The 72089-nt window shown below is 36.9% G+C and overlaps 6 protein-coding genes across 6 annotated transcripts; 4 read left to right on the top strand and 2 right to left on the bottom strand.

Annotated features, from left to right (window-relative positions):
- The first annotated feature begins 19327 nt into the window (after positions 1–19327).
- LOC147503021 (uncharacterized) lies at positions 19328–20110 on the top strand. Its single transcript, XM_086604686.1, has one exon. The coding sequence runs from the start codon at positions 19328–19330 to the stop codon at positions 20108–20110; it is 783 nt and encodes a 260-aa protein (XP_086460812.1).
- Positions 20111–28391: 8281 nt separating this feature from the next.
- On the top strand, positions 28392–30025 carry LOC147503022 (AAA-ATPase At3g50940-like). Its single transcript, XM_086607842.1, has 2 exons — positions 28392–29435; positions 29538–30025. Exons 1-2 carry the CDS (start codon positions 28392–28394, stop codon positions 29898–29900), a joined length of 1407 nt encoding a protein of 468 aa, XP_086463968.1. The 3' UTR covers positions 29901–30025.
- A 410-nt stretch (positions 30026–30435) lies between these two features.
- On the bottom strand, positions 30436–35166 carry LOC147503023 (bifunctional dihydrofolate reductase-thymidylate synthase-like). The gene is given in 13 exon segments (XM_086607841.1): positions 30436–30664; positions 31409–31602; positions 31707–31813; positions 32239–32362; positions 32456–32621; positions 32697–32771; positions 32860–32921; positions 33212–33277; positions 33544–33588; positions 33691–34087; positions 34170–34350; positions 34353–34613; positions 35029–35166. Coding segments are annotated over 11 exon segments (1569 nt in total). The 5' UTR covers positions 34588–34613; positions 35029–35166; the 3' UTR covers positions 30436–30664; positions 31409–31491.
- Positions 35167–36882: 1716 nt separating this feature from the next.
- Positions 36883–46643, top strand: LOC147503024 (phosphatidylinositol/phosphatidylcholine transfer protein SFH12-like). The gene is given in 15 exon segments (XM_086607844.1): positions 36883–37046; positions 37866–38121; positions 38271–38370; positions 38478–38744; positions 38940–39017; positions 39108–39209; positions 39286–39335; positions 39456–39555; positions 39636–39731; positions 39935–40039; positions 40042–40047; positions 44490–44616; positions 45476–45864; positions 46197–46289; positions 46390–46643. Coding segments are annotated over 15 exon segments (1818 nt in total). The 5' UTR covers positions 36883–37015; the 3' UTR covers positions 46408–46643.
- A 704-nt stretch (positions 46644–47347) lies between these two features.
- On the bottom strand, positions 47348–53537 carry LOC147503025 (phosphatidylinositol/phosphatidylcholine transfer protein SFH6-like). The gene is made up of 15 exons (XM_086607843.1): positions 53284–53537; positions 53117–53191; positions 52574–52877; positions 52312–52411; positions 51936–52202; positions 51725–51802; positions 51496–51597; positions 51335–51384; positions 51128–51227; positions 50915–51013; positions 50693–50803; positions 50160–50292; positions 48748–49151; positions 47673–47747; positions 47348–47565 (listed from the first exon to the last, which is right to left on the bottom strand). The coding sequence occupies exons 2-15, from the start codon at positions 53181–53183 to the stop codon at positions 47545–47547; spliced, it is 1911 nt and encodes a 636-aa protein (XP_086463969.1). The 5' UTR covers positions 53184–53191; positions 53284–53537; the 3' UTR covers positions 47348–47544.
- Positions 53538–71386: 17849 nt separating this feature from the next.
- On the top strand, positions 71387–71956 carry LOC147503026 (uncharacterized). Its single transcript, XM_086604688.1, has one exon. The coding sequence runs from the start codon at positions 71387–71389 to the stop codon at positions 71954–71956; it is 570 nt and encodes a 189-aa protein (XP_086460814.1).
- The last annotated feature ends 133 nt before the right edge of the window (positions 71957–72089 follow it).

Here is a 72089-nt window from a genome sequence, read left to right on the forward strand (position 1 = left end):
AATATCATGAAGGTCTTTAACAATTGGCTTTGTTATAGTAACACCTTGTTCCACGTTTTGGTTGGGTTTTTGACTAGTGGAAAGAATATTAATCTCAGATGTGGTATTGATTGAAGTGGATTGGAGAGAACACAAGGTCTTTGCCATTTGCTGAATTATTTTTGTCTGATCGGTCATTACCTGGTAAAGTTGGTATGTGATAGATGGTGGAGTGGGATATGAATTGGACTTGGATGATGATATTAATGGTAATGGACTTTGAGTGAAACCGCACTCTAACTGACCAGGTGGATACATGAATGTTGGTTGACTATTTGTGGTGGAATTCCATGAATGATTAGAAAACTCTTGAATGCATTGGGTACTAAGAAAGTTTAAAAATTGAGGTTCGTAATTGTAAGAATTTCCCATAGTAGGTTAGAACTCAATATATGATAGGTGAAGCTTTAAGAATACTGATGAGTTGTGTTTTGTTGTTCATCTTAGATCATTTGTTAGGAGGAATGGTTTTGATGGTTAGAAAATCTCTTTCTAAACTTTCTAGTCTTTCTTTACTCTTGTTCTTGATGTTTTAAATGGTAAAAACACCAGTTCTTTATCTAGAATGGATTGAAATCTTAAATAAACTATTGATTTGATAGAGAAACATGTATTGAAATGGTTTAGATGGATATCTTGCTCACAAATTTATACTCATTTAAACTTGTCAAATGAGTATGACTTGCGTTTTTGGGGTTGGATCAAAGATTAGGATAAGTAATGAAAACTTTGTATTGAAGGTAATAAGAACTTGATTTAACAACTAAAGCTTGAAGAACATAAAAATGGAAAACAAGTAAATAACAAATTAAACTATTAATTAATTAAAACATATTATCTACTCCTAATGACCAAAGATTAATTCTAGGGTATGAAAAATAAAACTACAAACCAAATGGTTTGGACCCTAAAAACATTGGATTCCTAATTCTCTACATCTCTTTGGTTTATATAGGACACCAATTACTATTTGCCCCTTCTTCTAGAAACACCTTGAGGATAAAGATTAAGCTTTGTGGGCTTTTCACTTAAGCCTATATAATTAAATTCTTGATTTGGCTTTAATTCCTTAAGTCCATAGCTTTTAGCTTTAAGTCCTTAAGAGTTTACCTTGACAGTTGACTTGGACCGTTGACTTTGACTTTTTGGCACTTTTTCTCCTAAGCTGGAATCTTCCCAACTAGCATCATTAGCAATCCTTTTCACACTAAAATGCACATTTTAGGAATATACGTCTAAATGGCATGTATCCTGCAAAAGGTAGCAAAAGCTATAAGTTGTCTGTTCATTAAGCATAAAAAGGGCATAATTGAAGCATTGTAAAGGTAATAAAATGCACATTTTGGGACTGATCTACTACCCCAAATAACATTTTGCTTATCCTCAAGCAAAGATGAGAGAGAAAAAACTAAGATCACAAATGTGTGATTTATTATACTTGTCTTATTTCGCGGAATACGATTGCATTGACCATATGCAACAAGGTCTTAAACCATTAGGAATTCCCTAGTGGACAAGCTTAAGCCTCGTGAGAGTTTTCCATAGAAGGTACTCATAAACTTTCTCTATCTAGTACAAAGGGTCTTGTTTCCATGTTATTCTCAAAAGTCTATACGTCTCATTAGCGGGGGGAATAAAGAAAAGCTCCTTTGAACTTAGAATAACATATACACAATAATTTAAAGATAAATGTGCAAAACATGAGCAATGAAATGCAAAAGCAGAGTTGTTTCTAAAACTTTTGGAGAGCGTCCTTAAAGTGGGTTCTCACATGAGTGTGTTGTAATCACAATTCTTTAATAGATTTACTCAAGTTTCATTTTCTCACGTACACGAATGACGTCCAAAGAAATTGGGGTCCATTGATCACAATATCCACTTACTATCACACCATCTTATTCCTAGTTGAGCTAGAGGTCTTTTATTAGGAATTACGGGGCTATGGTAGTGGTTTAGAAATAAATGGAAGGGAAAACAAACTCTGATAAGTTGAGAAATTGGGTCTTCAAGATATTTGTAACTACAGAAGAACCTCATTTTGTTCTTTTGCTTTTGAATTTGTGATTCATTCTTTAACCCTTTGGCTTTGTGACTCCATATGATTTTAATTTTTGGGAGTTCTAACTTTGTTCTTGTTTCTTTTGAAATCGACTCCTTTTTATTTTAAACTTTTGGGAGATTTCGATTTTTGAAGCTTTTCTTTCTTTTCTTTTTGAAGCTTCTAACTAGTATGTTTTTGTACAAGGCCTTCTCTTCTCTTTTTACTGTTAATCCAATTGTCAACTCGTCAGCTGGGTATGCTTTTTACTATGTGTAGTAACGGTTAAGGGATTGATGGCGAAGAAATAAAAAGGTTTTTAGAAATTGGTGAAGGCTCAAGGGGGTAACTAGAGAAAAACTATCTTTTTGGGTTTTTTAACGTTTATTTGGCTATATCGATCCAAAAAAGGCCTAAATTCTCTCCTAGGATATGGTGTGGTGATCAAGCAAGTGGACGTGTTATCTTTCTATCTAGACATCTTTTGTGTCATCACTCAATAATCATTCAGATGAGGCTTTTGGCTAGATTCTCATAGGATATGGAATTTAGTTGTTCTAACCTCGGCTTCGAAAACTTACTGCTATATACAATCAATGATGTTGATGCATGCCATTCATGAAAAGATGCATAAACTATTGTATGTATATTAGTCTGAGTTTGAAGAATGAATCCTTACTCTGTTGTTATAATGATCAGACTTTTAAACCATTTGTTCATCATAGAAAAGGGAAAACAAGACTTTTAGTACTAAACAGAAAAATATTTTTGGTCTTTTCGAAAAAAAATGAGTACTAAACAGAAAGAAAGAAATATACTTAATATATCTAATATAAGAATTGGTATATAATAAATGTCTAGTTTTTGTAGTTAGTTACTATACCACCCCCAAACATAAATATGATTTGTCCTCAAAGTATGAAGAAAATGAAAGATATTACCATAAAAACATGAGCAAAAATGGCAGTAACCTGTACTTTGTTCTTTGTGATGAGAATATACCACCCCCAAACAAGTTTGGAGCATGGTTTGATAGATATAGAACAAGAAATATATGGTTTATCTAAATAGTAAGCTACATAATTATTCTACCATGAAATTTTTGGGTTTTTATATTTATTTTTTAAAAACATATATAATGCAGAAATGTTGGCATGATGTATATGTATTAGCTTGTACTTATATACCATACACTAAACATGCATACATGATTATTATTATATTAACAAGGCAAGAAATAAAAAGTGTGAAATGTAAAGTATGTAAACAATTATCTATATAAACACATGAAATGTGTGTGTGTGTGTGTGTGTGTGTGTTGTTTTTTTTTTTTTTAGAGGTTGTTTTTCTCAATCTAAATGTATCTCTAACCATATAAAGGGTTTCTACAATATAATTGTTTCGACCCCCACCTACGTGGCAAATGTCCATTGGTAGGAGTCTCTATTTTATTCATTTAATCGACAGGGCTAAAGCCCAATTTGCAATACCATGGATCAATGTACAGGCCCATTAACTAATGTGTCTAAAGCTGAACCTTAGCCACATGGCTTGCCACTAATGTACATTGATTTATGTACAGATTCATTTCTTATCAAAGAGATAATTATCAGTTGAAAGTTATAGTCTATCACAATTACTCAAGCTACAAGATTACTTGAGCTACAAGGACTCTTTACTATACCTGTATAAATACCAAACTATTTTTCATACAGAACTACGTTCCTGAGACTTGATCTCATTGATAATTTGGGTACGTAGGCAACCGCAAGGTACAGTCTCATCATTCCCCCGATCACCATCATTTTTCTAATTACTTTTCTACGTTCTTCGTCTCTTTTATCAACACTTGATGTTTTGGTCATATCTGGTCAAAACAATAATAAAATCATACGTTTATCCAATATCATTTTAGTTACTATGGGGCATAAGATTTTAAATTTTTATATCCTCAAGTTTTTAAAAAACTATGTAGAGAAGTTATAAAGATAACTCGTACAAAAGTTGTGATTTCTAATCTATTGAAAACAAACCATAACAGGTGATCTTAGGCAACTTTTGTGCCAGTTATTTATTGAACCCAATCCAGTCAGACTGTGGCTTCCGTTATGTGCCCGTTCTAAGGGTTGGTCTATGTGGAATCCATTGCCCGTGTTTTTTAGAAAAATCACATGACTAGTGTTGTATCGAGAATCCTCTATTATAAGCACATGAAAAACAAACATTTATGAAAGGGTGAGAGAAGGGTTTTTCTTTTTGGCTTTTTGGGTTTTTGTTCCTAAATTACTTAAAACAATAACAGAAAAAGAGAAAACTACTAAGAAAAATCACTATGAGGAGAGTGATCCACCCAATAGAAGGAAAAGATTTTTAAATTTAGGTGACTCAAATTGCGAACCATTCCATGGTTTGGCCTCCCTAGATCTTTCACCTCTTGTTTTGCAAGTAAACAAATCTAGTGAATAGGACTAACTCTATTTCTAGATAATCTAGTCTCTCCTCTCCTACTCTCTAGTTAGCCCTAGTTAAAGCCATTCCAACTAGATTGTAAGACGAAACTCGAAACAACTAGAAATCTCCTACAGGAGGGAAAAAAATTTGAATTAAAAAGGCTATAATTGCTAACCATCCCATGGTTTGGCATGCCTATATAAGACGAAACATGCTAAACAACCATGAAAAACAACCATAAGTCACCTTTACACAATCACCATCTCACCTCTACTTTGTTTCACATCTCTTCTTTATAGAGGAAAGACTACTCAAGCGTCAATAGTGAGATTGAAAGAAAGAACTTATGTAAGACAAAAACTGGGAAATAACATAAAGTAGGAAATGGAAAGTAAATGACAGGAAAAGAAAACTATTTTAAAAAGAATGTAAAATAAAAGAAAAGAAAATTGTATACTTGCTCCATAGGGGTACACTACTCAAACTATGAGTAAAAGTGCTAACAAGGAATATGCAAGGTATACGTGGAATCAAGGCTCCGGCACTTACAACCACACACTCCAAGTAGAGGATCCAGTTACCTTTTTGATGCACTCCCATGGAATGCATCGAGAAAACATAACATGAATCTTTTATAGTCAGATTCAAGACTATGCATATGAGATGGATGATATGTTGTTAACTATATACTAATAATCTAAACAGTTGGGGATCAATATAGAAAAAGATATTAAAGCATATACCCCCAAACAGAATGATATGATGCATGCGAAGTGTAAGATGCAAAATGATAAGAGAAAGCTTATGTAACGCATCATGGAATTTATGCAATAACCCGTCATGTTTGAATTGTCCAAGAGAGTGTGAGTGTGGTAGTAGTTGTTCTTCATGAGGCTTAGATGATGCGACATATGGCAAACTAGGTTTTTCAACAACTTGAATAAAGGGATCATCGTATGCTCTCAAGAACTCATATTCCACTTTAGATTCTATTTTCTCTTTTTCTGGCACTTCAATCAATGCGGGGTTCTTCTCCATTGGAATGATAGTCTCGGGAGTTTGTATGTTGGGCAAAGTCCCTTTACTGGGAAGGTTTAGAAAATTATGAAGGATTTGAAAGGCAATTGGCGTAAGTGCGAGCTTGAGGTTTCTTTGAAATGATTTAATGGTGCAGTCCTCAGAACTTGGTGGATTTTTTATGAATGGAGGTTGGCTTTTGAGAGGTGTTAACTCGAGGGAATAATAGTTGGGTGGTGATTCTTCATATGATCTCGAGGACTCAGGGAACTCTTCATCTAGCTTTGGCGTTTCCACAAATTTATGGTTCATATCGGTAATATTAAGGATGTCACAAATTTGTTCCATCGATAAGTCTTTAACGGCCAAACTAAAATTAAATCCACTTTCTACTATAGAATTTATATCATCTTCTCCTGGCACTTGATTTTATGTGTCCTCTTTGTCATTGTCCAAGTGTGTTGAGTCATTTTCTAACACATGTTCTAGATTTTCTTCTGCCAGAGTGTTCTCATCCATGGGTGTACTAAGACAAATTGGAGAAACTGTAACTTTAGGCATGTAATCATCATAAGAACTGGAATTCACACGATAGTCAGGTGGATGGTGATGGGGTTTTAATTGGTCATAAATATCAAGATGGGCTTTCGCAATTGGTTTTGTTATAGGAACACCTTGTTCCTCTTTTTGGTTGGTTTTTGGACTAGTGGAAAAAACATTAGTCTCAGACGTGGTATTGATTAAAATGGATTGGAGAGAACAGAAGATCTTTGCTATTTGTTATATTTGAATTATTTGCTCTGCCATTGCTTGGTAAAGTTGGTCTGTGATAGATAGTAGGAGTGGGATATGAATTAGATATGGATGGTGATGTGAATGGTAATGGGCTTTGGGTGAAACCATACTCTAACTGGCCATATGGATACATAAATGATGGTTGACTCTTTGTGGTGAAATTCCATGAATTGTCTACATGATTAGAAAACTTTTGCGTGTATTGGGTATTAGGGAAATTTGAAAATTGAGATTCGTAATCGTAAGAATATTCCATAGGAGGCTTGAACTCGGTATATGATGTGCATTGAGACACCCAATGATACGGACTACCACAACAAGAACAAGGTTCTGAGTTTGCATTGTAATTCCATGACGGCTGCGATGCATATTAATAAGTCATGGATGCTCAAACAAGCGTGATACATAATCTGCAAAAATTCATTTGTGACCTTAAAGTTTTTGAAAAGTTTGCATGCAATGTCTATGGATTAGATAATATGCCCTGTTCGAATTGAACGGTGGGCGCAAATCTAGGATTTTGGCTCTACACTCTTCAAGAGGGAAGATTGCCACTTCAACAGATGGTGTGCCACCAAGAATCTCACACTCACGGTATTTCTAGGGGAGGGGAGTGAGTAAGGTGGTTGGTCTACTGGAATCTGATAGCTCTCTACTCTTTTTGTTTGTACTAAATATTTGTCCTAATGGACGTGACTAGATTGGCTCTGGTTGATTGATTTTATCTTTTTAGTTTGGTCTATGTAACAAATAGTTCACGCAACGTCCGTTCTAAAGTGGGGCTTATCCCACTTTTTGTTCGTTTAGGGCTCGGGTTTAGCCTTAGCGTTAATGTAAAGACGAGACTGAAACATAAATCACACAATCATGCATGCATGCTTAGTAACATACAAGTATCCTCTTATACTTTGTAGCAAGGAGGTTTAGAAAGTACCGCCAAAGGTGTGCGTACACGACCCTTGGGGTGAAGGCGGCGTGGTGGGGTTGATGAAGTGTTTGGTGTCTTGCATGTCAACCCACCATTCGAGGGTTTCCTTACGGTTACAAGTTTAATCTTTCTAAGACTCACAAGTTGGGTCAAAATGTAGCAAAGCCAATAAGATACAATTGGTTGCCTTCGTGGGCCTAAAACAAAGTTGCCTTCGTGGGCTTAAAACTATGAAAGCGGTAAACACGAAAAGTAACTATGTTTAGCTAATTAACTATTCACTAATGATTAATTAAACAAAATATGTAAAAGCTTAAAAAGTGTTCATCAAATATTAGAACTTCAACTCCCAAGTTGGGTTGAGATGCACGAGCGTGATATTACAACCGGTCCAAGTTGGTTGAGTCCCTAACTCTTAGTAAGTAAACTTAAACCAAAATACTAAACTTTCCAACTTAAACTATTTTGTATTTATCCTATTTTTTTTTTTTTTTTTTTTTTTGACTTAACTATATGATATTATCTTAATCTAACATGCATAAACAACAATTAATAGAAAATAAAACCTAAACATGCTACTAAACTAATTTTAATGTTTAACTTTACTGATGGTTACTAATTCATTTAAATTAATAAAAAAAATTAATTTTTAAATTTCTTTTTTAATTCAATTTTTGGTTTTGAAACTCAAAACTTTGCAAATCTATCTACTTTTTATCTACTCACAGTTGAATTAAAATGAACTGGGAGAATTAAAGCTAACTTACATACGAAGATTCTGAGCCAACAGAATATTCGTTGGAAAAAAAACAAGGTGTGGCGCGGGTCTAACAGGTGCGAGCGTGGCAAGGACGTAAGCGCGTGGTTGGCAGGCGCAGGCGCGGAAAGTACAGGTGTGGTTGCATCAAAGGCGTGTGCGCGTGGTTGGCAGGCGTGACGCGGGTTGATTTTCACCATTTTGGCTCGTTTTTCTCTAGCAGTCTCTGGTGAACCATCTCGGGCTTCGTTTGCTCAGAAGTGTACTGGAAATACATGAAAAAGAATCATCAGTAATGAAATAAAAGAAAAAAAACTTGAAAATAAGATAGAGAAGAAGAGTAAAGAGTGATTTTTTTTCTCCATCTTCCTCCTTGTGCTTGGATCCATGACGGCAACGCCATTTGAAGAGGTAGAAAGTGGGGTATTAGATTTTGTTGTTCATCTTAGATCATTTGTTAGGAGGAATGGTTTTGATGGTTGGAAAATCTCTTTCTAAACTTTCTAGTCTTTCTTTACTCTTGTTCTTGATGTTTTAAATGGTGGAAACACTAGTTCTTTATCTAGAATGGGTTGAAATCTTAAATAAACTATTGATTTGATAGAGAAACATGTATTGAAATGGTTTAGATGGATATCTTGCTCACAAAGTTATACTCATTTGAATTTGTCAAATGAGTATGACTAGTGCTTTTGGGGTTAAATCAAATATTTGGAGAAGTAATGAAAACTTCTTCTTTTTTAACAATAAGCTGGGGTTTTGGCCTACCCCTAACCTGCATTAATTAATCATCATAATCATCTTTCCATCTATATCCTCTTTTACAATAGTCTGCAATATTTCAGACAATGAAGGAGTGAAGATAATACAAGAGTCATCTAACATGTGCTCTGAAGGGTCAACCAAGGATGCCAAGTGATCCGCCGCCCTATTAGTTTCTCTAAAAACATGTTTAAATTCTATTAACTCAAATGACAATGCCATTCTCTAAATGGATGCTACCATATCTACCATCTGCCATGGGGTAGCTTCTATCTTCGTATAGCATGAACTGCTCTTAATGAATCAGACGCCACCGAAACTTTTGGGATACCAAGTAATGAAAACTTTGTATTAAAGACAAGATTGAAAACTTGTACTGAAGATAATAAGAACTTGATTTAACAACTAAAGCTTGAAGAACATAAAAATGGAAAATAAGTAAATGACAAATTAAACTATTAATTAAAACATATTATCTACTCCTAATGACCAAAGATTAATTCTAGGGTATGAAAAATAAAGCTACAAACCAAATGGTTTATGGATCCTAAAAACAATTGGATTCCTAATTCTCTACATCTCTTTGGTTTATATAGGACACCAATTACATATTTGCCCCTTCTTCTAGAAACACCTTGAGGATAAGATTAAGCTTTGTGGGCTTTTAACTTAAGCCCATATAATTGAATTCTTGATTTGGCTTTAAGTCCTTAAGTCTATAGCTTTTAGCTTTGAGTCCTTGAGTCTTCAGCTTTTAGCTTTTAGTCCTTAAGAGTTGACCTTGACAGTTGACTTGGACCGTTGACTTGGACTTTTTGGCACTTTTTCTCCTAAGCTGGAATCTTCCCAAGTAGCGTCATTAGCAATCTTTTTCGCGCTAAAATGCACGTTTTAGGAATATACGTCCTAAATGGACTGTATCCTGCAAAAAATAGCAAAAGCTATAAGTTGTTTGTTCATTAAGTATAAGAAGGACATAATTGAAGCATTGTAAAGATAATAAAATGCACATTTAGGGACTGATCAATGGGCATTGAGACACCCAATGATAAGGACTACCACAACAAAAACAAGGTTCTGGGTTTACATTGTAATCCCATAACGGTTGTGATGTATATTGATAATTCATGGATGCTCAAACAAGGATGATGCACAAATAGCAAAAATTCATTTTTTTGAATTTGTATATAAAAACTTCAAAAGTCTGTAGATTTGATACTATGCCCTGTTCGAATCAGACAGTTGGGCACAAAACTAGTGGTGTGCTACCAAGAAACTCACTCACAATGAATCTGGAGAAGGGGAGTGAGGAAGGTAGTTTGGTCCACCGGAATCTGGTAATTATCTACTCTAAATCCTCGTGGCTATATTTCTGTCCTTTTTCTTAAGGAGCGTGACTACGTTAGGCTTTAATTGATTGATTTTAATTTTTGTTTTGTCTAGGCCTCAAGTAGCAAGCAACGTCCATTTACTACATTGGGTCATGACTCCCAATGGTTGTTATTTTGGCTTAGGTTTAGCCTTATGCGCGAAATTAATTAAAAGACAGTGCGGAATTTAAATAAGGCAATCAAGCAGGCATGTTTTGTAACACACAATTTTATCCTCTTTCAGGGGATTCGAGGAGGTTAAGGGATTACCTCTCAAACTGTGCTTACAGGTCGTTTGAGGTGGAGTCAACGTTGGTGAGGTTTGACCAAGCGTGTGGTGTCTTGATTTGTCAAACCCTACCGTTCGAGCTTTAACGTTCGGTTACAAATTTTTTTCTAACTAAACCCACAAGTTGGGTTGGAATGGTGGCATAGCCAATAAGTTACAATCTTGCCTTCGTGGGTGATAAGAGCTCAAAACTGTAGTTTTAACCATTTAATAATATTACATTTAGACCAATTGTGCTTATAATAAATAAGAGTTAGTACTGTTTACGTACGTTTGTGTATTTCAGGTATTGGAGTTAAATATGTGAAGAAATATGTCACTTTTGCAAGATAAAGGAGCAAAGGTTGGTTGCTAAGAAGTTTTATAGTTAAAGCCAAAGTTTCAAAGAGAAAAAACCTTTTTAAAGCCTAGTCAAAGCTGAAAAGTCAAAGTCAACGTGGGCATAAATATAGTAGAAAAGTTAACAGAACTTTCGCAGGCTGTATCGTTGGACTCAAACCTTGGAATTGGGCCTACTATATGTCAAAATGACCGGCTCGGAAAGAGCTTTCTAATGGTGTAGACCTTGATCCAATCAGAGGAGTAAAAGTTGACAAAAAGGCTATTGTAGTAATTTCCAGTAGAGAAACCCTTTTTGGACTTAAGTAATTAGGTTTTGGGCTTGATTTAATGGCCCAAAACATAGCTCCAAAGCCCATGCATGAAATTGTAAATCTAGCCCTCTCCTATATAAAGAGGACTAAGGCACAACTCTAACTCTCTCTCTCCCATTAGATAATAAATTAGCTTTCTTCTTTAGTTTTAAAACCTAATTATTGTTTTATTAGCCTAGCCACCATTAATTCAATCCAAGCTATTTCTAATACAAATGTTCTTTAATTATGTCTTCTTCTCCTTATTATTATGTCCATAATGGTCTAATGAATCATAGCTAAACCTCCATATTATAAGGGTTTGATTAAAGCTTTGATGAAAACTTGATGTGTTAGTATAGAATAGTTGTAGTAAGATATTCCACTCTAGAAGGTAGTTAATTCACCATGAGAATGGGTTTCAATTGCCTCACATGCTAATTATTAGTTGGTATAGATATCATGAATAATTAGGGATAAAAATACCTAAAACATAAAGATTAGGATTGCAATAACTCCGTACTAGCATATTAGGGATTAATAAAGGTGGATTTCAAATCTCCATAATTCCTTCTCATTCACATCTTCGTATTTAATTGCCATAGTATAATTTAGAATATCTTAATTAGTTATTCCCACATATTAGTCTTATTAAAAACATTGCTCTCATTGGTATTGTAGAATTGTTTAAGTTAGTGAAATTGTTACGTTCTAAGCAATTAGGAGTGGAACGAAATCATTACTCTAAGTTTATTACATGATAATTGAGAGTAAAAACTTTGATTAAACGTAGAATAACTAGCTTTCTTATTCCTAGCATAAATCATTATTCATAAGGTAGGAAGCTTTTATTTTCATTCTATCAATGGGCTTAACTCAACACAAAGTAAAGAAAATATTAACTACTTAAACTATGCAACTAATTAAAAAGTTTAATGAAAAGAAAGATGTCAACGATTAAAATTGTAATCTTCAAGTTGATTTGAAATGTGCGAGCATATTGTTACACTACTTTCCTCGCGTATCCAAATGGTCCAAGTTGATCAAATTCCTAACACTTGGTAAGTTGTTAAACTTTAACCGAATGACGTGTCACTTTCCATTTTAGGAAAAAGGTTGGTATTATCCTAAACCTTATCCTACTTTATCCTAAACTTTATCTAAGTTGATATTATCCTAATTTTTTTTAGTATCATTCAAAAATAATAATAATAATAAAGTAAAAACATGATATTATCCTAAAACTATTATTTATCTAATACTGATAATAAACTTTTTTTGTATTTTTAAATATTTATATTTAAAAAAAAAACATTAAATATTCAAAATCTAACTAGTTTCAAATCACTAGCAGTTTCACTAAACAGATCCTACATAATTAATCTATGAGTAATTACTAATAGATTGTACCAACAGAATCTTGTTCTGGACAAGAGAGGCGCGGTCACGGGTCAACGGCAGTCGCGGGTCCACAACGTGCGGGCGCGGCTTGATCTTCTCCAGTGATGTTTGCACTTTTATAAATGTATTGTATGAATTCCAAATGAACTATAAACGAACAAATTTTCAAGATTTCTTTTCCTTACTCACATGTCTTTTGTGTAAGCTTAAAGTAAGGGCTTTATTCCAACCTAAATACTAAGCTAAGGTCACAACTGAAATAACTTTAAAGGGAACTAGTGAGAAGGATTTTGTTGGGAACATTTGTTGGTCATTACTTCCTACGATAATTTAACGTGAAAGACAAGGTAAAATAAAACAAAATTTTAGTTATTTAATGAAGGAAACGAGAGAGAGGAAAAGGTAGAAGATTAATCCTACTCATGCAAGGTCTAACTACATATTTATTTATAAAACATATTACTACTATGTCTAATCCATATTAGGTTCATCGACAAACCCAAAACGAACTTGATGATCGATCCCTAGCAAGATGTACTCATCTCTGAGTCTATCTTACTATCATGAGGAGTTGAACTGATATTTCATCTTTGAAATATCATCTCAACTCCTGGTCTCATCCTACATCAACCTGTCAATCAGAGAAGGCTGAATTCTCCAAGAGCTCGCGTGCGCGACTAGCCCCAATGTCACCTGGGTGGTGCACGCGAGTTCATCTCGAGCTTTAGGCCTATCTATTTGGTCGGACACTACCATTTTGGGGTAGGATATTGAATGAGTCCTAAGTTCTAGGTAGTTATTCTGGAATCTAATAATACACAACCTGATCCTCACATGAGCATCATTAACCCTCCACCTTGGAGGGTTTTAGCTCATGATCATGAGAGTAATTGATTATGCAAATGAGTAATGCTAAATTAAGATAAAAGTAGAAGGAGAGAAATGAAAGACTTGATTTTTCACTTGAAGGAATAAAGCTTTTTATTTGATGAACTAAGTTTTTTTCTCCATGCATTAACATTATTACAAGAACTTAACTAAATGCTAGAAAATAAAACATGCATGAATGAATGAATACTCCATTTCCAAATTCAATACATATAAGAGCATTCTCTCATCCTTGCCATGTGAAGCCACCTCCCATATTTACTCCTATCTTATCTCCTAATCAAAACAAGCCAAAATTAAACACTATTCTTGCACAAAAGTCTAGACAAAAGGTGTCAATTTGTGCCAATAATTTGCACATTTTGTCTTGACTTGCTCTATGATTAATGACTCATCCAATCTTGTGGGCACGCAGAGGGGTCCACTTGTTGCATCCAGTGGCGGACTGGGATTTGGCATTTTTACAGTTTCCCACCTTTGCGTAGAGCTCGTCACACTAATCGTCTGAGCAGCTCACTCATTGAAATTGGAGTCCTGGTTCAAGAGATATGAGCGTCGGAAGTTTGATGCTTCTGTGCATGTAATCCGTTCTGACTTAATTCTATCATGTTTGAGTCTTAGGGCTTTAGTCTAGCTTTGTTGGGCTTCACATGAGCTTGGTAGGAAAACTTCAGATATATACATTTTTCCCATGCTTTAATACAGGTTTTATCATCATTTTTACATTAATTGTGAAAACCTGCAAAAGTACGAAAATATAATTATTTCATGATTATTAAACACATAATCAACCAATCTGCTATGTCTCTATAGGGTTTAATATTATAGTTTTGGGTGTTTATCATCTAGTAGCTCTAAGTTTTCGTCAAGTACTTCTGGTGTTCCTTCTTGTTCTGATGGTGAGCTCTGTTGCAACAAATTAAACCTGTAATGAAAACATGAAAATAAATATTAATACATGATATTTAAAATGAAAACATTAAATAAATTAAAATAAAAGAAGAAAAATGAAAATAATAGATTAGGAGTTGGTGTTTGAATCCATATTCCTCTCCAAGCTTAGATCCATGACGACGGTGTCATTTGAAGTTGTATTATAGTGGTTGAGTTATTGTGGGTTGTCATTGTTCATCTTAAATCTTATGTTGGAGAGAATGGTTTGATGGCTAAAAACAAAAACTTATCTAAAACTTCTCCTATTCATGTTTCTAATCTCTAAAAGGGATTGAAAACAAGTTCTCTAAAGTGCTAAGAAGATAAATTAAAAACATTGAAAGTTGGTTGCTTTGAATTAAAAACTTGAAATATCAAGGGAAGGAAAATAAATAACTTGGTTAACAAGTCACACTCATTTGATTGATTCAAATGAGTGTAATATGCTTCTATTAATTGAAATGACAAAAGGGGAGTGTAGAAAACAAGTTGCGTGATAACAATATTGAAGGACAAGTATTTAAATGCAAGGAAAGACTTTCAAGTAAATAAATTAAGCTTGAAACTTGAACAATGAAAAATAGCAAACCAAGAAATAAAACTTGAAATAAAATAAATATATCTATTCTTTACTCCTAGTTATTTCCTAAAGGCATGAGTAATGATCTCAATCATTGGGTTGTCAAGGCAAGAATTGGATCATGATTTCTCTTTACATTTTATGTTTATATACCCCTACTTTTACATTTACAGATTTGTCATCCTCCTCTAGATGTAGGACACCTCTTACAATTGTTTTTCATTTTGCATTTTGTTTTATGTTTTATGCTTTATCTTTTCTTCTTGAACAAGTTAGGGCAAGCAAGAGCAAGCTAAGACCACTTTTAAGATAAGGACATCATCTTCAGTCTTTTGAGATAAGGACAGAATCTTCAGACTTTTGGGTTTGAGTCTTTGACCTTGACTTTTCGGCGTTTTCTCATATAAACTCAAGTCTTCCTAAGCAGCATTAATAGAGCTCCTTTTGGCGCTAAAGTGCATCTTTTACGATAAGTTGTCTGAAATGGCCTATAACATGCAAATTAAAGTAAAAGCTATGAGTTGTTTATTATGAGTAAGAATGGTTATAACGCAGTAAAGTAAGGGGATAAAAATGCACATTTGAGGTCTGATCACTAATCCACAACCAAAGAGAAGCTCCAATTGAAAGAGAATCAAATAGTATTACACACGCACCTTGGTTCAATAGAACCCTCAAATTCCCCTTTCTTTATGACCTCATAAATCTCTCATACAACATACAACTAATTGTGTAGACAACTACCAATGCGTTTAGGCATGAACAAAACTCTCAAGAGATGCACCAAATCCCAAACCCTAGCAACCAATTTTGTCTCACCTATCAATTTCTAAACCCTAACTTTGTTTATATAGTGTTGCTGAAATTTCAATAAGATACGAAATTTCGGTTCATTTTGGGATATGGCTGCCAAACTATCGATACCAAGATGTCATCCCAACAATTCTCCACCTCAGCGAGAATTTCTCAAATTCGAGCCGACCAACCAATGCGCTACACCTAACCAACCAACAATGTGCTACACCCAACCAACCAAAACACATCAAAGAGAGAACCAACCAATCCAACTATCAATGTCCCTAAGGACCTAACAATAACTGCACCATGAAGTGGTTACCTACGTACCCGGTCAAGGGATCAAGCCTTCGTAGTTCTTCCATACCCCCAAAAAGGGGTCAATCAACAACCATGCCCATATCAATGTCTAAAAGGGCGTGAGTCCTTCAAGGGATCACCAACAAACTTCAACACAAAGGGGTCAAAAGTACCAAATATCTTCTCCACTAAGTATACTGAAGATGTTCCAATACCATCTCCTCCATCTCCTAGAGTAGAAGATGTTTCAACACCCCGAAACCTCATATGGCTTCCAACAACAATTGGCTTTACAACTTCACTATGCTCATGAGCTAGAGCATTTACAACTTTAACTGTGGCTTCACTTTCATTATCAGTTGTGTACCCATCTACATCACAAGGAGCGGCATCAATCTCCACCTTTTGAAATATCTCTCCAACATCCGAACATAAATTCAAATCAAAATGTCCAAAAAAAACAAATTTTTGTTTCTTCCCAAAACGACATTCTTTCTTTATAGTAGAGTTTCCGACAACCATACAAGTAGAATGATCTCCACCTGCACCAACCACAGTTCCATTAAGAAAGTACAAGTTCTTTCACCTTGTCCCTTTCATCACCACACGTGCACCTACAACAACATTTAAAGCCTCATGTTCAAACACAACTTTCATACCATCTGACTCTAAAGAACCCAAAGAGATGAGGTTAGATTGCAAATCCGACACATACTGAACACCAACCAATTCTCTAACTACTCCATCAAACATCTTCAAACAGATAGTTCCCTTTCCACGTATTTTGCATATATGGCCATTACCTAACATAACGTCTCCACTATCTAGCTTCTTGAAGCTAGTAAACAAATCCCTATTGGGACACATATGCTGAGAACATCCAGAATCAAGAATCCACTCACTCGTGGAACAACCAACCATCAAAACAGTAAAATAAAAATATGAACCGTCATCACTACCTCCATCTTGAGCAACATTCACACTTTCAGTATTCGGAGAATCTTGGTCCTTCGATTTCAACTTGGGACATTCAAACTTTCAATGTCCTTTCTTGTGGCAAAAGGCACATTGGTCTTCATCTAATCAATCATGTCTCACTCTTGATTTAAAGCGAGATCCACCACCTCTACCATTATTCCTTTCATATTTCCCTCACAACCAAAGCTTCAGACATTGACTCTCTGTGGACCGCGATATCCTTCTTTCTATACTCATGATTCACCAAAGTTGTAGCCACCACTTCATAATCCAAGCTATCCTTTACCACTATCAAATTAGATGCGAGATACTCAAGATCATCCATAAGGGAATTCAAAAGGCATACCGCCTTGTAGTGTGTAAGCACTTTTTCATCCAAATTCAATAAGTCGGCAACGAGTTTATTGAACTCATCCAAGTACTCAGACAAGGTAACACCTGGCCTCATATTCATCCGGAAAAACTTTCTCGTCAAGAACACTTTATTATGAATGCTCTTCGTCATATACTTGTCTTCAAGCTTCTTCCAGAGTTCCTTAGCAGAGATTTCCTTCATGACAAATTATGTATATCTTTTTGCTCATTTGCCAAACAAAGTCGAATAGACCCACAAGCTTGTTTATTCAACTTTTTCCACTCTGCTTCTGGCATTGCCTCTGGTTTTTCTTCCAAGGCTTCATCCAAATTTTCTTCCGCCAAAACATCTAGAACCTCACACTGCCACATGCCGAAATTTTTCTTGTCATTTAACTTTTCGACATCAAATCTTCTCACACTAACCGTATTTATTTTCGAATTATAAGAAGTTCCAACATTAGAAGTCTCATCATCACTAGGATTTGTCATCCTCACAATTTTCATACACCACAAACACCAACAACCAAAGAAACACCCTCTTGGGAATATCTTCAAACACTACCAATGCGGAAACAACTAATGAAACCAAAAAATATGATTTCAAACAAACTTCCACCACAATCAATCACCAACTAAGCCAATGTAGAACATTTAGCTCCGATACCAATTTGTTGAGCCCCAAAAACTATGGAACACACCAATTATATGCAATGGAAGTGAACAACCAATGATAAACGCGGTAGAAGCAACAACCCACAACTACAGTGTATGAGATCAACTAAATAACTCATAAACATGTAGTAAACAATATAAACTACTCACCAAAATAACAAACCAATCAACCAAATAAGAGAGATGAAGATTTACTTGGTTTGGCATGCGCCTAATCCACAACCTAAGATAAACTCCAATTACAAGATAATCAAATAGTGTTACACACTCACCTTGGTTTAATAGAACCCCCAAAATTCCCCTTTCTTTATGGCCTCACAAATCTCTCATACAACAAACAATCAATTGTGTAAACAACTACCAATGAATTTGGGTATGAACAAAGCTCTCAAGAGAGACACCAAATCCCAAATCCTAACAACCAATTTTGTCTCACCTACTAATTTCTAAACCATAATTTTGTTTATATAGTGTAGCTGAAATTTCAGTGAGATATAAAATTTCGATTCATTTTGGCATATGACTACCAAAATATCGATACCAAGATGCCATCAAACAGTTAACAAGTTATACTATAATGCAGCAGTAACCCCCCAAAGCCAAGTAATAGGTTGACTTCATTAAACTGTTTTTTCTATTTTTATTTCTTATGTGCAAGGAGGATCAAAAGTTTTGCGCAGAAGTTGTAGGTGAGAATTTGAAGAATAACCCGGCGGATGCCCCTCCCCTGAGCCACTTTTTAAAGGAAAAAGCTCTCCTGCAGCTAAAAGCAGTGTCTTCACTCCCTCAAGCTCTCAACCTATCTTCCCGTCTCTCTCTATATCTCTTACAAGTGCACTCTATCAATATCAAGGTTTGAATCTCGTGGCTGTTTTTGAATTCTTGGGTTTCCCACTAAACCCAAGTTTGAATTCAAGCGTGCTACGAAGTGTTTAGGCATAAGTTTGCTTTTTCTTTTTCTTTTTCTTCTCTTTCTCTCCCATGTTCTCCCTTTCTCTAGTTAATCCTACCCCCTCTCTCTTTTCACCTGTTTAGTGATCGAGCTTCTTGTTTGTGTATATGTAACTATTTTTCGCCCATCTTCTACACATCCATAGCTCTGATAGCTTCAGGCGGTCAGGAAGCATGCCAGAAGTGCCTAAGGAATTGCGTAAGGGGGAAGCAGTTGTCTCCCCATCAAAAACCAAAATAGAGCTGCTCCAGGAAGAGATGAAATTTTTGTTTAGCTCTAAGGAGAAAAAAGTGGTGGACATAGTATGTAAGAATGCGGAGGTGGAAAACGTGGAACAAATGTGCTGATGGGTAAATTACAAGGGGACAAGTATCTCAAGCTACAAGATATTGCATGATCGAGCTGCATAGGAGCTGGAAAACCAGAGGAAATTCAAAGATAGAACTTGTTACTGAGGGGTTTTACAAATTTCAGTTTGATAATGCGGCAGAGTATGATCATGTGAGGAAAAATGGACCATGGCTGGTTCATGGTTTTATCATGTCTATTAAAAAATGGAAGAACAAAGGGAAGTTGGAACTTGATCCGAGTTTTGACTTGGTGAACTTCTGGGTTCAGATCTTTGGGCTACCGTCTAACCGCATAAATGAGGAAAATGTGAGGAAGATTGGCTCAAGTTTGGGCATAGTCAAACACATGGATTTATCATGTTCGGTGGAATTCAAGAAACCAGTGGCAAGAGTGCGCATAAAGATGGATATTAAGGAACGTTTGTTTAAAGGTATTGAGCTAAGAACAGAAGTGGGGGAATTGCTACCAGTTACGTTTAAGTATGAAAAACTTGAGATTTTTTGCTACTTCTGCGGGAGGATTGGTCATGATCTGCACTTCTGCAACCAGAAAGATAAGTACCGAGTGAATCTACTCATGTGTGGTGGGTCACCAAGAGATATAAAAAACAACTTCTCTTTCACCCTAAGAGCAAATGTGTTCTATAATGGAGTGGTAGATCCAACTCCTAAGGTGGTAATGATTTCAGGCACACCACAAAGGCCACGGTCTGACCAAATTCCGGCCAAAAGCAAAGCTTCACCGGTTAGAAGGAGCTGGCAAGGTACTGGTTTGTTGGCCACCCCCCTAGGCCTAGGAAGGAGTCTGATGGTACAGGTTCAGTGAACGTTGGAGCAGTGTGTAATGAAGCACGTGCGGAAGCGTCCAAAATAGCTCAGGTTTCAACGGATATATTAGGGTTAGGGACAAGGTTAGAAAGATCCGTTGGGAGCCCTGGTGGTGTCAAATCTAACCCAGGTACGTGTGGGAATAGAACTGAGTCTTTGGGCTCGGGCCCAATCAGTGGATCTAGTAGCTCGGGGGAATCTTTAGGCCCAGCCTGTCAGAATGAAGCTGGACCAATGGTGCTTTGGGTATCTATGTTAGGGCTAAACACATGGACTTGGATGAACCAGGTAATGAACTAGGTCCTAGTCGCCCTCAGCCCGGTGGTCATAGGGAGGTTTAGACCTGGAATGATGAATGTGGAGACTTCTGGAGTCGATGTAAACAAGGTTGGACAGAGTGTCAAGCTCTTGGAACATGAGCAGCCCGCTTCACACCACTCTTTTCCACCTCTCCATCAAAAGCCGCCTGCTGTCTCTGACCCCCTACCCCTTAGCTATGAAGGCATGGTATCAAAAGATGAGATCTTGGCACAAAGGCCCATTTATCGGTTCAAAAGTGCGTCAACACGTGGTGAAAGTGTAAATATGTTGGCTTCTCGAGGTATGAGAAGGCAAGTGCAAAAACCAGAGGCATCTCATGCTTTGATAGCCCACCCTTCACAAACAACTCTCTCAGTGCAAGTTGGACCTAAGAGAAAGGAGTTTTCTGACGAGGAAGAGAACATGGCAAGTATTGTTGGGTATAAGTGGGTTAGAAGAAGTGTTAGGGTGAGTGTGCTGCGCTCAAAAAGGGCAAAGCAACATGCTGATCATGTGAGGAGTAGAGGAGAGGGACATACTCTGATTCCAATGAATGCCACAATCTTTCCAATATCTAGTACGTCTAGCTCCTCTGTATCGGTTGGGCCATATACTGTGGTGAGTTCCAGTGAGAACTTGTCTTCTGATGCTGCAATCATGGATAAGAATCCATCAGACTCTGAAGGTTCAGATGCTGAAGAGGAGGAGCTTAATATCCCTTTGGTGATGGACAATCCACTGGACCAGTTAGAGGAGTATGAGGACCAACAAAATCATGGGATGATAGGTCAATCTAATCTTCTGAAGGGGTATGATGCTGATTTTGAGGATGGTATTAGTCAGCCTAGACCTTTGGCAATGGATGACTCTTCAGTGGTACGCAAAGCCCAACTTAGGGAGATACAGGGGGATGAAGGGAGATCATTCTCACAACAAGGGAAGAGACTTGCACAAGTGGAAAGGTTTAGTACAGGCAATGGAAGTGGCAGTTCTAGCAGTGGAGGTCTGCTCTCTCCCCCAGGGTTCGCGGTGGCTGTCCCCTAACAGCTACCTAAGCTTCAATGATGACCTGGAATTGTCGTGGAATAGGAACCTCCACGGTAGTTCATAATCTAAAGGACCTAATCCGGCAACATCAACCGGAAGTGATATGTGTTTTGGAAACAAAGGCAAAAGCAAAAAGGATTGAGGAAGTAGCTAGGGATATTAGCTTTAGAGGTAGTTTTTGTTATCCAGCAACTGGTCGTAGTGGTGGCTTAGCTATCTTTTGGAGGGATGGAGTGGAGATAGAAATCTTGGGTGCTACAAAAAACTATGCAACAGGTAAAATTTCTAACTATCCTAGTACACAATCTTGGTTTTTTACTCTGGTTTATGGGGAACCTATTGCTAGTAACCGTATCAGAGTTTGGAATGAACTCAGAGCCCTTGCACCTAGTATACCTGGGCCTTGGGTTTTACTTGGGGATTTCAATGCTATAACATGCTTAGATGAAAAATCAGGAGGGAAAAGTATTTTTAACAAATGTATGATTGATTTCAATGGCTTTATTAATGATCTTAGCCTGATTGACCTTGGGTTCAAGGGACCAAAATTTACCTGGTCCAATAACAGAGACTTTAAGGACCATATTCTTGAACGCCTGGACAGAGTCTTACCTTCTACAGATTGGTTAGTTATGTTTCCTCATGCAGCTGTGAGAACAGTGGTCTGTGCTGCTTCGGATCACCTTGCTCTCAAGCTTTCTTTTACTGCTTTAGAAGAGAGAACTTATAAACCGTTTAGGTTCTTTAATATGTGGTTCCAAAATGAGTCTTGTATTCCTACCATTGAGGAGGCTTGGGAGTCTGCAAATCATTTTAAACCTGACTGTAATTTGATTACAAAGTTGACTAAAACTAGGATTAAAATGACTACTTGGAACAAAGATGTCTTTAGCAATGTGTTTCATAACATTAGAGATGTCCAATCCAAGTTGGAAGCTCTGATGGCTAAACCTCTGACTAGAGCTATATGTGAGGAGATTCGAATGCTTAAAAATCAATTAAATGAGTGGCTGGACAAGGAAGAGGATATGTGGAAACAAAAGTCAGGTGCTCTTTGGCTAAAAGAGCATGGGAGGAATACTAAGTATTTCCATATGTCCACCCTGTACAAAAGGAGGAAAAATAGTATCGACAAGCTCAAAGATGATTCTGGACAGTGGCTAGAAGGAAGAGATAAAGTGGGTAAGAATGTTAATAAGTTCTTTAATGACCTGTTTACTTCTGAGGTTCCTAGTATCAACAATAATATTAGCAATCTATTTAGACCTATTATTACTGATAAAGAGAACGATATGTTGGTGGCCATTCCATCCCAGGAGGATGTGAGGTGGGTGGTCAACAAGTTGGGGGCTTTGAAGGCCCCTAGACCAGATGGGTTCCAGGGGGTGTTTTTTCAAAATTGTTGGGATATAGTGGGGAAAACTGTTATTGAATGTGTACAAGAGTTTTTTAGAACTGGGATCCTTAACCCTAAGTTTAATGAAACTTTTATAACTCTCATCCCTAAGATTGCTAACCCTGAACATATAGCTAAGTTCAGACCTATTAGCCTTTGTAATTTTGTATATAAAATTATCTCCAAAATTCTTGCTAATAGGCTTAAGTGCCATATTCATAAGATTGTATCACCTTTTCAAGGTGCCTTTGTCAAAGGCAAAAATATTGGGGATAATATAGGGTTAGCCAATGAGATCTTCCATAATATGAAAAATATGTATAAGAGGAAGGAAGGGTGGGTGGCCCTGAAGCTTGACATGGCTAAGGCATATGATCGAGCTTGAGTGGTCTTTTGTAGATGATATCTTTGGAAAATTGGGGTTCTGCAATAAGTGGAGAGAGCTGATCAACCAATGCCTGTCTTCTGTGTCCTTCAAGGTGCTTCTTAATGGTTCTCCTCTAGGGAACATCTTCCCACAGAGGGGTCTGAGACAAGGGGACCCTCTGTCTCCTTATCTCTTCATCCTCACGTCTGAAGCCTTGTCTAGAATGATTAACCAGGCTGAGGTTGCGAATGATATTCATGGGATCAAAATTAGAAAAAGTGATCCCCCTATTGCACATCTTCTTTATGCAGATGATCTGCTGCTGTTTACCAGGGCCTCTCTTAATGAGGCTGCTACTCTAAAAGGTATCCTTGAGGATTACTGCCTGGCATCAGGACAAAAAGTTAACTTTGACAAATCAAGTATTTACTATAGCAAGAATGTTCATGCCAGACATAGGAAAATCCTTAAAAAGTTTTGGAAGATGAGAGATTTTGATAATAAGGATAAATACCTGGGAGTTCCAATTGTGCTCTCTGACAGTAAGAGTGGGGATTTCAACTACCTGGTGGATAACATTCACAATAAGATTAAAGGGTGGAGGGCTAGACTGCTTTCACAAGCTGGAAGGACTGTGCTGATCAAGGCAGTGGCCCAAGCCTCTCCCCTCTATGCCATGTTTGCCTACTCTCTACCAGTGTCTGTGTGTGATAAAATGGATAGGGTTTGTAGAGATTTTTGGTGGCATGGCACAGAGGAATCTAAGAGTATCCACACTATTGAGTGGGATAAACTCTGCAAACCCAAAAGCCTTGGGGGCTTAGGGTTTCGTAAGTTTGCTGATATCAACAAGGCCCTTCTAGCTAAACACAGCTGGAGGGCCTTAAATGATAAAGATTCCTTATGGGCTAGATCTTTCAAAGCTGCATATGGGAACAAATGGCTAGGACATGAGAAAGGGCCACCTCCCAATGCTTTGTTCTTCTGGAAAGGGGTACATAAAAACCATGACTTGGTTCAGAATGGGACCTGCTGGAGCGTTGGGAATGGTGAGACCACCTCTGTCTTCCATGACCCTTGGCTTATGCTTCATGGTAAACCTATTATCCTCAAGGACATTTGTCCACCCAGAGGTATGCAAAAGTATTGGAAAGTCAGCCTCTCTTGAGGGCTAATGGCACTGGCTGGAACCAACAAGTCCTCAATGAGAATTTTGACAGTCTGATTAAAACTCTTATTAATGAGGTTCACGTTAGAACCATGGCTGGGAATGACAAACTCATGTGGTGGCCTGACAAAAAGGGTGGCTTCAGTGTTAAGTCTGCCTTCAACATACTGAATCAGAAACAGTGGGAGGAGCATGACTCAACACTACAAGTCAAGTCCATAAAGAGAATCTGGAAGGCAAAGGTGGCTGCTAGAGAGTAGATGCTCTTATGGAAAATTTACCTAAATATTCTGCCCACAGGGGATAGAATAAAAAATAGAATAAAGAATGATGATATCTCATGCCCTTTTTGTGTAGAAGAGTTTGAAACTCTGGAACATGTGTTTTTTCAGTGTCACTGGGCTAGAAGCATATGGTTTGCTTCCCCTTTGGGGATTAGAACTGAAGTATATAAGGATTGGAGGGCTAGGAGATGGATAGATGAGATCATGGAGTGGAGCAACAGCAAGGAAAAATATATTGTTGACTTGGGTGTATATGCATGTACACTGCTGCAAGGCATGTGGGATAGCAGGAATATGTAGAAGTTTGGCAAGGGTGCTATGGGTAAAGAGGAGATACTATCCTCTAACAGTATCCAGTGGCATAGAAGACTGAAGGCCTTCGAAAGGGAAGACACCTTAATCCAAGGGAGGAGAACTGGCAATTTTATTATAGCTGGAGCATCTTCTAGTCTGCATACACATATACACACACATAACCATCACTTAAGCACAGTAGATAACTTGGAGCACTGTACTTTATCTAATGTTGTACATGATATGAATATTAGATTTGATGGGGCTTTCAACAAGGACAAACAAATTGGAGCAGGAGCTACTATGGCCTGGAATGCACAGGGAGACCTAGTAGCGGCTGCAGTAAGGAGGTTTAAAGCTCGGACAGCTGAGGAAAGTGAACTCTTGGCGGCTGAAGTGGCAGTCAAGCTAGCATCAACCTTGGAGGGAAGGAACTATGTCTTTCAAGGAGACAATGCTGCTATCATCAGATCTCTAGCAACCCAAGTTTCTACTCTAAATTGGTCTCTTCAGACGATAGTTGAGGCTATATGTAGAAGTGTCAGTCTTTTGGACAATGCAGTTTTTAGGTGGTTTAACAGAACTTGTAATGGGGATACCCATGATTTAGCAAAATGGGCAAGTAACTCGTGTGACATGAATGCTCTGCCTAAATGCTGCAAAGACTATATAATTGTAATCCTTTTATATGGCAGTAATAGAAATGGATGTTAGCGAGAAAAAAAAAATCATTTTAACAAAATGGGATCTCCACAGTCCACACTAACCACTAACATGTACTACTAATGTTGTCTACTTGACAAGTTGACAACAATAGCAAACAATGAGATATGTTTATATAAGCCACTTTTAATTTTTCTTAAACACTTTACACTCCTAGTTAATGTACTAAGGTTTGAAGAAGGTTTAGAAAAGATTTTGACTACTGTGACACCCATTATAGACCAGCCAATAGGACGTACACCATTGACAGGGGCAGCAACAGAAATCTCGAAGTTGGCTCAATTGCGGACCCATGTATTCGTTATTGCTTGTTCACAATGATATTTATCTTTAAATGCTTTGGTACTTGAGTCGTTCTATGCTCCATCTGGCGCATTGCCGCATTGTAATAGAAGATAGAAAACTAATCCATAGATGAATAGATCAAAACAAGGACTTAAGTCAATTTTTACATGGTTGCATCTTCGTGGCTTTGTAAGTTCCACTATTTTGTATATTTAGAAATTGTGTTTATTCTTTTAACAATTAAATGAGACATTTGCAAATGACATTATCCTATTTCGTTTTCAACAATAAGATACTGATCATATCTCGTTTTCTAACCTTTGATTTGGTTTAATGAAATTGGTTGAGTTCTGCCTTAACCCTTAACTTGTTCAAAAAAGAATATTTCTAGATGGGTGAACAATCCAAAGATACTTCATGTTGTTATATGTGCTACAATTTCATAATCCACCTTGATCCCATCCACTCTTAGCTTTAAGGCCGGTTTGCTAGAAAGAGGTTTTCCATGGTACAAAGAACTGTTTTGAAGGTTAATATTTCCTGCCAAAAATGTAAGAAGCAGCTCCTAAGAGCAGTATCTGGATTAGAAGGTACGTAAATACAACTATCTCCGATTTACTGATAACCATAGATCAGAATCGAGTTGAGACAGATCATTCATTCATGCAAAATATCTTTACTTTCTTTCTTTTAGTTTGTGCTAAATCCACAAAGGAGTCTCTCATTAGTCATTTGCACAAAACGTGATTGCAAACATTTACAAAAAAAAAAATAGGGTTAACTAGTATTACCCCCATTCCACCCCACCACTAGATGAGCCAATTAGGATTTCTCCCCACTAGATGGAAAATTAGGCCCCCCACTAGATGAGCTAATTAGATTTTTTTTTTTTTTTTTTGTGTGTGTACTTACAGGGAAGACCCTAAGGGGGGAAATTCTAATTGGCTCATCTAGTGGGGGTCAAAAAAAAAAATCTAGTGGGGGTAATATTCGTTAACCCAAAAAAATAAAGTTAAAATCCTATAAGGGCCCTTGAATAGCAAATATGTCTAGGTTGAGCGTTAAGGACAATGGTGCATATATTTTGGTACATACATAACGTTATATAACGTTAATTCGTTTTCACTGATCGACTATTATGCATATATTTGGGCAAAGATGATGATAGTGAAAAGGATGATCTTGTAGGTGTAGACAAAGTCGAGGTTGATGCAGCGAAAGGCACTTTGACTGTTACTGGTAATGCGGATCCATACAAAATAATGGTCCGCACAAGGAAAATCCAGAAAACTGTAGAAATCGTAAGTATTGGACCTCCACCACCTCCCCCTAAACCCGATGCAGGTGGTGCACAGAAAAAACCAGAGGAGCAAAAGAAGCCTGATGAAAAGAAATCTGAACCAAAGCATGACTTTCATAATTTCCAGTCCTGCCCTGTCTGTCAAAGAATGTCCACACATATGGTTTATACAGGTGAACCCAATAATGCAGCATCCTGTTCTATCATGTAGCATACACAGGTCGCATATTTATTCAAACAAATATGTAAAATTAATTTCTTTCCCATTGTTTGAGCGAACTCTAATTTGATTCATTTATTGTAACATCAAATGTCAGTTGACCTGTGAAATATCAACAATTCCATAGTCTTTATCCCAACTACTAATAGCCCAAAAATGATTCTCAGTGGAAAAACTTCTTGTTCAGTGTCTTCTTATTTGTACCACTACTTTCTGCAAGGATTTTTGAGTTACTGTTCATAAAGAGTCGTGAACCTGAGTTTAGGATTCGTAACAAGCTTTCAGGCAAGACATAGGGGCAAAGGCTTTTCCAAGTTATAACTTATAACTAGGCTACGCAGAGATCTTATATAGTTGTAAAGACCAGTCTCCCTGTGGAAGCTGGTGACGTCCCCTGCTTCACCAGCCTATTCATCTTTAAATCCACCTGAAGTTGATCAAACTATGTCGGAACAGTCTGATACGACAAGCATGAACAATAAGAGTGTACAAATCCTAAACAGCCACACTTCCCCTTCCTGCCCATAGTAATATCAAAACAATAAAATTTGATCTTTCCACTGTTTGTTAAGGGGGATAAAGGGGTGAATTTCAAGACCAGACAGGTCTGGCTTGCGTTTCTTGACTTATTTCTCAAATCCTCCAGTAAGGTTCCTTTTTCTGTACAGCCATACCCAATGCTAACAAGCTTAAAACGAGGCTTAAAAGGTGCATTTGAGGGCTTAAAGGTGTATTGCCGGTTTTAGTTTTCTATTTTCGAAGGACTCTTTAATTAAAGCAAACTAAATACGAAATTAAGGTTAATAGAGTTGTAACAAAGTTGATAACTTACACCATATATAAACTCTTTCCCTTACTTCTTCAAGTTCAGAACTTGTTGTTCTTTCTTCTGAAAATGAACAACACCATGCTTTCTTCTATTGCTAAAAATCATTCAACAAAGGGGATATTATCAACTACAGGATCTGCAATAGCAATGGCGATTATGATTCGAACCATCAGCAACGAACTCTCTCCTTTTGGTTTCAATTTCAAAGCTTTCGTGGTAAAAAATCTTCGAAAGTTATTCAATCATTTCTCTTCTCAAATAACAATGGTGTTTGAAGAATACAGTGATCTAACAACTAACAATATCTATGTTGCTGCTGAAACCTACTTAGGTTCGAAAAGCTTAGCTTCAACAAAGAGGTTTAAAGTATGTCAAGACAAAAACAACAAGAGTTATGTATTTTCCATGGGGAAACTAGAAGAACTAGTAGATGTTTTCGAAGGTATTCGATTTAACTGGAGATATAAGAGTAAAGAGACTAGATTTCAAATTACGCCTACAGCTAGTGATTTCGATTCTAATATAAAAAGACGGTCTGAACTTCGATGCTATGAACTTAGTTTCCACAAGAAACATAGAGAGATGGTATTGGATTCTTACCTACCTCACATAAAGAAAGCAGCCAAGGCCCTTGAAGAAGAAAACAGGGTTGCTAAGCTTCACACAATGTCTTCTGATGGTCCAACATATTACAGAAGTGCGTGGAGTTCGGTTAATCTTAATCACCCTGCTACGTTCGATAAGATAGCAATGGACGACAGGCTGAAGAAGATGATAATGGAGGATTTGGAGAGATTTGTTCGGAGGAGGGAGTACTACAAGAAAGTAGGGAAGGCTTGGAAACGGGGTTATCTGTTGTATGGACCTCCTGGTACTGGCAAATCAAGCTTGATTGCTGCCATGGCTAATTACTTGAACTTCGACATTTATGATTTAGAACTAACAGATATTCAGAACAATTCCAGGCTTAGGAGATTGTTGCTTTCGACAGCAAATCGATCAATACTTGTGGTAGAAGATATTGACTGCTCTCTTGATTTTCAGAAAACTAGACCAGTAACGCAGGAAGGAAAGCATGGAGCTCCAAAGCACAACGACAATCACAATCCAGTTTGTATTTTTGTTACTATTGCTCTGATCTTTATATTCATCCCATGCATATATTTATCCTCGTCTTTTGATAAAGTGACAAATTTCTTGTGGCGTTGGCAGCAATTGACTCTCTCAGGGATGCTCAATTTTGTCGATGGCTTATGGTCAAGCTGTGGAGACGAACGAATTATTGTGTTCACTACTAATAACAAAGACCGACTTGATCCTGCTTTGCTACGCCCTGGACGCATGGACATACACATCCATATGTCCTACTGTGATCCATGTGGGTTCAGGGTTCTTGCCAACAACTACCTCGAGGTTTCTAATCACCCAGTTTTTGAAGTGATTGAACGGCTACTGGAGATAACAAATGTCACTCCAGCAGAGGTTGCTGAAGCGCTAATGAGGAATGATGATCCTGACACTGCGCTTGGAGGGTTAGTTACACTCCTGGAGGAAAAACACTCGGGCACTGCTTAATTGCAAAAATAATATATCAGAAATATCTTTTCTTTTTTCTAAGGATTAGGAGTTGGTTTCTGATTGACTGCCAAGTGATAAAAAATATCCCCATTCTGTTTTTTTTCTTACCCTGAACAATGTTCATGCAATCAGGTCAGATATCTTCTTAATAAATGGAGTACTCTACAAATTTTCTGGCAAGCACGTCAGATAATTTTAGTTAATCAAGGCAAAGTTACAATCAGCTAATACGTAATTCTAGTGAACTAACGAAAGTAGAAAATTAGCTAACAATTTCTAAATCATCTAGGTATCACAGTTGATGCCCTGGAGAACTACCAGAGGTTCTTTCAAGGAAACGCCCTTTTTTGGGAGCGCCATTATTTCCACCAAAAAAAAAAAGAAGTGGTCTTTCTCAAAGCACATTCCAAGTAATCCAGATTCCAGATCATGTCAACGGGCCTAAAGTCCAACCAACACCATGAAGGAAGAAAATTATAACCTTAAGCAAATATAAGTGACGATGTAGCGCAAACAACCAGACAGAACAGAATTAAGGCAGTAAAAAAGAGCTGCTCGGATTTATCATAAATGAAGTAGCACAAAGAAAAAATCCTGAAACAACCAGGGAAAACAGAATCACTGCAGTAAAAAAGCGCTGCTTACATTCGTCATAAATGAAAGTGCACATAGAAAAAAATCCTGAATCACCTTCGAAACGTACTATTTCTTACTTTTACAGTCAATAGAAATGATTCCTGTATGGCTGTATAGCAGTGTACCTGAAAACATAATGTTGAAGAATGAATCACTAAAGTTTGACTTTACAATTTCAGTGATGAAAGTGCAACTACTTTTGACCTCCACATGAATATTATAACAATAGTTGTTTATAAAATTACAGAATATAGCGCACTTATTTGGGAATACAAAGATAGAAGTCTAGAATATCTTAAGGTGCACAAGATGTACAAGGGCTGATCTACTCAATCTTGAATCAGTATAAAATGAACAACAGTATAAAAACAACAAAATCCGAATAGTGTATGCTGGGAACATCAATGGATGAACAAAGTGAATAACCTGTAAACTACACAACTCAAAAAGTTAGAAGAAGGCACAGCCTAATTTATAGTGTCTTTTATATTGTCATAGTTTCATAGCACTACAACAAGGACTCACTATTGAATCTTTTTCCAGATTAGCGATCTAAATTGATTCAAAATCAGTTATTGACTGACTAGAAATCTGCTTAATGAGGTTAATATTATCCATGTGATTACACGACCAGAATCAGTTCCAGAATTTAGATGATTACATGATTCAAAAAATTTGTTTCTAAGTTTGTCAGAAACTAATAATTCATGGAAAAAATATCAGAAACTAAGAATATTCATGGAAAAGAAATATACATACATTCAAACCGGTATTCAGGTATTTAAGCCTCGTAGCTTGAGATAGCTCTTGAGGAACTAAGATAGATGCTCAAATAGAATAGAAAAACATTGACAGTATTACTACCTTACCTCTAAAAGCTATGATCTAGTCTGCTTGGGTAGCAATAAGAAAGAGAGTTTCTTCAGTACATCCCTCAGAAGATATTAGAGTTCTATATTGCCATTTGCATCTCTATTTTCTGATGAGGATAATAACCAATTAGCTCCAAATCAGCCACAGTGAAAGAATCTATGTCCTTCTTCTGAGGATTAATCTTCAGAATCTGGGTTAAAATTAGTAGAAACAAAACTTATCAGGTGAGCTTCCAATAATAGACAACAATTCCTGATTTCAATTGATTAATTGAGATCAATTCTTATTACTCACTGGGAATGGTTTAGGAAGCCTCTGAAGCTGCTCCTGTAAAGGCCTCACATGAGTTTTATAGACATGAGCATCCCCAATAACATGGATAAAATCACCAGGAACAACATCTGGGTGTGAAGGAAAACAAAGCCAATTACAGAAGTAACTAATGAAAATTATCACATTACTAAACCAATCAAAAGTGTACTCGACAAAAGTAAAACTGGGAAAGGAGAAAAGGATCTCTTCAACCCCAACGTCTTTCTTCTCTCCTTTTCGTTAACTTGTTCTCTACCAAAACTACCAAGCCTGCCTTTAGATGTGTGATTATTAGGAGTGCAAAGAGTACACAACATTACATATGCAATATCATCATTGTAAAAGAGGCCATGCCTGGCTATTCTAAAGTCAATTATTCGGGGACTCCCATAAATAATTCTTGATACTACTGATACTGTGATACATTATTAGTTATCGCATCAATCAGGAACATGCAATAAGCTTAAAATTGCTGACAAAATAAATTCAGGTTTTAAAGATGAACAACACATACCACAAACATGAGCAATCATGCATGTGAGAAGAGCATAAGATGCAATGTTGAAAGGCACACCAAGGCCCAGGTCTGCAGATCTCTGATACATTTGACATGATAGCTCTCCATTGGCCACATAAAACTGCCAAAAGACGAGAGAATAAAGGAAACAATAAGTAAAAAATTACATCAATGTAATAGCCTAGAAAAAATGACCAAGTCCAGCAGGGATAACCTGTGCAAACATGTGGCAAGGTGGAAGGGCCATCAATTTGAGATCAGCCGGATTCCAAGCTGACAGAATAATCCGCCGGTCGTCAGGCTTATTCTTTACCTTCTCAATCACGTCCAGCAACTGATCAAATCCTTGGCCAGTGTAATCAGCATGCATGTTAGTATACCTGTAAAAAGCAACTCCTTATGAGGATCCATGCAAATAGGAAAGTGAAAACATACAAAAGACTCGGGTTGCTCACCTGGCACCAAAGTGTCTCCATTGGAAACCATATATGGGGCCTAAATCACCATCTTCCCTATCTGTCAAACCAATGCTGAAGAGAATAGAACTATTGAGTTACGCGGGAGTACTGCTATAGTGCTATAATAAAGAAAGCAGTGTGCAATTGCTCAAGTAGTTGCCTGTCAAGATAGTCTCTGGATGCATTGCCATCCCAGATGCGAATACCTTTTTCCTGTAAAACCTGTTGACATTAAATATTACATATGAGGCTTACTTTGCATAATTTGAACTTCCAAGATATCACAAACAGAAAACAAGCTATAGTTAAGCTCAAAAGAAAAAATGAACTCACTTAAAATGAAATATAGTGGAAAGAAAATTTGGGCAAAGTACACTAAAGTCATTCTGAAGCTTCAAACTAATGCTAATAACAAGCATCCATAAGCTCACAGTTCACACGAGATATTTATGGAAGAAAGACACGAAAGAAAGTATAGGATTTCGTAACAAACTTCATAATAATGATATTACCTTTGCATTTGTTGAACCACTGATAAACCACAAAAGTTCTTCAACTACCCCTCGCCAAAAAACTTTCTGAGTAACCAAACATTAGCTTAATCATAAACCTTTCAAATGCCATGTCCTGCAAAGATTACTAACTTGTGTGTGTGTGTGTGTGTTTTTGAAGGGGCGCGGTGGTGTGTTAAATAAGCAAAAAGACACCAGATGGATCAACACAAACTAGATAATTGATTTATAATCGAAAGATAAGCACGTGGTTTGGTGAGACCACATTTAGGAATCTTGTAATACATGTATGAAGCAAGTTAATGATGAAAACTTCAAAGAAAAGCTCAAACCTTTGTTGTAAGAAGTGGGAAAGACTTCCGCAGATTGAATCGCATCTTGTGAAGACAGAAGCAAAGAAATAAAATATATCAGTCAATTTATTACGTACCAAACAATTAATTAAATAGCAACCATATATTTTACGTTGACGACCAAACCTGGCAACCAAATTTTGATAGGGTTCCAGTTCCTGTCCTGTCATCTTTCTGAATTCCATTTGAGATGATATCTTGAACCAATTTGAGATACATGTATTCCTTGTGTTTTTCGAAGATCATCTTTGGCAGGGAAGAGGATTTATCAACCTCAAGTTTAACAGAATTTGAACCATTACTAATATCCCCATTGTTAAAAGTAACAGATTCCAGCGCAGACTGTCTCACACGAATATAGGAAACATATGAAAGCAGAATGTTGTTTTCTACCAATGGGAAAGAGGAATACCATGGCCGATAGATCGAATGATCAACTGGAGGCATGAATGTGTCACATTCAATGCTAGTCGAGATTTCTGTTATGTGGACGGCATCACATTCAGGAGCATTGAGCGCCTCCCTGCAGTCAAGTTCATCAATATCTCTCCCAACAGAAAAGATATTGTCGTCCACACTAATGGAATAAGTAACAACATACTTACTTCAATATCTGGCCACCACCAATTACGAACACCTTTTCTATTGACAGACAATAGGGAGAGGCCGCTAATAACTCCAGAGCAGAAGTCATGCTTCCACATATGACAACATTTTCAGCAGTAGCAATATCAAAACTCCCAGAACGAGTAAGCACAACATTTAGACGACCAGGCAAAGGTCTTTTTTCAGGGGTATACTTTCCCATGTTTTCCTCCCCATTATGACTGCATTCCTTTTCCCAGGATCTGACGTAACCATTGTAACCTCTTTAAAAAATTTAAGGTCAGACGGTAAGTTCCACGGTAACTTCCCATCCTTACCAATGCCCATAGTCTGAGTTGCAGCCACAACAACTTGATAGGTCCTCAAAGGATTTGAACTCCCATTCAAAAGGTTTGCGACAATATCAGCACCAGCCATTCTATCAATCGACAAAGAGCAAACTCCTGTGATAGTGTGAAAAACATGCAATGGGTGAATGGTTTTTTCTGATGACGGAATTTAATGACAAGAAAAAATAGCTCCGAACAGCAAGCCAACAAGTAATATAGTGCCTAGAGTGTACTGTGAGCATGGAAGAAGCTAGAAAACAATTATTATAAAAACATAATGCAACACTTTAACATGTTACGTTGTTTCAGCATCTAGGAATCTTCTGGAATGTCTAACTAGAATGCACCAACAAGAGAGATGAAACACAGTGCATAAGCAGATATTGTCACATACATCCATTATTACTAAGATTAAAGGATAGTTAAAAGGCGAAACCTACGATAAGTTAAAATAGACGACGTGAAATTAATCATTGACTCGCTAAAACCCTGCTTAAATATTACAAATAATGTGAGTAAAAAATCAAACCTGAAGAAAGATTTTGTTTGGGGATTTGATTTCTTTCTACGTTTGTAAATTATCAAAAGTTACAACAGTCAACTGCCAAACTCACTCTGAAAGTGGACAGAGAGTCAAAAGATTGTCTTTGACGCAACCCAAGTTGACTTGACTAGTTTGCCCTGATCATTTTATTTTCATTTCCGTTTAAATACACGAGATTTTGTTATCGCCTGCCATGTGGTTGATAAATAACAGATTCCGAAAAACAAATTCAAGTAATCTTACAGCGCATTATCGAAGCCCAATGTACACCATAGTGAGAAATGAATTTAAATTAATATTAACTTAAAAATTGTATGATTCTACACGACCAATAATCACACCCCCATGAAATTTGGATTTTCTCCAAGATTTAAACCAATTTGTTAAAACCTCCCGTTTATTTGATCTAAAGTTTTGATTGAGACGAGAAGGAATCAACAAATGTCGAATTTATTTATTTCAATAACAATAAGATAGTTTGTGAATTTGCAGTGTTGGCAAAATTCCGAATCATTGTTCGTGAGTTTGAACGAAACATTACAAGAATTGTCAAATGTTTCGGTTCTTAAAAAAATCAAAATAACATTATTAAATATTAAGGTAGAAAAAATTAACTAGTTTTAAAGAGAACACTACACTAACTAAAGTAGATGAATAATAAAAATAATGAAATAAATAAATTTTATTTATAGAAGTGTGTAGCGAGGAGGTTATTTTTATATATAACTAGGTAATCTCATTTCAAAAATACAAAAATTATAAAAATAGATACAGAAAACATATGAGGAGGTGTTCCGTATGGGCTTAATGGTAGGTATCCATATAGACCCATGTATTTTATAACATATTCTGAATTTTTATTTCAAAATATATCAAAATTCTAGTTTTAATTTGTAAAGGACAATAGGATAAGGGCAATTTGGGAACAAAATTAATGACATAATGATTTCTCCTATAGGGTATTTCTCCTATAGGTGGGGACATTTCTTTTATAAAGTAAAATAGACATACTGAAAAATAGAGCTCTATACTACCCTAGCTAGACATATATATATATATTTTAATTATTTTTGGCAAGTTTTTTTTTAAATGAGACTAGTAACTTTTTGATGCGAGGCGGGTTATAGTCCTAGACCTCTAACATCATCACTCAAAGGTTTTACCAATAGTTTATCTATTTGATGAGTCTTTCAAATATTTCCAGTGACTTGATCAAGGTCAAGGTGAATTGAAGCTCGAGAACAAGTCAAATTTTATTCAATACCAAAATCCATTAAATGATTTTGACCCACTCCATCACCAATATAATCCAATGTTGTCCCTCCTAAACCAACTACATATTATATATAGAGAGAGATAACATATTAACCCCGATTAATGCGTTAAAATTTAAAATAGTTTGACGTGTAGTGTTGAAGAGAAGATATTGCCAACCAAGGAAGACTAGAGACAAAAGAGACGTTAGTTAGTTAAGCTGGGTGAAAGATTTTGAATGAAGTGGCTTGGATTTCGCACTTGTTTGTACGTGAATCCAGCCAAAACACAAGATTTTCCCTCTAGAAAGGCCATGCCAACCACAAACTAAAAAAACTCTATTATTATCAGCTGTGCATTGGTTGGCGTTTGGTTTAGAAAAAAAAAAACGTGTAATCCACACCTCTTCTTGCTAGTTCTTCGCCCATTCATTTTAAAGCCACTTTGTTTTTCTTCATCATCTTTTTTCTCTCTACAAGCAAACATTCTGTCCTCACTGGTAATATAATCTTCCTTCTCTTTACATTTATATATTGTGTCCTTGAATATGTGTGTTTTGATATGATGGTGTTGCTTGCATGCAGATATTTGAATTGAGCTTTTGGGAATATGGCATCTTATGGTATGAGTGTTTGAGTATTGACCTGCATAACTCTCTCTGCCGTCGTCTAACAAGACCACCCAACAGTTTTCACTACAACAAACAAGAACAACAATCATGACTGACCTCGACCGTGCGTCCAGACCTGGTAAATTTATTTATGCGATATATCAAATCATTGCTTGTTGTATTTCAAGATACATATTGACATGTGTATAGAGCGTCCAGTTATTGAAACTTATAATTAAGAATATACACCTTTAATTTTACATTTTACATTTTGCGAGGGGGCACAGTTATGTTCATTTGTGCCTTAGATAATCATTTTTAATGACTAATAATTGGTCTGTGATGAATTCAATTAGAAAACATCCTAGGGTGTCAATGTGTCATAAGTTGGGCTCGAGCAATTGAATGTGATTTGAGAACAATAATAGATATATAATAGCTCAAAAAGGGTGAATGGAATTATGGAAGGGAGTAGTTTTCATCTTTTGTGGATTTTATTACCTGTTTTGCTTTGAGTTAGCTATATTTCTAGCAAAAATCTGGTCACTTGCAATGGACAGTAGAGTGTAAAATAGTAGGCTATGATTTCTGATCATGCTGGTGCATTCCTGGTGTTTGATGACAAGCTTTTTGACATGAGATGCTACAACAATGTGCAATCAAAAATTATTTATATCTCCATCTTCAGGGAATCGAAAAATTCATTCTCCCAAAAGTACATGATTTAAATGTATCATGTTCAACTAGGGCTGTTCAATTATATATTAGAAGAAGTAACCAAAATATTTGGACACTGTGTTTGGAGCGTTTAGGCTTTAACACTGTTTGATTAGTAGAAAGATGCTGGTAGTTTATTTTCTTTTAAATGTCGTATATAATGCTTCAAGATTTTTCAATTTCCTTTTAGTAGACAATGTTAACCATTGTGTCTGAATGTCCTTCCTTTTCATTTTGGCAGGTCCTGCTGATGTTGAAAACTCTGAAGATGAGAGGAGGACAAAGATTGGATCTTTCAAAAAGAAAGCAATCAATGCATCTACGAAATTCAGAAATTCTTTAACAAAAAAGGGTAGGAGACACAGTAGAGTTATGTCTGTTACGATTGAGGATGAACATGACGCAGAGGAGTTGCAGGCAGTTGATGCATTTCGTCAAGCTCTAATCTTGGATGAACTGCTACCCTCAAGACACGATGATTATCATATGATGCTCAGGTACTTTTTGGAAAATGAAGATGAAATATAAAAACATGCACGTCAAAGTTTGCACTTCTATGTAATGTTGGAATGTACTTTTAAACAATGACACTGTGAAGTAGCGTTTGGTACATGTGTCGCCTAATTAACTGCTTGCATGATGACAGATTTTTGAAGGCCAGGAAATTTGACATTGAGAAAACAAAGCAAATGTGGGCGGACATGCTTCGTTGGAGGAATGATTTTGGTGCTGATACAATCATGGAGGTATGGCATGAAAAATTCCTTCACTTAATCTAACAGTGGAGTCTTCTCATTTCCTGTTTCCACCCTTTTGACTGATTACCTTTGGTTACTATAACATTTATCTTTAGGACTTTGAATTCAAAGAAATCAGTGAAGTTTTGGAACACTATCCGCAAGGTCATCATGGTGTAGATAAAGAAGGTCGGCCTGTTTATATTGAGAGACTCGGTAAAATAGATGTTACCAAGTTGATGCAAGCTACGACTATGGAGCGCTATTTAAAATATCATGTACAGGAGTTTGAAAGAACTTTTGTTGTGAAGTTTCCCGCTTGCTCACTTGCAGCAAATAGGCACATCGATCAGAGTACAACCATACTGGATGTACAGGGAGTGGTACGTATATATATTCATTTTACTTCACACACCCATATATCCAAATTACTTTTTAAAGTGACTTAAACCTACTCTACCTAAAGGATGAACTCCTCCTATTAGTTAGCCTGTGGTCACATTTTCTATTTTTCCTTTCTTAAATGGATCCTAATCTTCCCTGATGAACATGCATAATATTTTGAATTGGTGCCTTAGGGAGTCAGAAGCTTCAACAAAGCTGCCAGAGACCTTCTCACAAGCCTCCAGAAAATTGATGGCGACAATTATCCTGAGGTATTACTCAACGATATATGCTTAAAACAAAGATATAGGTTTTAACATGGTTTTGTATGTCATGTGAATATGTATTGCTTTATACCGCAGAGCTTGAATCGCATGTTTATTATCAATGCGGGACCCGGATTTAGAATGCTATGGAATACTGTGAAGGGATTCCTTGATCCCAAAACCACGTCAAAGATTCACGTAAGCAAATGTCACTCTCATTCCTTTTGTTTGATTAAGAAAATCTACTCAATTGATGAAAGGATTTCTCCATCAGGTTCTAGGAAACAAATTCCAGAGCAAGTTGCTTGAAGTCATTGATGCAACGTAAGTTGTCTGTGATAATCAATTGAATCAAGCCTTTCTTCCCCTCATCATCCGCCATAGTTTTGTACTCTTTTTCTAAGAAGAGATGTTAAACATCATCTTTGTCTGGCTTTGTTCCAGTGAGTTGCCGGAGTTTTTGGGTGGCACTTGTACTTGTGCTGATCACGGGGGCTGTATGCGTTCGGATAAGGGTCCATGGAAGGATCCAAAAATCTTACAGGTTAATGTGTTTTCTTCTTTTCCTTCTTATTTTGCTTTTCATGGATTACATATATTACTCACCAACAATTAGTCATACAGTGTGTTCAAAATGGGGATGCTGCTTGTAGGAAGATATCCATGATGTCTGGCACTGATGAGAAGACAGTATCTGAGGGCGAGAAAGTGTACCCGAAGGTTGTGTTTTTTATTTTTTTATTTTTCTTCTCCTTCATGTCATCTGAACATCTGTATGTCTCCACTTTATTCTACATTTTCTCTTTTCTCTTTTCTCCCATGGCTAGATGTCAATGTCACTTGGTATCCTTTGTCTGAAGCTTTTCCGTTTTTGGTATTATCGATGATTAGTCTAACTATTTCCGCTTTTATCCAATGTGCAGGGATGTGACTCTTCCAATCCGAGACAGTTGTTCATGAAGATGAAACGAGGGTTATTGCTCCCAAACTTGACGAGTATATGGTGCATCGGCAACTTTCTCCAGTTCATGAAGAAGTAAGTATTACCTAGATAATTAACAAATTTAGAGAAAGAATAATTTGGTGTTTGGACTACCTAGGTTTCTGTAGCTTTTATGTTTGCATGATAACATATACAAAGGGTTGGATATAAAACTTCCAGTGCCAAAAAGTCTCTCTCTCTCTTAAAAACATGAAGAAACAAGAAATAACTTGAAGATTATACTGTTAGGAATATACAACTTAATTGTACTTACTCTTTACCAATTACCAAACTATACAAACCTTTTGTCTTGTAAGTGTCTTGTACTTCTTAATTAAATCCGAGCCTAGTGTAGATACACTATGTCCTTAAGACAGATTTTCCCCCTCACGGTGCTTGAAGGTTGATGGGAAACTATCTCCCAAGATAGAACGGATTTCCTTCTATAGAAAGCTAGCACTTCAATTCTATAGACTCAGACGAACACAACATAGTATTTGACTAAGAACAGAGGGAGAAGAGAAAGATCAGAACTCTGTGTGATCTCGTTTATTTTTCTCTCCAAATTCATCCACTATTTATAGGTGAGTGGTGCCTTTTCGAAACAACACAGTGACTCTTGGGAAAAAGTAAGCAACTCTTTGAAAAGTCACATGTTTGAAATGACACACCATTTCGAAGATATAGCATTTCGCTGAACCGGTGCCTATTTTTTAAAGGTTGCACCTTTTCGCATGATGCTTTTTCAAACCGGTGCACATTTTCGAAAGGTCGCGACCTTTTCGCATAATGCAATTGTTTCAAACAAATGTATCATTTTGAAAAGGTTTTTATCACATTACGTACTGTTTCAAGAAAAACCCCATTTCATCTTAAGTGGGGTAGTGGGGTAACTTGGGAGACAAACTACTCATTCATATTTAAATGGATTTGAGCAAATCATTTTTCTAACAATCCCCACATGAATGAAAATTTGGCTTCTTCTATCATAAACATCGGTTTACGTTCTTTTACAAATGAAAAGATACCGCGACGTCAAGTAGCATGGGAGGCCTTGAACTTGCCTTAGTGAAAGACGATCGGATTTAATTGGACGATCGGTGACTTCAATTAATGTCCTTGAACTGTCGGCCCGTTTGTATAAACCTAGACACAATCATTTTCACGCCAGCATCGTCTCGAATCTTGTTGGTTCTCACGTTTGTGTTCATTTTGGCCTTCAACACTTCTTGGTTTTCGATAGTGCTTTTGAGACATTTGTCTTTAAAATTCTTATAGAAGCGGCCCCACTTCGCACTAACATAGGTGATTTCTATAAAGAATATCCTGCAATACTCCACTTGGATAACATAACTTTCCAAGATATAGTAAATCATTAAAAACTTGACTTATCCCGGTTCTCGGCAAAAATATGCAGCTTGCCTTATATAGGAATGGGTTAGAGTATAATATTACTCCCGGTGCTAAAGCGAGTCACAAACATAATTCAGTTGGCCCATTGAACCTAGATCTTGGGATCTCCAAATCAACTAGGTTGGTTTTTCCATTATGATGACTCTTGGTTGATTATCTCAAAAGCTTTAAGCCCATTCCCTTTGATAATCTTTCTACTTGCTCTCTTGTTAAACTTTTTGTAAGCGGATCCGCAATGTTATCTTTTGACCTTACATAATCGATTGAGATAACTCCATTTGAGAGCAATTGTCTAACGGTATTATGTCTACGGCGTATATGTCGAGACTTCCGTTATACATGCTACTACATGCTCTACCAATAGCAGATTAGGCATCACGGTGTATACACACTTTAGCACGAGTTTAGCCCAGTTTGGAATATCCTCTAAGAAATTTGAAGCCACTCTGCTTCTTCTCGGCCTTGTCCAATGCTATGAATTGATTCCATAGTGGACCTCGCTATCTGCGTTTGCTTTGAGGATTTCCAAGAAATTTATGCATTTCTCCTAGAGTAAAACACCACATTTGATGTCTTTTGAGTAATGCTTTAACAAATTTCCAATTTTGAATTAATTAATTCAAGGAGATTCATAATCCCCCATATTTTCCCAATTTCTCATGGCAAAGTCAATAAATTGGAAAACCATTTAAATATATGTTTAGCAAGTGAGGCGTCTTGTTAAAGAATGTCACATATCATTCATATAGTGTCGAAACACTTCTAAGACATCAATTTTGCTTACAAGTATGCTTACAGAACAATATCTTAAACAATCTTCTTTATTGGCACTCTTTGGCGCAATAGTAAAACGCATACATCTTACAAATAATACAATATTTTTAAAACCCTTTTAGCACCGACCATTCCTAACATCCGGAATGGAGCAAGGATTCTCGAATCTTGGATCATAATTCCCCAAGTGTGGCATTACCACCACCTTGTTTGCTTTCAAGAAGTCCATTCCAAGAATGACTTGAAAATGGTCTAAGCGAGCTACCATCGTCTACCTTTCCTCGCCGGTTATTGCATCTTAATGTCAACTTCCAAAGCGAGTCCTTTCACGGTTCGGCTTCTTGGTTCAAGCCTCTCATAGAGCACCTACATTCTGCGAAGTTTCAATCCAATAGCCTCCGGATACATACTTTCGAGATTAACGTATGAGTTGAACCAAGATCCACCATTGCTAGTAGACACCGTAGTTGTTGAGTTCCACTTCTACGAACATAAAAGGTCATCATCGGGGACCAAAATGTTCATACCATTCAACGAACTAGTAGGTTTAACAAATGAAATAGAACAACATGAATAGGAGAACACGGTGATGTTGTCATTTCTATTCTAAAATAGAAACACACCTTCGTTATTTCCTTAAACCAAAAGAAAAGAAAAACGAAAACAAATTACGTTTAGTAAAAAGAAGAAGAAAAAGGAAATTTGTCTTAAGTTATTAGGAATATACAACTTAATTGTACTTACTCTTTACCAATTACCAAACTATACAAACCTTTTGTCTTGTAAGTGTCTTGTACTTCTTAATTAAATCCGAGCCTAGTGTAGATACACTATGTCCTTAAGACAGTTTTCCCCCCTCACGGTGCTTGAAGGTTGATGGGAAACTATCTCCCAAGATAGAACGGATTTCATTCATAGAAAGCTAGCACTTCAATTCTATAGACTCAACGAACACAACATAGTATTTGACTAAGAACAGAGGGAGAAGAGAAAGATCAGAACTCTGTGTGATCTCGTTTATTTTTCTCTCCAAATTCATCCACTATTTATAGGTGAGTGGTGCCTTTTTCAAACAACACAAAATGACTCTTGGGAAAAAGTAAGCAACTCTTTGAAAAGTCACATGTTTCAAAGGACACACCATTTCGAATATAGCACTATTTTTGAACCGGTGCCTATTTCGAAAGGTTGCACCTTTTCGGCATGATGCTGTTTATTTCAAACCGAACCAAAGCACATTTCGAAAGGTCGCACCTTTTCGGCATAATGCACTGTTTCAAACAAATCCATCATTTTGAAAAGGTTTTTCTCACATTACGTACTGTTTCAAGAAAAACCCCATTTCATCTTAAGTGGGGTAACTTGGGAGACAAACTACTCATTCATATTTAAATGGATTTGAGCAAATCATTTTTCTAACATATACTACTCCAGAAAAAACAAGATTGAGAACATCTCTAAGGCTAGGATGGGGAAGTTAGTTTACGGAATCTTTTGAGGGGAGAAAACTTTCAATACAAAGGAGATGCTTGACTAAGATCAGTCGTCTTAAATCTAACAGCATGTAGTCATTATCAAAAAGTGCAATCAGAACTAGAAGACATGTGAAGGAAGTGCCTCCTTTGTAAATAACAGGATATTCATGTAGGTGTTAGGATATGTACATAAAGTGTAGAGGAAATTTGCAAGGAAAATATATCCATAAAAGGTGCAACTCACAACTATGAATTGAAGTCAGGGCCTGAACTGTATCCAAGACCCAAAAATCATATCACCGGAGCCTGAATGCAGATTCCTTTCCTCAAACCTGAAATTGGAGAGACCTTAAGCCACCTAGGTAAATCTGAAAATAGAGCACAGGGTATTGTTCTCAGGGCTATATCCAGAGAAGGACTTTGATCAATAATTCTAATTAATTTGATTTCAGTCAGAGAAACACATCGGGATCCCAACTTCAACTTTTGGGAGCCTGACATGCAATCTCATGAATTCAAAAACACAGAACTGAAGGTTCTGAAATCAGCCTCCACAGCCCAAGTCAAATGACATTGCTTAAATATTTTTGAGTGCATTGACAAACGACAGTGAGTAATTGTTCATACTTCCAAAATGTAGAACATATGTCAAATATATAAGGATATATTGAAAATCTGAGCACATACATCCTGTTAATATTAGGCACTATTCTTTCCCTTTCTTGTTTCCCTTGTTATTTATATACCTTTTTCTTTCCTCACTTGAAACATTTTAGTTTATTTAGTACCCTTGTATTTACTGTCATCTTTCCTCCTACTGTGAAATGTATGCAGGCTCAACTAGGCAAAGAAAAGTGTTTCATCCCCGACGTGTATGATGACTTCATTCCAATGGTTGATAAGACTGTATATACAACTTGCAGTAAAGTGACACCAGGAGACCATATAGCCTTTTCTAAAGGTGAATTCTGTTTTTACTTCATATTTTCTACTTCCTTACTTTGTAATTTATTACAAATAGTAATACGAAACTTGCAAATGGTTCTGTTTGTGTGACACTGCACATGGAGAGAAAGCTGTTAAAAGACAACCATTTTAAGCAGTTGCAGTCCAGCTAGTTAAAGGGCTGCTCCCTATTATTCCTGTGTCAGAGTGAAACTTTATCTATAAACAAGGTTTCAAGAGAGCCACTTTTTGGATTACCAAAACGAAAACCTTGTCTTTTGAAGAAACGGTACAGTGCACCTTCTAAAAGGGATTGCTCATGATTTTCCTCCAGGAATTAATAATTTTAGTTTTATTGACTCTTGGTTCCTCAAAAATTTTAGGACTGTACTCTAGAATGTATTTATGATTATGCCTTTTCTTATATTTCTCCCTGGGGTTTCCTTTCAAACATCCATATGATATAAAACTGGTTTGTTTTGACAATATAATCTTGCATCCAGGATATCAGGGTCCAACATCCAACTGGCTCCGTTTAGTAATTATGTTTAGGTCCTCATAACAGATGAAAAAAACAGCCCATCATCTTTCGTTTTTTAGCAGCTGGAAAAGTTACTTGTTAAGTGTTTCACAGCGCTAGGTTCTGATATTATTAGCCTCTTTAAAACCATGAATGATAGACTTGTCTTGCATATGCACCATATGACAAATATGTCTGCTGGCATCTGTTCACACTTACAAACAGATTTCTCGTAAATAAGTTTTGGAATCAAAAAGAGAACACTGGTGGTGTCATAACCTAATAATATTGTATTGCCAAGTGTTTCTGTTTTGCTGTATAACTGGAGCCATCAAATGCTACTATTCAATTTCAGGTTGTTTCTCTCCTTATGATGAATGCAAGGTTTCTGACAAGCTAAGCGCTCAAATCTTCTCTGGCGTCCTGGCGTTTGTCATGGGCGTTGTCACTATGATCAGATTGACTCGCAACATACCAAAGAAGCTCACTGATGCCAACCTCTATTCCAGCACTATTGACTCTGTAGACCACAACATTAAGCGCCAACTACCCCACCAGTTACCTGGACCTACCATATCCGCCGCTAAATACATGTCTGTCATGAAGCGCATGGCTGACCTGGAAGAGAAGGTCACTGTTCTCAGCAAAAAACCAGCTACAATGCCTGCTGAGAAAGAGGAAATGCTGAATGCTGCTGTGAAACGTGTCGATGCCCTAGAACAAGAACTCATGGCAACCAAACAGGTAATTTTATAGACTCATGGTTTTTGAAGCACCAGTTGTCTAAGTCAAATTTAGTGCTTTGGATCTAAGATTAGCAGAGGTTGTCAATCAAAAAATAAAATAAAATCTCCTCTTTAAAGCAATTCACATAGGTTTATGTTATAGATTGCTCATATGCGGTACATGCAAAAACATTTTTTAGAATTTGAAATACTAACACCTGCTCTACTCTTCTTGATTGCTAGAACTCATTGTATGTATTTGGCCCAAGGTAACAGCTACTAGCAAGTGGCACATTCAAGGAAAAACGTCAGAATGCTTTTTATTGCACTGATTATTCTTGTTTTTCGCAGGCTCTGGAGGATGCCCTTGTCCGTGAGAAGGAACTTGAAGCCTATGTAGATAAAAAGAAGAAGAAGAAGAACAACAAGTTGAAGAAACTTTTGGTATGTATGATAGCAAGTTCAATGCTTAGTGATTGTGTAACATGTCATCTCACTTAACGGTTTTTCCCCCTTACACTTCCTTCTTTTTCTGTAACTGTAGAATCATTTCCGCTGGTGAAGGGCTAGGTGACATGGTTGGATTCTCAGAATAGCGAGGTCTAAATTCAGGAAACTTGTGACTTGAGTGATTTCAGCTCTTGAGAGCCATGCAAATCACGCTGTAACACACTTCATTCAAGGAAAACCTTATGTAAATGTTTTGGTAAAACACACTTGTTTGTCATTCTTTTCAACTTGCCATTCTTTTGAGCAGAAGTGCCCATTATATATCCCTGTATTTTTTTTGTGTGCAAATTCTTTTCAACAGAATCCCCTGTATCAAAGTAGCTAACAGCACCTTGTTGGCCTCTTTTCCTTGTGTTAAAAGGGTGGTTAGATGGATAAAATAATGCAGCTGGAATGAAGTCTGTCCGGTTATTAGGTCTGAAGTTCATTCAGGTTATGTGGTTGCTGAAATATATAACTAAAACGGTCTCAAGTTCTCAACGTGCACAGTTTGGAAATGTTTAATGAATATGATGCAAATTGGTGAATTAAACTGCTGGTATGTGCCAAAATTCCAATCATAAGTATTTTGCAGAGTTAGCAAGATGGCTTTCCTGATACCTTCTCAGGAATACAATCTGGCGTAGTGCTTTTTTCTGTTCTTTTTTTCAATCTGCCTAATAAGAAATCTTTAGAAATGGATCCGCTGGTCCAGTATGTGGCTAATAGTTCCTCCGTTTTCCTTTCACGAGTGTGGCATTTAAATTCTGTTTCGAGGTGTTGAAATTGGGAAACAATGGTCTGCTTTCCAAACAGCTAGGAATTAGTAGCCGAATGAAAATTTATATTTTTCTGGTTTTCATTCTGAAGAGTGAATTATGAGAAAAATACGCACACACTACCAACTTAAATTAAGGTATGCTTTCCATGTATGTGTTATAATATGCTATCTGGTTTAGACAGACTCGTTAAAAATGGAGGGCATACACGGTTATACCTGTTAATGCCAAGCATTAAACAAATTAAAAGTTGTAGACAATTATATAGAAAGGTGGTGAAAAAAGTTAAAGTGTTTGTTACAGCTCTCACTGGATTAGCAACCCAAAAGACGGACCACAAGGCCTGAGCCTCTCAGTAAAAATGTTGTTCCTCTCCACCAATATGTATACAATCTCAGATGATAAATATATAATGCAAAGGAGACCCTCTTTTACCAGCAAAACTTCCTTTTCTGCTTAACAACAAAGAAAAAGGAAAAAGGATTAATGGTTGTCAGTCTCGAGAATAAACATGCAATGTGATTTAAAGTTCCGAAAGGAGATTTCCAGATTGACTTACCCTCAGCTTGGCTTCTCTTTTACTGTCTATGTAAGCTAGCAGTTCCTCTTGCCTCATCAGAGCTTCATGCAAGGACTGTAAAGGAGAAAAGAACATCATACTCTGACACACATGTGCATGAAATACACATAGAGCAGGACAGTGTATGTAGGAGTGAAAGAAATATACAGGTACATAACTTACATGCAGATGCATCTAACTTGAGTTTAGCAAATAATATATCAAACAACCCTAAGGTCAACATGAAAAATAGGGGAGAATCATGGAGCCTGCAGCTCAAGCCAAATAAATATGACATGCCATGCTCAGAAACGCTGCAGCATGTCCCACATTCATCATTATTATTAACTCTATTACAACACATGTCCTGTATTGCACACTTGCAGCAGTAAATATGAAATGTAGTGGCAAGTGCAGCCAATTGCCTGGATACAACAAGCAAGCATTTTTCCTTGCATGTCAACAAACAAGAAAGACAGCTTTCGAAATTATTTAAGTGAATATATAGCAGCAAATACTGACTACTTTCAGCTTAATTGTCCTAAGACCTCAACTCTGTCCAAGTCGAGACAGTTAATAATATTGTAACTCGCCATTGTCACCAAACAAGAGAAATGGGCCATGAGACCTTCAGATTCATACTGCAAGCACTGAGCTATAATCAACACAGAAGGCGCTGAAGTGTGAAACTACACATTTTTAAATCAACAACCATGCTACAGGATGGCCAACAGAGATACCCAACAGACTAAGATTGTTAAGATACACAGAACGCAACACGACCTAATAATAATGGCTAGAGGAATCAGGGCAGGGATAACATGTTCGATTATCACGTGTATTATCGAGTGAATACAATGCTAAAAACAGATCTTAGTAAATGTAAAACAATTCAACAAAAAGATCATTTGGTGCTCCCCGGTGCAGAGGTGCTCGAGTGATGACAAGGAAAAAACATGGAAGGTGAGGCACTTGTTCGACACAATAAACTTCATTCCAGTGAGCACTAGATCAATGTTGTTTTAAGTCTTGGTTGTTGAGACAGTAACATAAAAGTAAACATGTGAAAGTATACCTTCTTTGTGGCAATTAATTCAGCTTCCAATGCCTCCACCCGACAAATGGCAGCATTCAGTAACTCTTCTTTCGCAGAAGGCATCTCTAATGGCTTTGTTTGGAGAGCCTGAATTTTCTCTTCTAGCTCGGTAAGTCTTTTCTGCAAGGAGCAGATAAGGTCTGCCTCAATGACTCCTGGAATTGGTGAGGGGGTAGCGAACTCATCCTTGGCTGAGTTGTCAGATGTCAGGTTTGAAATGCAGTTGTCATCATTGGGCAATGAGCAAGGGAGCCTTTTGGTCAAGTTGCAAGTCATTGAACGAAAGAGAGCAATGAGAGTTACGAAGTAGATCATAACCACGGCACAGATCCGAGCCCAATGTCCTTCTGGAGTATTTTGAGTATGAGAAGAGGAATAGGTCGCTGTAGAGAATAGTAAATATCAAATCAGTTTGAAACTGAACAAAAAAAAACAAAAGCAGGCAGCTTGCGTTTCAACAAAGAACCTTTAAAGTGAGTATTTAACTTTCATAGCACTGCAACTTACTAGTTACATCTTCAGATTTTTAACTTTAAACAGATTATGCATTTAAGTTCCTGATTCTTCTACAGACATTGACTTTATCGAGAAAAATATATGGACCATCTGAAAATCTATTAATTGGATGAAAGTCAAATCAACGCTTATATATACACATTACTCAAATTGATAAAACAACCACTGAAATTATCCTTGTGTCGCACCTAGACTCAGAACCAATCAAGGTCAGGACTAAATGATAGGACTTTAGAGCTTCAAATATCAACAACATATATTTGTGTATATATATATCATAAACAATGAGATCACTCAAGGTCGCTACATCCACCAAGAAGAATCGTCTGAAATTCCAACGACCAAAAGGGTATTGGAACTAGGTGTGACTATTGCACATTTCAGATCTCTATGGTGGGGTGGAGTTCCAATACTAATCGCCTTCAAAGTCTTGAGAGTTAAAACAGTCGAAGTACGAACCAACTGGGTTCGATTGTTTTTCTAAGTCCTTATTTCAAGTATATTCTTTTAGTTTTTGTTTTATTCTTTCATCTGTATGTTCTAGTCTGCATGTGTTTGCTTCACACTGCTTATATTCTGTTACCAATACAATTATTTCTAGTAAATTTTTAGTACTATTCTCAAACCATATTACAAGTATCGTTTGTTTGTGGGTTCTCAAACAATACTTGGCCACAAGAGTTATACTAGGATTTGCTCTGTAATATATTTTTGGATGAAAAAGATTAGATGACCAACAAAATACTAGAAATTGTTTCTCTTACAGATCTAATATTTTCAGTGTGGAAAGGTTCTTTAATCTCAAGCTTGGATACTAGATCACCAAAAAAAAAAATTGTTGCGAGAAAGCTTAAAGAAAAGTATTCTTATCAAACCTTTTTCTGTGAAGGACCTTTGACGCGAAACTTCTCTCTTCCATCCAACATCCACAAGTTTGTCGACAATTGGAATATATTCATCATGCTCTGAAAAGCCACCATTAAAGCTTCCCTTTCTAGCAATTTTTGCCTACAAACATTCATACCACTTAACCACATAAGTACTTGTATAAATATTCAAAATAAAAAAGTAAAGGTACACCAATCTGCAACAATAGACATGCCAAGCACAGAAAAACCATCATCTTTACAAAGCTTCAAGTTCAAGCTAATTAAAGGAAAAATCAAGATATTTTATAGAATAGATGAAGGATTGAAGGATCCCCATATGGCTTATAATAAGATAGTGTTAGATACTAACCAGAGAGCTATCTGTTACATTATTGTCATTGATCTACAATTAATCCCAACTTGTGTGATTCAATAATAAACAACTAGTGCGGATCCTGAGTAGTGAGTACTAATCTAATACATTTCTTTCAAACTTAGCATTTTATCTACTCACTTAAAAATGCAAAAGAAACCCTTACTTCTTCGCAAACAGTTGTCAGCCTAGGATGTGCATGACTAAACGGTTTGGGGGAAGTACTGTCCTCGGCTTCAGATCCGGACTCAGCAGTAGATGTGTCACCTCCTTTCATCTGTTCCAAAAGTAGGAATGATATCAGAAAATAGACGGACATTACAAAATGATGTATTGAAGATGAGTTCCAAAAACGCATACTGAGTACTGATAAATTTAAAGGTCTTACCCCACTGTGATGTGGCTTACTATAAGCAATTATCGTACGATCACTGTTGGGAACTTTTACAATTTGTCTAACGTATCGTGCTTCACCATTACGAACCCTCTGAAAGGCAAATCCAGGCAGTCAGAAATTTCTGAACCATATGTAAAACACAATTGAAAAAATATTCTGGAATCAAACTTAAGAGAAATGAAAGTTCTAAAAACAAGGAAGAACCTCTAATATGCTGGGAACTTTCCAGGGACCTTTGTCAGATCTAAGGCAGCCCCCCTGATCTGCACAGGTACAGGTACCCCCCATAAAGTCGGGCAACTCACTGAGGAAGTTCCAAGATATATCAGAAGTTTGTACATTTTAAATATATAAAATGAGATACATTTTCCTAATCTTGACATCTACCAAATTCAAGTCAGAATCATATACCTCGCATCAATTATCTCCAGTAACTTGCTCTGGTACTTGTTTCCAAGAACCTGTTAGAGCAATTCACAATGTACGGTTATATGTCCCAAAATAAAACAGTGACCATATTGCCAAAAATTATTAAAAGAAACCATAACATATAGAGTAGTGTTTTAGCATACATGAATCTTCGAAGTTGTCTTGGGATCAATAAAACTCTTCACAGTATTCCACAACAGTCTAAACCCGGAACCAGCATTTATGATGAACATTCGGCACAGCGTCTGCAGCATCATAGTATTCATTTTGTAAGACGGTAAACTATCTGAGGTTGTAATGTATCTACAAGCAGCAAAGAAATTTGTAACCACTGAATAGCTTTCATCAATGATGTTAATGTCGACTACTTACCTCAGGATAGTTGTCACCATCAATCTTTTGCAGCCGCAATATGAGTTCCCGAGCAGTTTTACTGAAGTTCTTGAAGCTCTGATAGCAAGAAGATGGAAAAAACAACACTTCAGACTCTAAGTAGACCTATATATAAGTACGTCTGTGTTGTGTGTGTGACTGTACAGCAAAACTATTAGTAAGAAGCGAATACACAAGGGTGGTGACATACAACGCCTTGAACATCGAGGATTGTTGTAGCAGAATCGATGAATCGTTTGGCAGCAATGGTACAAGCTGGGAACTTCACAGCGAAACACTTCTCAAACTCCTGAACATGGTATCTTACATAGCGATCTAAAGTTGTCACTTGCATGAGTTTGTTGGGATCAACCTTTCCAAGTCTCTCAATATACACTGGTCTCCCTTCCTTGTCCACGCCATGATGACCATGAGGATAGTAACTTAAAACTTCATTTAACTCGTTAAACTTGAAGTCCTGTCAAAGACACAAGAAGAACTTACTGAGGACACTTCAAAGCAGGGATAGTAACTCAAGATGAAAAACAAGTCTCTGCTGCAACAGGGATAGAAAAGGATTAAAGTACCTCCAAAATAGTGTCTACACCAAATTCCTTCCTCCATTGAATCATGTCAGCCCACATCTGCTTTGCTTTCTCAAGGTCAAACTTCCTAGCTTTCAAGAATCTGAACATGTAATAAATATCAATCTTACAAGATAAAATGGAAAATAATTATCACTCGTGATCAGACTAACTACATACCATAAACTAGAAATAAATACAATATGGTACACACACTAAAATGCAAACAGCGACAAAAAGAGTCGAAATCGAAGTAATTAATTACCTTAACAGCATATGGTATTCATCATGTCTTTCAGGTAACAATTCATCCATTATCAACGCTTGCCGAAACGCATCAACAGCCACAACCTCTTCACTATCACGAACATCCTCGATTGATACAGAGTTAACTCTACCACCACTTTTTCTCCTATTGTTCTTCTTCTTAAGAGAATGCTTTAACTTAGTAGATGCATTTACTGCTTTTTTCTTAAGAGACCCAATTTTCGTTCTTCTCTCATCTTCAGAACACTCAAAATCAGATTTCCTTTCTCTTCTTTCATCATAACCAGAAGTCCCCTCAAAACCTATCAAAAAAAAACATTTTAAACCATGGGCTAAACTTATCACAAAAAAATCTTATATAGAAATACATATAACTTTTAACAACAATGCTGACTCTTTCCACCTAGCCAGCACAGTAAAAATGTGATTTTTATCCCTGGGGACTTCATATTTTCATATTACAATTACTTATCTAGAATTATTCTTCCTCATTATCAAACAAATCTTGATGTAAAAGAAAAGAATAATAAGAGACTCTTACAAGGAAGAGAGAAGCGGTCAAGAGTATTATCAGACATGTTATAAAAACAATCTGATCCTTTGAGCATCAATGCACCTTAGAACAAAAACAACCCACATTGCCCATTACATGAGAAAATATATATATAAAAGAAAGAACACATGAATAATGAAACACAAGAAAGTTACCTTGAGACACGCGTGTTATAATAATAAGAAGAAGAAGAAGAACATAGTAGTAACAGAAACGGTAAGTTTTATATTTAGAGGTGTAGCATTAATTGATATATATTATAGGAATCTTTTTAATACAAGGAAAACGGAAGAAGAGAGAATGAGATTTGAGGTAAGGGAATTTATTATTAATTATGAGAGAGAGAGAGAGGGAGGGGAGCAGATCAGCTGCTGCAACAGAAGAGAGAGAGAGGAGAGTTTTTTGTTGTGAACTAAGTAGTGTGGGGCCCACTGGTTAAGTCTAGTCTAGAACTAGGAACTAGAGCGATGTTTTTTTGTTCTAGCTTCGCGGGAATTCTTCTTTTTACTTCGATCTCGGTCACTATATGGTTTGGCGTTTTTTTCTTTTTTGTTTTGTGGATTGTGATCTGATCTGGTGGTGTTTGGAGTTGGAGTGCTGATTTGACTCCTTTCCTTTCGTTTCGTCCACGTGGGTGTTCGAATTGTAGATATGGTTTTTCAGTGGATGTAACCAATTTAATGTCCACTTAATAAAGATGCTCTAACTGGTGAGAATGGCTACTGAGTGATGTCTTATTGCTTAATGCTTAGAGAATATATATACGACGCATAAGATTGATTGTGTATATTTAGGTGAGTAATAAACGAAAATGCATGTAATCACGCGTGGTTGGTTGGAGGTAATTTTTTTAAATATTCGAAGCTCTATGGATTAACGGATTAGGAATCTGGACAAATTTGATTTCTTGAAATTAAACAAATTCAAATTTCATATTTTACTCTAATCTGAAATTTACTTTGGAAACATATTCTTTACACCTGGCGAACAAAGAAACAAACACTGAATTTGCAGATAACTCCTGTGAGCATAGTGCTTGCACCATTTGCTGCTAGGTTTAAGCTTTTGGAGCAAGTATTGGCTTTAGTCGGGTGATTGAGACTTTAAGCGTGAAGCAGCGTAGAACGGATTTTGCTGCTAAAGATTAGATTAAAAAGGAACCTTTACTTTGCCTGGCATTTATTATATTATTCTTTTTTTTTTAATAAATATATTAGGATTGGATACCTACCACTGCAAGATAGTATTTGATAGTCAAGATATGTTCGCTGATTTTATGAATTTTGCATTAGTTTGGTAAATATGTCAATCAAACAATTAGGAGGTTACTCCTTTTGTATTGCAAAATTGGGGTCCATAAATTGCAGTAAATATGAACAGTCCTGAAATGAACCTTGTCCAAATTTGTTGAATTTCCTGACCAACACCTCGGTCCTCGTGGCAGTGAACAAAATTACACAGCCATATTCGATATTCCATGTGCTATAATTAAAATTATTAATAATAATAATAAAAATAAAATAAAAAAGAGTGGGAGAGACTCATTGTTGCAAATACTAATATAAAGTATTGATTGGTATGGTAGCAAATAAATTAAAGTGTGCAATATTAGAGATCTTGGCATCTTGCACTCAACATTTGATGTTATTCTATTGTCTTCTTTAACAAATTAGAAAGATAAACTTGTCGTTGCTTTGCTATGGATTTTGCGTACCAAAATTCCAAATCACTTAATTTGACGTTATAGCTTAAAACATTATTTAAATGGAGCTCTTATTCAAACCTTACGATACTATTGATTAATATATGCAATATATGTATAATCTATTATAACAAAACAAAATTGATAGGCAAAGGGTGGTGGGAATTTCGTGGGGATCTGAGTTAGATGGGGGTAGATGTGTGGTTGGGATCGTTTTGAAAGAATTAAATTTGTAAATTAAATTGACTCTTTATTAACACACTTAATGACTCGAGGGGTTGCACTTGAATTTAAGGGGTGTGATAAATGACACAATGAATATTAGAAACTCGAGTTTGAGAAGAAATGTCATACACAAAACAAATTTAAGTTGAGAAATTTGAGGAGTGTATTAAATTATTAAAAAACGCTTCTCTGGCCATATTTAATTTGTTTTTAATAGGCTTTTAAAGGTTGTAATGAAGAAATTTAGGCCTTCTAAACCAACCCAACAGTTCTCACCTTAAAAAAAAAAAAAAAAAAAAAAAAAAACAAAAACAAAAACGTCTCAACGTCTTAAAGAGGATTTTTCTCAAAATTCACGCTCTTCTCCAATAAAAATCATAACAATACCATCTCCTTCAAGTATGACTCTTGGTGGTAATTCTTCTCATTCATTTAATTTTTGTGTAACTCCTCCATTAAAGATCATTAAGAATAATGAGCATCTTCACCTCCTCCCTATTTTTGTGTTTTCTCCAGTTCTATAAATTGTTATTACTTTTTCTCTCTCTATTTACCTTCTCTTCTCAGGCCTTTCTGGTCGGCAACTCTGGCATCACCAATCCACACATGTAAGTTATTTTTATTTTCAATTCATTTTTTTTTGTTAGCATACAATTTAACCATTTGAACGCCCACTTTAAGTCTCATGATTATCTTTAATTGCATAAAAAGCCAGGGATTCTACTTGCATTGTATGACTATTATTTGTTTGTACAAATTTGTTTGATAAAGTTATATGCCCAATATTTTAGCAAAAATGCCTCTATGGATTTTGCATACCAAAAGTCCAAATCACTTAATTTGACGTTATAGCTTAAAACATTATTCAAATGGAGCTCTTATTCAAAGCTTACGATACTATTGATTAATATATGTAATATATGTATAATCTATTATAATAAAACAAAATGGGTAGACAAAGAGTGGTGGGGATTGCGTGGGGATCTGAATTAGATGCGGGCATATGTGTGGTTGGAATCACTTCAGATGTGAATGCCAATTAACTCTCTCATTTTATTTTTTTAATTTCTAAATTATCATTTATTTGATTTTAAGTGGATTAAACTTAAAATCAAATAAATAAGTGGGCTGATAAAAATATTTGTGTACTTTAGGTCTGATTGGGCTTTAAAACCAGTAATTAAATCCCTTTCAAAAATGCCTAAAACGCACTTCGTCTTCTACGCTTAATGTCACGACCTTTGCAATCCCCACTCTCCTCTCTCTTCTTTTCCAGTAATTGGCTCTTACACTCACATTTGAGTGTTGTCAATTTTACCATGCATGAAAGGAGGGGCAAAGGCTTAGAAGGATATTACTTCAATTATTCTATAGTAGGTAAGTAGTTTCTTACCAGAGTTTGAAGTGGGTTTTGGGTATGTACTAACCAAACCAAAACTATTATTTGGTGATGAATTAATAGCTCAACTCAACACATGGGCATCGGTTACGCTGTTTACTTTTCCTTTGTTTGGGGTCAAAATTTAAGGCTGTGTTTGTTTAGTGGCAAATAGGGGTGGCAAATTTTATTTTCCCACTAGATGCACCATTTGCCAGTGTTTGGGTGTATTTAAAGATACTGGCAAACATTATTTGCTATTTGCCGGCAAACAAAATTTTCCCACTAGAAGTGGGAAAATAGAATCCACCTCCCCCCCCTAAACTCTTTTGCCAGCCTTATTTTCTCACTACGGATCAAAAAAATTTGCCACCCTCAGACTCTCTCTTTCTTCTCCCTCTCTCATTCACTCGCACCTCTCTTCCTCTCTCCAACACTTCTCCTCTCTCTCTCAGCCGCGTCTCTCTCTTCTCTCGGTTTCTTCCTCTCTCAAATGGAGTCGTCATGAGGGAAAGAAGAAGAAGAAGACAAGGCGTATTACAGTCATTATAATTCCTCCTTCCTTCTTTTAGGTAACTTTGTCTATTTTTCTACCTGTGTTTCATCATGTTTACAGATAAAGATTGTGTATGGTACTGAAAACTCGGAAAGTTCCAAAAACCCGAACAAAAACTGATTTTTCTGTAAAATGATGATTTTATACTGAAAAATCAGACATGGATCGAGATGGGGGTAGCTCAAATTCGTTAAAAATTGGAAATTTAGGATCGCAGGAGTTGACTTTGAGTTATTTGTGTGAGAATTTTAAGATGGGTATTCAAGAAAAAGAGGTTACAGCTACAGGGAAGAATTTTTTGACTTCTTTAGAAAAGGGTAGTTGTAGTAAAGGGAAAGAAGTTGTTTTGGATTCTGGAAATGAAGATGAGAGATGGGTTGAAAGAGATTTCTTGCAATTGAATGGGGTTAGTGGAGGTGGTTCGAAATATCAATCGAGAGGGGAAGTCGGAGAAGGAGAATGAGAAGAAACCAAAACTAGAGACTGAGACTGAGACCCTCAATTTGTCTTTGGGTTTGCCTGATGTATCACTGTCCCTTGCCTCGCCTAACCGCATGCCGAGAGCTGCTGATGTTCTTGTTGCTTTGAGGCCTAGTAGAGTACCCGCCTTTGGTGCCTTCGAATAATAATAATACGGCAGCGTTGGGAGTTCAGTATTGGGAGTTCTCGATGATTTTACTTGAGCAACATCGATGTCGATGTCTTATTTGTATTCCGTTCCGTTTTCACACAATCCTAGCTGTTAAGCACCACGGCATTAGCTACAAAGGTCTTTGGGTGTTCTTTAGCGTCTTTGTGCTACCGCAAAGTGCTTTGGGGTCTTCTTCTTTAGCGTCTTTGGGTTTATTCTTGCGTGCTTTCGGGTCTTTGTTAGCGTCTTTGGAGTCTTCTTCTTCTTGGGTTGATGTGTTTTGTCTTTGAAGTCTTCTTCTTCTTTGGTTGATGTGTGTTTGCGTCTTTGGGTGTCTTGTTGCATCTTTGGGTGTTCTTCTTCTTGGTTGATGTGTCTTTGGGTGATTGCGTCTTTGGGTTGTTCTTCTTCTTCTTCTTTGTTGTTGGTATTTGGGTGCTATTGCCGCTGCAAGGTGTCTTTGGGTGGTGTTGCTGTTGTGTGTTCTTTGGTGCTTAGTGTTGCTTCTTGTTGTTGGCTTCTTGGTGCTTAGTGGTGCCGCATCTTTGAAGTCTTTATCACTGTTGGCCCGGTGCTACTACTAACATTTGCAAAGTGTTGGGTGATGCCGCTTTGTTGTGTCTTCTTGGTGCTTAGTGTTCTTCTTTGTTGGGTCTTTAGCGTCTTTATTCTTCTTCTTTGTTTGCTTCTTCTTTGTTGGAGTCTTTAACGTCTTTCATGCGAGGAGCTCTTTTCAGTTTGGTATTCCATGTTTTGCATATGTGAGTAGAGGTTTCAAGCATTTAATTTAATGGGATGTTTGGTTTTTAAAATTCTTATGTTGGACTGGGTTTTGAATTGTCCAATTTACTTGCTTAATTTGGTAGTTCCATCTTTGCAATAGTTTATGATCCTTGGTGATGTATCAAGATGATGAGTTAATGAAATGGTGTTGTAGAAATATTGTAGTATGTTAGTGATGTGATGATGCTTATTGAGCAGTCGGGATATTGGAATTTAAGTTTGTTTCTCCAATGGAGGTGTTTGTTCACCCACCATACTTGGGAAGTTCACGTAGTTGGAATTCAATGTTATTTCTATTTTTATGCTTTATTGAGTTTGAAAACCAAAAAAATAATATTTACAAAAAGTTGAAAAATCATTTGTCATGGAAAAAAAACCATGTAAACAAACGTTGGCAAAATTGGCAAATCTCATATTTTCCCACTATAAAGTTTTGCAAACAAACACTGGCAAATTGAAATTTTTCCACTACAAATTAGCCTGGCAAAACTCTAGTGGGAAAATGCTGGCAAATCTAATATTTTCCCACTAGAGGTTTGCCACTAAACAAACACACCCTAATAGATTACACAGGGCTTCAAAGTTGAAGCGCACTATAATTAGCTTTAAACAAAATTAAGGATTTGTCCATAATCAATTTTTGCACAGCAAGAACATTTGATATTCTCATTTGCGTATGATGAGAATATTAATTAGCACAACAACGCCTGATTAATTAGCATATTAATTGGCATGTTAGCACCTCTAAATTAATTGACACCTCTTCAATTCCTATTAACCCAACCTATACCTTTTCTCAAAGCTTTCACACTAAATAAGCTCTCGGCGAGGTCAAGAGGAGTAATGGACTAAGGCGGTCAGGGTATATATTCATCTTAGTTTTTTTTTAGTTTATGCAAATTTTTGTTATTTCTTTAATTTTCCCCTCCATGTTACGTTTTTTCTCCGTCCATTGCTATTGATTAAGTTTTAAAGTAAAGAATTAATTTCATTGTTTCCTTGTACTATTTTCTAAATTTGTTGATGGGATATTTGATTTAGTTGTTCGACTTTATCTTTGGTTTAGGTACATCTACTTAAAAGTGATTAAGCTAATAGATTATACTGTAGGTCCATTAGGTTTCTTGGACCTAAGGCATGAGTTTAGTTCTTCAACATGAGATAAGTTCCATTTTTTAAAGTCATTTTTAGTTTTTTTTTTCCTCCCTGTTGGACTTGATACTGCACCCCTCATTAATCCGTGTTGTTATTACACTAGGAGTTGTATCGATCCTTCTCAATTTGAAATAGGATGTTAAAGATTTTAGGTTTCATGATGTTTGTCGAGTTGCTAAACCAAGGTAAACAATAGTTGTTACTTTCTCATACAAATATTGCCCAAATTGTTTTTTGTGAGTGTGTTTTATGTTTGGTGCTATGTTACTAATAACAGTTAACACTTGAATTTAGTTTTTATCAAAACCAGTGAGAGTGGTAAATAAAGGATGTGTCACGCTCCCGAATGGGGTAGCCACTTAGTTGGTATCTACTCAATAGGTTATTGTTTCCTAATTCTTCGTTTAAATGCTAGACTGGGTTTTACTGCTCATCTTTGCAGCAGGTTAGTTCTTAAAATGGATTGTTACCTGAACTATTTGTTTACCTATTATAGCTTTATGAGTAAATTAATATTTCTGATCCCCAAGCTCTTCTTTTGGTTGCAGAATTATTAGTACCTGTGAAGTGCTTTGCTGGTAATTGGATTCATATCAAAGGTATGTGAAATGTGTTCAACTGCATCTATGGGAACTCGAAACGGAGAAACTCATTGATCGATTAATGCACATAGAAGCAACCATGTGGAAGCAAAGATCATGCATAAAGGAGGAGATTGAGGGAGACCGAAATTCTACCTACATCCAAGCTAAAGCAAAGATTCGCCAGGACAAAGCATACATTGAGGAAATAAGAACAGCTGAGGGAAACATTCTACAAGACCAAAAGTCCATCAAGGAATTCTTGGTCCAGTCTTATGAAGAAAAGTTTAAAGCAAGACGGGTAGAGTACAATAAGGAGCTTATGGACCATATCCCACATCTGGTCACAGATTCCCAAAATGATTATCTTATGGCAATCCTTGATTGGATGGAGATCACGACCACGGTTATGAACATGGATCCTAACAGTTCTTCAGGGCCTGACGAATTCTAGGGAATGTTCTTCCATAAATGTTAGAGCATTGTTAGAATCGATATGTGTCGAGCTATCTGCTCATTCTTCACAACTCAGACCATTCCTCAAGGCATGAACTCAAACTTTTAGTATTGATTCCCAAGTGCAAAAATCCTATGGAAATTGGCCAGTTTAGGCCTCTTTGCCTGAGTAACTTTCTTTTCAAGATTGTTACAAAAATTATTGCAAACCAGTTAACCTCCATTACCACGGGAATTATTTGTTATGAGCAACATGGATTCTTGAAGGGAAGAATAGGTAGCACTGCCATTGCCATGGCATCTAAACTCATCAATGACATGCATATCAAAAGAAGGGGCGGGAATGCAGTAATCAAACTAGACATTTCCCAAGCATTTGATTCACTTAGCTGGGAATTCCTCCTTTTGGTCCTCAACAAATTCGCCTTCTGCACAAAATTCTATGACATGATTATGAATGTTCTCAGCAGCGCCAAAATCTATATAATGATAAACGGCGGACCTTGTGGCTTCTTTGGAATAGGGAGAGGACTTCGGCAAGGAGACCCCCTATCACCTATTCTCTTTGCCTTTGCCGAGGACACGCTAAGCAAAGCCATTATAAGGCTCCATCTGTCAGGCAGAATCACCCCTATGGCTTTCGCGGGAAAATGTCCGTCACCTTCTCACCTCCTTTTTACAGATGATCGATATCATATTATTCGCAAATGGAAGTTTAAAAGGCCTAGCGCGCTTGAGGAACATTTTGGAATCTTACCAAAAGGCGACTGGTCAGCTGATAAACAAAGGGAAAAGCAAGCTGCTTCTCGGTAGCATGACTACCATAAAGAGAAGAAAGGTGGAAGCCTTGTTTGATGTGAAGGAAGGACACCTACCCGAAAACTATTTGGGCGTTCCTCTCTTCAAGGGCAGATTTCGTCACGCCAACATACAAAATATGGTGGACAAGATTAAAAAGAGAGTAAGTGGATAGGCTGGAATGTTACTTTCTTTTCAGGGTCGAGTTGTTTTGGCACAATCTATTCTGAACGGCATTCCTGTGTATTACATGGGTACAAGTGGCCTCGGAAAAGCATCAAAGAAGGAGAAGAAACCCCATCAGAAACTGCATATGGTCAAGTAATCCCACAGTGAGAAAGTCCATTATTCTCAAATTAGATAAAGTCTGCAAACCAAAGAATGAAGGTGGACTCGGCATCCAATCTCTCAAGGAGTTGGATTTGTCTCTCACTATACCAAAACAGGACATCCCTAACAGTCAGAAACCGTTACTAAAAAGATTTGTAACGGTTTTAATGCGTCACAGTTTGGGCGTTGCTAATTCGTTATTAATATTCGTAACGGTTTATAACCGTTACATAATTATTTATTGTAATAGTTTCTAACCGTTACTAATATTTACTAACGGTTTTCTTTACTCAATCGTATTACTCTTTAGCAACGGTTTTATAAAATTAGTAACGCTTTTTGGTGTTACTCTTTTTTAACATCAGTAATGGTTTTATAACATTAGTAACGCTTTTTTGTGTTACTCTTTTTTAACATCAATAATGGTTTTATAAAAATAGTAACGCTTTTTGTGTTACTACTCTTTTCTAACATTAGTAACTAACATTAGTAACGCTTTTTGTGTTACTCTTTTCTAATATTAGTAATGCTTTTATAAAGTTAGTAACGCTTTTTGTGTTACTTATTGCAAAGCTTAGTAACGGTGAAGAACCGTTACAAAACTATTTCATATGTAAAAAAAAAAAAAAAAAAAAATCCCCCAAACCACCCCCTCCTTTTTGGGAGACTACTTAACCTGCATAAAGATGCCCCCACTTATTGGGTATTTTACAATCGTCCATAATATAAACAAGAAATCTCACAAGTGCATCTAATCACATAATCTTTTATTAAAATAACATTACCAAAACGTCTTTCATAAATAGGACTTGCCACGAATGAAATACACACTCGTTTTTCAAATCAATGGGACTTGTCCTTAAACTCAAGCTCTCACATCATTTGTACAAAACTAGCACCTTCAAAAGAGTTGTAAGCATCGGGGATGACTTTGGGATGGTATCATCGAAAAAGTCTCTTTCATCCTATACACCAATAGAAATAAATAAAAATGAGTCGAAAGCAAGAGAAAACAAATATGTATATATAGATATATACTTATATCCTATTCTTAAGTAGTAGCTCCTTATAAAACTACGGAATTCAAAACAGAGTATGGTAGCATAATTCTTAAGTAGCGGTATGTTTTGTCCCTTCCAAGACATCGGAAAGTTCAAGATTTATTTTCACCGGTCCAACAACCAAACTCACAAAAAATGTGGCAACAGTGGTCTCATACTCCTAACAATATGAGCAATTCAAACTCCAATAAACTGTTCCACTTAAGCAGCCTTCAAAGATCCTACTTTTGACAATCGCTTTGTGCCTTCCGGAAAAATATTTGACGCAAGGAGGTGTTCTCTCGCCTCATATACAACCCTACGACTCTATTAATTCCATGGGAAGAGTAAGAGAACAGTTCTATTGATTATTACTAAAGAAGCTCATGGAGTCCAAAAAAAGTCATCACGAACATTTAATTAAGTCAAGCATAGGCGCACATAAATTTCCATATAAATTATTCTACTTAAAAAAGTAAAAGAACAAGGTCAATGGAGACATACAGAGAAATGTACTCTTCGGTTCCTACAAAAGAATTTGACTGTGTTATGGGCTCAGCTACAAATATAGGAGGTGGTTGATTTACAGATCTTCTTCGTTTTGCAAGAACCTGAGGCACCAAAACTTGTCACATCAAGATGAAATGTATAGTAACATTAGGTACAAGACCATGCCATATTTAATGCAACAATGTTTAATGAGTAATTTCACCAAATGAAATGATAATTCTAGGATTTCTTTCATGAATAGTGACACAAGTCATAAAATGTACTATTGTGTTTTACACTCTTATAATCACAATAAAGGGTTTCATTAGTGCGGGTGTAAAATCAGTTCCCATATGCTATTCGAAAGATAAATAAAAAACTATGTTCCATGGACACTACTAGTGTGTATCTACGGGTATGATCATACTATTTGCAACAATTCTTTAAGGTTAAATAGCTAAACAAAGTAAACAAAACAAAAAAAAATCATTCACAACAATTCTTTGGAGCTTTCAAGAAATTTTCGCAAACACGACACCTTATACAGCAGTTTGTACTTGAGCAGATTCTAGAACGAGATTAGCGTATTTGTAAGTACGCAAAGAGAGTGCCTTGGTGTTTTCAATAATCTGTTCGTACCTGCAAGTCAGATCAGAGAAGAAAGGGAGTGAGTTGGAAAGGGCTAGCTAGGGGTGTCCACGGTTCGGTTCGGTCCGATTTTGTGTAAAATTTCGAGCTGAACCGTTAGTACTCGGTTCCTGAAAATCAAAACCGTCAACAACCGATAGATCACAAAAACCGGGTGCAAACCGAACAATAAATTTGGTTCGGTTCGGTTTTTAAACCGATGCTTAGACCCCTTTTACAAAAATATTTATTTATCGGCTTAAAGGCTTGATTTGCACCAAGCCCAAGTCCGAACCCAATCTTTAGTTAATTAACCAAGCCCATATATTTATAGACTTGTAATGTTATTATTGTTTCTAGTCTGGGCGATGTGGGACTATAAATTTACCAGCTCAAGATTTTATAACATCTTGGTGCGCTGAAGTCAGGCTGTATCAAACTATCAATTCTCACATACACAGTAAGTTATCCAATACTTCTATATGATCAGTTATTTAGAAATTCTTCTTTGATGTTCTAAATCAGTGAAGCCTCAAAATTCAGATGTGCATGTGAGTTAGACATTTGAAAACCACTCCATGCAACTCACAAGCTTGTGGAGAATCACATGGATTCGTGTCTGCGCTATTTGGAAGTCTGCTCATGTATTGGCGAGGAAAAAATTATGGTTGATAATTTCTGTGGGCAGGTTTAGATCTGCATCCATTGATTGGTTAAATGGATGCACCCAAGAGTTGCGCTGAAATGGTCAACATCCAAAGGCAATAGGTTTTAAAACATTGGCGGATTCTCAAAACAGATCTTCCCTCGTTTGAAACCTTGTATGCTTGGTTCTTTCATTGGTCCATGATTCATCACTGATTTTGGGTGGTCAGTGTTACAAGGTAAACTTTCCTTTGGAAAGGTCTTGTATAGTTAGATGTCGTGCTAGTGGTCAAGCAGATTAGTTACTCCGCATGTTCAATGTTTCAGCCCTACCTTTGGTTGTGTCAAATACATTGACTTTTCTTTTGGCATGGCAAAGATCAAGCTTTTGCTCATAAAGGAGAGTTTGGTTGGATGTAGTCTCTCCCGCCCACCCAATAACTGAAGAAAGTAACGGGCAATCTCTATTTTCTCCTTTTGACCGAACGTGAAGGCTGAAAACGTTATTAGACTCCAAAAGAACTATATAATTCATAAAATGTTTGAAATCATCCAAAGATTCCAATTAAACTTATTGATAAAATATATATGGACGTATGGTGATGCTTGGTAGGCTTGTATATTCAGTGTCCCTTCACTCTTTCAATCGAAAAGAATTTTCCACATATTTGAAAAAGAAAGATTTTGTTCCCTCGTGATCCCGGCCGCTTATAAGGAGCTCCCCCGACTAGACAATTCCAGTTGCAATCACATACACGCCGAAGCTGTCTCTCGATAGAGATAATGGAGTCTCTCTCGGGAATACCGGAATAGGGAGTGTTGGCATAAGTGGAATGATGGAGAGTGGAGATGGAGAAAGTGAGCTGAACTGCTGAAGGCTTTTTGGTGGAGAAGGATTAGAGTTATAATATTAGAGCTGTAGGATTAGCTTCTCATCCAACGGTTCTAATAAAACAAAACTTTGGGTAAGAACTAAATACGGTTCGGTTCGGTTGGCACCGGTTAACCTAGGCATGAAACCGAGAACCGTACCGACTCATTCGGTTTTCACTTTTAGAAACCGAAAACCAAACCGGGTCTACAAAAAACCGAAAAAATTAGCCGGTTCGGGCCGGTTCAGTTCGGTTTCTCGGTTTCCGGTTTTTGATGAACACCCCTAGGGCTAGCCGACAAACACGCAAATGAATGCTTAGCAGGAGGAACACCAGTTGAACACTTACACATTCACATGATTGGGTTCCATGACAACACTTCCCGACTTGGAATCAATCTTTGCGTCAAGCTTTGAATTTCGCACAAGATTTACTATCCATCTTTCAGCCTCGTCATAAGTCATATTCAACTTTTCCGCAAGTGTTTAGTCAGATATAAATGAATAGACAGATGAATGGACACTGAATTTTTGCACGTCACAAATTACTAGACGAACAAAGTGAAACTAATTTACATATAAAACTGATTATTCAAGTCGCATTTAATTACCCTATATCAATGCAATCGATGTATTTGCACTAAGTTTCAAATATGAAAAGACGGGCATTTTCGAAAACTCATCCCTCAAAGGTATCAGTAGTAAAGTTGCCTTCTTCAACACGCTTTTCCAAGAAAGGATCATTCAAGATAACCTCGCATTGCAGTCTAGAGATTCAAAGGCAGAAAAATATTTCGAGACATGCGAAAGCGAAGCATAAAATGCAACGGAAACAATCACAAACACATAAAATAGCATCAAGCTTATGTAAAGATCACAGATGCATATCTTCCCCCACCAAACAATTACTAAAAGCATAGGTACAAGTATCGCGCACCTAGAAGGTTTCAAGTGATGCAATCAAATGAATAAAGGACGGTGTCGTATTCTACTGAAAACATCCCCGTCAAACAAGTAGTCATTCTATATGAACAACTTACATGGAAAGATGACTAACTGGTTGTAGCAGAATCGCAACCCTACACACATCATGGACCATACAAGCAAACCACATGGCATGGTATACATGATTTGTGTCAAGTATACACGACATGGTAGACAGAACAATCTCAAGGAAAGCATTTGGTGCAGAGGCACAAGTGCTACTATAACTATCTAGTTGTCACATGTATTCCATGAGTTCTCGAATTGGATTGTACCTCAATTCTTTTTCAACTTTAACATTTTTTCCTAAAATCATCATCAATGGAATAAATTATAAATTCAACTATAGCATGCTGTCGTGGGTTCCAGCTATGGCAACTTCCCTTAAAGAACTGTATAGTGTTGGAAGAAAAGGATGATCTAGATGTGATATTATTTCCCTTTCGATACATGCCCGATGAACCTGCGCATACATAACATGATCTGCGTAATCGTAAAAATTTTTCCAATCTGCCTTCTGAAATACATATATACTTGTCTGCGCTTTAGAAGAAAGATGAGATAAATGAAATGGCCCCAAGAATACCAAAATACTCTTAAGGCTAAGTTACAGTGACACGGATAGGTGTGTCCGTATCCGACACTGATAGGAGGTGCTCGACAAGGCAAAATATAAAAAATTAAGATATATCACATACAATGTGTTGGACAGAGACACGTGGATACGTATCCGACACAGATTTTTACAAACTATGCCTTGTCCATGTAACATAACTCTAAGGATACATATCCGACACAGATTTTTACAAACTACGGATTGTCCATGTAACATAACTCGTTATATGTAACAAACTGACCTGGATAACCGAGATGCTGACAAGTGATTCAATTGTGAACAATCCAAATCCAACAAAGTAAAATATCTACAAGCAAGAAGATGATTGATAGTAAGCTCATTCTTCTTACTACTTTTATCATTGCATTTATCCAAAAATATCATTTTATAATGCCGCTTAACTCGAACCGGCCCATCCAATTCTGAACTATACCCATTTACAATCGCCGGCTGTAGTACTTGGGGTACCTTCATTTTTTATTTAGATCTAATTCATTTACAAAACGACATTTAAGTGTAACTTTTTCGACTAGAGAACTGATTGACGGAGTTCCCTGTAAACCATGTATTAAGAACAAAAATCAAAACCCAAGCCGATAAGAGTCACCGGTTTCTAATTGACCATCATAAGATGATCGAAGCTATTCACCATAAAGAAAATTTTGTCACAAAAATGAGTCCAACAATTTCAGGGAATAATCGAAATGGCTTCTAAGCCGCCACTAGGTTAGAAATACGATACGATATCTAATGTATACTCTCATTCATGATAAAAGTTGAAAAGCCCATCAATGCAAAGTTGATAATAAGATCAGAAGGCACATACCCACACATGCCAAAAGTCAGTTATATACTATTACTTTTTTCCCTGAACAATAGCATGCTACATTTCCAAGTAGAGCATACCATGTTATCTAGTGTTTAGCATATTATGTTATCGGTGGAATCACAAAGAGTATTTTTTATCGAAGAAGACAATATTTTATATCAATTCCAAAGGAATGATCATCATGCTTTGTGTGAATTTAATGATTCTCCTAATCCAACCTAAAAAAAAGGCAAGTTTGGAACCATTCATGCACCTATTACATTTAAAATGTAAAATCTGCTTTTTCGTGAGCAGCCAGCGGCTAACTAAATGCCAAATTTTGTGGTTTAGATAATCCCAAGGCAAAACCTTCCACTTGTTCAAGGAATATAATCATAATTTAAGAAAACATACCTCTATTGAAGTAACTTCATTGAAATTCTTGGTGTTGGGAATACCAAGACAACGCATTCCATGCTGATGGCGCCACTCCTTAAAGTGTCTTTCAAAAGCTCTGCGACCCAAAAGAGCTATGGTTCCCACATATCTCACATTTGAATTCACGGGGCAAAAGACAGAAATTCATCTTCGAGTAATCTAAAACTAAAGTAAGTCAATATCAGTCACGCACTCATGCATGTACATATGCTGATTCACAGAATAACATATGCTGCTATACACTTGATGTACATCAAATATTCATATGTACATCAAGTCCCCCGACAAATACATGCAGGTGCATGCATCAAGACTGCTAATGCCTATGTCACGCTTCATCCCGCCGCTAAACGTGTTGGAGTATAGGAATGTGACAAAAAACTAACATTATAAAAAAAAAAAAAAAAAGGACCGATTTTGTATAATCAAGGGAATATACCCGCCAAGACCATGAAGCTTGTATAACCCGGTATGGAATGGGTTTCCCATCCCAGCCCATTGGCAACTTGAGAGGATTGTAGATCCTGCCGCTCATCGCCATCACTTTCACCGCCGGCTTGCACCTCTTCCCCGCTTGAAATTCATAGAGCAATGGATGTTACTAACCGCTACAATCGTAATATGCATTATAACGGATGTACCAAATTGCTCAAGCGTGTATCTGACCAGTAAGTAAAAACAAAAAGACTTAGGTACATGTAAGTAAAATCATGTGCTTGGTGTAAATATCTGAAAACCACTTCACCAACAAACAATAATACTCTAATATCAAAAGTAAAGCACAACGAATCTAGGTTTAACCGTATCCACCAAAAAGATATCTAATATTTGCTTTTGACAAAATCACCGCTTTTTGTGTCTTTGTACCCCCATTAAGATAGGTTTCTATGTTGTTCAAGGCCCACTTGGATAAGAGTTGGGAGGTTGGGCACCCGCCTTAGGTTCCACACACATAAATTATCCAACTAGTTTTTTATCTTCTTTTTTTTCAATGGTTCCACATTAGTTATGTTTATTAGTCGTTTTACTCTCTCAGAAACGGATCGTGGGAGAAAGGTTTCTCTCTTATCACAAGTCTTGCAACACACACGCGCGCATAAACTTCTGCAAACAAGCAAAACTTAAATCTAACTCTTTCAAAGTATGTTCCACCCTCCAACCAGCTAAGGGAACTAGTGCATAAATTAGAAAAGGAACTAGTTAATCAATTACCTTTGTAAGAAAAGCCTCTCTGCTTTCGCTCCTTAATCGTACCCCCCCGCTCTTAAGCCCTAAAGCTGATAATGCCTGCCAATAAAAAACAAAAGATCCAAATAATTTGTTGCAGGCATGCAAAAGTTAAGTAACCCAAATAAAATATAAAATCAAAATTTAAGGTTAAACAAAGTTCAGGTAGCAAGATAATAATGGACCATAGAAGCCATATAGCCTTGTCCAAAGTTATTTCCCCATTCAAAAGTTATTGCTATGGCAATATTAGAAGGAATAGGTTTAACACTTGTCATGTATGTTATTGCTAAGGCACAAAACAACAAACTTTGCATGCTTCCTAATTTCTATAACACTTCTAATGTATATTAGGGTGTTGAACTGTGTGACTGAAATTTCAAAGGAACGTGATAAGAAGTTTTTTCCTGTTATAATTATCATGATATTACTATATGAAAGGTGGGGTAGGGGAAGGAGTTGGTCCTCCCGATTAATGAGGCCTCAGCAACCAATTTCATGGACCATCCATTCCCATCCATGGTTCATCCTGTGAGACAGACAACAACAACCACTAAACAAAGACCCTCAAAACCGAACTCTTTGGTTGCACTAATGGTACAACCCCAATAGAAAAACACGTAAAGAATTAGCCAACAGGTCAAACACAAGTTTATAAAATGAAAATAAGATCCACACATTTAGAGCACCATTGCATGCCGACTCCATAGATTCAAATAGAGTCTTAGACAAACAAGGGTGAGGAATAACCATTCGAAAAGGGCATATCTAAAATCTTGAGCGTGTAAGTAAAAAAATAGTTACCTCTTTTTAACTTTCCAGGCCCCACTTCCATTAACTCTTCCACGATGCTTGTAGTAGTCGAGATCTATTAAAGCTTGGGAGGGATCAACCCGCCAAAAGCAGACCACAAATCGAGAAGTAGAAATTAGATAATGAAAATTAAGAGACCGTGATAAGAAGAAGGCAAAGGAAGAGAAAACTACCGGATGTCGGTGGCGGGCGCGAATGTTTATTTGGTTGAGCGAGAGAGAGGCGTTGGAAAAACAATAAGAGGGGATGAAAAATATAAGAGAGAGAAGAGAGAAGAGCTTCATTTTGTATTTTTCCCTCTCACCCGAATTCTAACTTTTGGGACTTTATTTTTTCTATTTTTTTTTTTTTTTTACTAATCTAGTTTCTATTATCTTAACCTTAACCCACGGTTTCCTGTCAAAACAAAAATTTATAAAAACGTTACAAATTAATTCTCAAATCCGGGAAAATTAACTAACACATTATTTGCAATTTTAACGCTAAATAAACGTTAGGAACTTAGTTACGCCTAAAAAGCGTTAGTAAACAAAAAAAGTGTGCGTTACTGATTTTCTGTTTTGGTGTAGTGTCTCCTCATGAAACTAGCCTGGCAAATGCTAACCATGGACAACTCTTGGTCCAAGTACATGGAACAGAAGTATAAAATGAAAAATGGCAAATGGCTTGCCTATTATAAGTGTTCCGCCATCTGGGCCGGGATTAAGTGGGCTTTGGAATCCATGAGAAACAACATTTCTTGGGCCATTGGAAATAGTACTGCAGTGGACATGTGGAGAGATGTTTGGGTTGGGCCTAGTTCGGTGGCGGACTTGCTCCCACACATCGACTGGAGAAACCCCAAAACCAGAGTTAGCAACTTGATAAGGAACAATCAGTGGCACTTGTACCGAAACTCGATCTGCAGCTCTTTGAGTCGTTGGGCATGTCTCTTCTCTCTCTACCCCCACCTTGCAATGAGCTAGAAGATTGCTGAATCTAGAAGCCCGACAAGGAAGGCAAGTTCACACTCCTCTCGGCTTATGACACTATAAGGGACAAGGGACATATTGTCTGGTGGCATCGCTTCATCTGGAACAGTTACATTCACCCCAAAACTGCTGAAATGGCTTGGAAGATTATGCATCATATCATACCAACAGATGACAAAGTTACAAGTAAAGGTATCCAATTGGCTTCTCGCTGTAACGGATGCAAGGAAGACGAAGAAAGCTTTGCTCATCTTTATTGGTACTGCCCAAACTCTCAGGCTCTCTGGGATTGGATTAAAGCTTTATTCCAGTTGAATGCACTATCAGTTAACGAAAACAGGGATATGAAGGAAATTCTGAAAGTGGCAAATCATGCAAGCCCACTGATCAAGGAATTGTGGATAGCAACAATTCTGAGCTTGTTGGTAGCAATATGGAGGATGAGAAATGCACAGAGGTACAACGACTCAAACTTCAACCATCGGTTCATAAGAAAGCTGGTCTGGCAAGGAATTCATACGACTGGTAGACTGTCCAAGAGCTACATGTTCAATTCTGCCAAGGAATTGGCAATTATGCACTCTCTAGAGATCGTTTGCAAGCCTAAACCGAGAAAAGCCATTCAACAAGTCAAATGGTACCCACCAGAGGTAGGAGTTGTAAAGATCAATTATGATAGTAGCTCTCTTGGGAATCCTGGTTGAGGGGGTGTGGGACTAATCTTCAGAAACCATCAGTACCACCTACTCAGAGTTCTCGCACAAGGACTGAGGATAGTTACTAACTATGAAGCGGAGTGTCAAGCACTAACTTTGGCAGTGGAGGGTGCGGCAGCAA

This window comes from Coptis chinensis, chromosome 4, assembly GCF_015680905.1.
Source record: "Coptis chinensis isolate HL-2020 chromosome 4, ASM1568090v1, whole genome shotgun sequence".
In the NCBI taxonomy this organism is placed as follows: domain Eukaryota; kingdom Viridiplantae; phylum Streptophyta; class Magnoliopsida; order Ranunculales; family Ranunculaceae; genus Coptis; species Coptis chinensis.

Bases quoted from the DNA above. Each gene is read 5' to 3' on its own strand.
- LOC147503021 (XM_086604686.1), top strand. From the start codon at position 19,328: ATGATCGAGCTGCATAGGAGCTGGAAAACCAGAGGAAATTCAAAGATA.
- LOC147503022 (XM_086607842.1), top strand. From the start codon at position 28,392: ATGAACAACACCATGCTTTCTTCTATTGCTAAAAATCATTCAACAAAG. The intron at 29,436-29,537 runs GTTTGTATTTTT...TGGCGTTGGCAG, and splicing joins ACAACGACAATCACAATCCA to CAATTGACTCTCTCAGGGAT.
- LOC147503025 (XM_086607843.1), bottom strand. From the start codon at position 53,183: ATGCTCAAAGGATCAGATTGTTTTTATAACATGTCTGATAATACTCTT. The intron at 51,385-51,495 runs GTATGCTAAAAC...TTGCTCTAACAG, and splicing joins AGACAACTTCGAAGATTCAT to GTTCTTGGAAACAAGTACCA. The intron at 49,152-50,159 runs GTTTGATAAGAA...TATTCTCTACAG, and splicing joins AAGGTCCTTCACAGAAAAAG to CGACCTATTCCTCTTCTCAT.
- LOC147503026 (XM_086604688.1), top strand. From the start codon at position 71,387: ATGGCTTGGAAGATTATGCATCATATCATACCAACAGATGACAAAGTT.